Consider the following 71,913-nt stretch of genomic DNA (forward strand, 5'->3'; position numbering starts at 1 on the left):
CTTTCAGGGAGGAGGCTTTAATTGAGACCTTCTAAGTTCTCTCTACACCATGGCAACCAGCTATAATCCAGATAGTGGTAGCTCCATCAGCCTGTGTCCTAGAGTAAGGATGATACAAAGCAAAGGCCATAGGCAGCCTGTGATGATTTAAGCCAGAGGCTGCAAACTTTTTTTGTAAAAAGGACAGAGAGTAAACATTTTAGGCTTTGTGAGCCATATGGTCTCTGTCACAACTACTCAACTCTGCCATGTAGCACAAAAGTAGTCGCAAATAATACACAAGCAGGCATGGCAGTGTTCCAATAAAATTTTATTTATAAAAAACAGGTAGCAGGTTGGATTTGGCCCACAGGCCATTATCTAGTGACTCCTGATTTAAGCCCCTGAGACTTGGGGGCTTTCTATTTATTACTGCACCATAACCTAGTCTATCTTAATTAACACGAATTCTCTATATCCAAGGATTCTTTTTATTGTGAAAAAGAAAAATTGTTTTAAACTTACCTTTATTTTGACTGTTAGTTCCTCATTTCCAGAAAGAGCGTTTTCATCAGTCAGTGATATTAGCCTTATCTTATCCAAAGCGTCGGAAGCATTTGAAATCAGTTCTCTCAGGAAAATCTAAATAGAAGCCAGATTTAATACACACTTAGGTTAGCCACAAGATACACAAGACACTACATTTAATGTTTAACTCGTTTTATTTCTCCTCTGTACGCTGAAAAAGCACTCTCATTCCTTAGACTTCTTATGGTACAGAAGTGGCTTTACTCTCTTGGTAAAAGAAGGTACAGCTCTTACACAAAGAACTGTAATGACTATAAGGGATACTTGAATAGTAACACTGTTCTACTAGTGATCTTCAGGAGTGCAATACATGAGGCTTGGTTTATGTGATGGCCTTTAAGACTTTAAGTATTTAGCAGGCCATGAACATACTGGAGAGGAAAGAAAAAATGTCTGACAATTCCCCACTCACCCCCTCACCCCAAGATACCTAGTAGCAACTCTTGTACATATAGTACTGGATAGTTAAACCTGGCTAAGTATTTACTTGGAATTACTATGTAAGTATACTATGAAAGCAAACAAGTATGCTACACAGAGAAAAAAATATATTATTTGCTTACCTCTTTATTTTTATACAATGAATTGATGATAAGTTTCATCATTCTGTTTACTTCAGCTTGGAAGGCAAACTTTTCTGATTTCTCTCTAAGCTCTCTTATTTGGGATGCATTTAATCCGTCCAACTGAATAGCTTCTTCCTCTCTAAGAAAATAAATTTGATACGCAAATAATGCATTGCTTAGTTTCCTACAAAAATATAGGATCTGTGATGAGAGCACAGTGGTCCCTTAAGATTGACTACAGGGTTAAGAAGGTCAAATGGAGACCTTTATAAAACAATACCAATCAACTATCTCATTGTTATTTTACCACAACAGGTTACCTTTAACACCAAGTTGGAAATACCCAGTTTTAAAAATTGTCAGAAAAATAAACTCAACTTTCCTCTACTAAAAATAATACTCATTTATGCTCTCACATTCATGAAACTGTCCCTTAGCCTAGGAAGCTTTAGCCTCTAAGTGTCCATAAAACTTAAAGTCCTAAGAGGCCAAATTTTTAAAACTGTTCAACAGACAGAATTCCTCCTTTTTAAGTTACTAACTGAACACACTGAGTACAAAACCAACTGAAAGTCTCTTCTAAAGTTATAGCACTAATATTCTGCAATGCAGTTATCAAAATAGTTTTCAAAGGAATTCATTAAAGTTTAACCATTCTTAAGGGCAAGTTAGAAGATATCTATGTGTGTCCATGCTTGCTACATTTTGTCTGAACATTTTTTAGGTATTTAATTTCGGGGTGTTACACACTTCATCTGGACATTTGGAGAAACAAATGAAGCCACTGTATACCACGGTGTTCACAAGAGCTTATCTGTGTACTTTGAAAGGAACACAAACCTCTGTACTACTTCATCATCCGTCCTTGAGCCTTCTCTACTTTTACCCAGATCCTCTTCTACTGTACCATCCACATCGACTTCATCATCAGCTCGGACTGACCCTGAAGAAAGATTTAACACAGAAAACGTCTTAAACATTGTTGCTGCTTCATGTACTCTCTCAGAAAGAATATAATCAAATAGGGCAAGGGTAGGGGTTGCAAAATTCAGTTGGTAAATATGGGAGGTGGAGATGGGAGAACGGATCCACTGGTTTAAATACCCAAAGTAAATATGTGGTAATTAAATTTATGTATTGTTTAAGTTCAGATACTAAGGTTCCCAAGTAGATTCTAAAATATGGAGGCAGCCATTACTTCTAAAGAGCCATCCTCCGATCCTTTATAAATAACATTTAGCAGATTTGATACCAGGCCTCTTCTACATTCACACGTGTTGCGCACAAGCCAAGACAAGGCCTACAAAGTGACCGTGTCAAAACTTAGGCCTTCAAATAAGGTTCGTGGGTCCACGGGCCAGAGAAAGGGAAAAGATTTTAAGATGTTAAGGAGCTGGAGCAAAAGTGAATCAGACACGCTAACATTGCCTTCCCGGTGACCCAGCTACCCGGATCAGCTCCTAAGAAAGGAACGCGCGTTTGCGAGGAGTCGGAAGACGTCAGGGGGCGGGGGTCCTCAAGCTCAGATGGCAAAAGGTTGAGGCGTGTGCAAAAGTTCTTCGGACTGGGCACCCGCAATGATCTCGAGGGAGCGAGAGCTCGAGGGGGCCCCACCTCGAGGTGGTTGAGACCTCCAGGCGCGGATACTAGATCTGCAGAAGATTTAAATAACTCCGTTCTTTTTAATTCCCTAAGAAGGCAGAGTAAACGAAAGACCCTGAACCTCTTTCGAGGAAAGGCGATGGAGCCCTCGGTCCAGCGAAGGCTCTGTTATCCCCCTCCCTGACTCAACGCCCCCAGAACCTTCGAGAAGAGGCCGCGCTTGAGCACGGGGGGTGGGAGGGGGATCGTCCGGGGGTTCCCGCTTCTTTGGGATCACTCACCAAAGGTCAGCAGCACGCAGCAGAGGCCCAGCACCCACAAGGCCCTCATGGCGCGCGGACGGAGTCTCAAGTTCCTTTTGATCGTAGGAGCCGCCTCCGCCCCGCCACCCCTGGGTTCCGAGGATCAGACCTCAAGCCGTGCGATCCGCCCACTAGTCCCCAAGCACGTCGGGCCGCTTTTCACCCCGCTTCTTGAGGGCGGGGTACGGGAAACACGAACTCACCAATCGTACCGCACCACGCACCCTCTTTAACCAATGGGGACTCGGGGGGGGAACCGCAATTCACCAATCGGAGCTGTCCAGGTGCGGTGCCTGATGCGCGAAGCGTGGCTCCGTCCGATTGGTCAGCCTTAGCCTCTTTTGTCCAATCAAATGGCTCCGCGGACCCCTCTCACGCGGGACCGCCCCTTTGCCTGGGGCGCTTTGGCCTCTATGGGAAACCGTCCAATTAACGTCAGGTCAGAACACATCCCTCTTTTTGGAGCGGTCGCCCCGGAACCACTTCCGGATCCTAGAGAGCGTTTCTTCCGTGGCCAGGGGAAACGGTAGCCACGGTAACGCATTTTTCCTCTTTCCCCTGACTGCGCGTGGGGTCAGTTTGCGAGGATTCTAGTGCGACTTTTCGCAGTCCGCTTTCTAATCGGCAGCGCTTCTCGGAAAAGAAAAACGTGAGAGGTAAACAATCCCCGGAGCGCTTTTTGATGGGGGTTGTGAGTACAGTTCCCGGCATTCAACGTACTAGGGTACATTGTACCGAATGCCGGGAATTGTAGTCTTCGACCAGCTGCATAGTTTGGTCCTTGCACGTTTTTCCAGCAAGTCCTTGCGTGAACTCTGCGCTGCGTGTTTCAGAATTTACATTTCGTTCTGATTGCAGTAGCGATCTGTACCTATTGCAGGGCTCTGCGGCGTACACAGCCTTTAGAAGTGGGCCTAGAAAGCTGTCACGCCTAGCCCAAGGCCGCCCTATGTTATGGGGGTCGGCCTCTCTGAGTCGGTTCCACCGCCGGCTGGGAAACAAGCGTTTCCGAATCTGGCATCTTGTGAGTCACTTAGGCAGCCTACCCCTTCACTCCCTCTGCGCTTTCTGCCTCCGGAATCTCGAGGCCTCCACGATTTGGTTTACAGAAGAGGGTAGTGGGGTAGTGGGGCTTATTGTTTTTGTTTTTTTTTTTTTTTCCCTTTTGAGGGAAATTGCTAGCAACGTTAATGGCCTCGACTTCCTCATAAAGTTCAAAGGCGGTGACCCGGCGGTCTTAAAGTCTCTATTGTAAGTCAGTTTGGAGAGCATGGTCATGAAGTTCGGTCTAGCATAGAAAAAGAAAAAAAAAAACTTTTAGTTTTAGCGCGTGCAGGAGGATACACCTGCAGGTATTTGAAAGCAAAACCTGTGGAGCTGCAAATGAGAGAGGGAGTGCTTTGTAACTTCATAGAAATACCTAGTCAGCGATCAGAAAGACATAAACCACCAGGTGTCTTTCCTGTGAGGGAAGTCCCTCCGACTAGGCTTGTGCCTTCGGACATATCTCTTTAACCTAGTCTTTACATAGCCCTCACCCTGACTCGCATCCCGTTTCCAACAAAAGCCCTCCCTCTTCCTTATTGTTCCCTCCAGGAATATTTAACTTCGAATTTGTTTTCATATAATTATCCGAATTCCTAAAGACAGGCTTTTCAGTGATAGACTATCAATCTTTTATAACTTCCCCTGTATATATTTGCCAATCTTAATTCTGCGGTTGGTGTTAACACATTGTGGTGGTGCCTTATTTACATCTGCCCAAATTACCTACATTTGTTATTAGTAAGCAAAACATCGTTTACACAGCTTTTTAAAAATGCTTCTGTGCTTTTTTAAAATAACACTAGGGTGTTATTTACATTCAGAAATCTCGAAGAATGCATTTTTGTACGTTTTAACTTTATTTTTTGTTTTAGATGAGTTCCTTCATTTTTTTTGCATTTCACAATTCAACTACTTTACCTTTTTCTCTAGCTCTGAACAAGTAAGCAACCAGTTCTGAAACTGCAAATTCCATCTTAACTGGTTAGTGGTAGGTAGTTGGTGCTGCACCTGGAGGGAACTGAGAATGAGACATGCCCTCCAAAATAGATCCATTGTTTGTGGGTGTACTTTTCTGCAGGTGATGGTGGGAATTTATGAGGCAGGCAGAACATAAGACAGTAGACGGGCAGAAGATGGTTGGCTGTTGTTTGGCTCAGCTTTGCCCGTTTAAGATAGGATTCTTGGCCACCGGCCCTATGAAAGGAATGGGCAGCTTACTCAGTTCCCAGTCTTGTTTCTCTCCTGTGGTCTCCACCTCTTCCGACTTGACCCATTATGTACGGTCAGGTCCCATCTTGGTCTAGCTCCTTCAGAATTTACACTCCAGATTGCTATTAATCTCCCTCCCTTTGCATCTGATTTCCTTCCTAATTGTAGTTTGTCCCTTTTGACACTATGTGTCCGTGGACACTACTGGAAATAGCTACCTTTGTTGTTTTTGTTAAGCTTCTCAAAAGAAAAGAATAGATAGGCAAAGGGGTGCCATTAGGGGCGATGGATCACTCACCTGGTCAGCAGGTATAGTCCAGCAGTGAGGAGTCAGTGAGAACACAGACTGGGGAGAGCAAGGCAGGAAAGCAGTTGGCATCAGGGAGCATAAAGGAATGGGGCTGAGCGCCAAGGCGAATTTGTTGGTTGGTTGATTCGTTCACTCATTCATTCATTTATTAACCCAGTAAGTGTTGAAGACCTGGTATGTGCCAGGTATTATGCAAGGTGCTAGCAGCATAGGGGTAGGCAATATAGATAGGGTCTCTATTCATAGAGAGCTTATTAACAGTAGAGTTGCATCATAAGCACATGTACTTTATTTAAAGGCAAAGATAATAAAAGCCTGACTACAAAAATACATGAGGGAACGTTTTTGGGATGATGGAAATGCCCTTGATCTTGATTTTTGTGGTATTTAAAACTCATCAAACTGCACATTTAAATAAGTGAATTTTCTCATTTGTAAATTATACCCCCTCAAAACAAACAAACAAACAAAAACAAAGCTCAAAGCAACTCTCATTCTAAACAACTAAACACTAAAAACCCATTTTAGTAGGCAGGAACTAGAGATGTCCGCTATCGTCAGTATCGTTCCACACTGCTTAAGAAGGTCTAACAGTATGATAAGAAAATGAAATAATTGGCATTTAAGAAAAGTTGATGTCTTTTATTTTGAAATTCCTTCTTACTGGTGAAATGATTATATATCCCAGAAACCCAAGAGACAGTAGTTAGCGGAGGTAAAAATTACACATACACACAGAGAAAATATGAGAATGGTAAAATTTTGACTCTGAAATAAGTATATAAGCATCAATAGACTTGATCTAATTTGCAGAAACACAAGCGGAGATTTTTAATGTTTCATTCATAGTAGAGACAAAACCAATAAAAAACTTAGTAAACTTGACAAGAAAGACATAGCTCCTATATGAAGAAAACTAGAAAATCTTACTGAAGAATATAAAACAAACGGAGAACTTGGGTCAGTTGCCATACCGTAGGTATTATCTATCTGTAACAAATTACCCCAAAACTATACAGGTTAAACAACAAACGTTTATTATCTCATGCAATATGTGTAGGTCAGGAATCTAGGAATGCTTAGCTGAATGGTTCTGGCTCAGGGTCTCTCAAGGGGCCACAGTCATCCAAGGCTTGACTGGGCCGGAGGCTGTGCTTCCATGGTGGCTCACTCAGAATGCTATTGGTAGGACATCTCAGTTTCTCACCACATGGACTTCCCCATAGGGTTATTTGAGTGTGCTCACAGTGTGGCAGCTGGCTTTTCCCAGAGTGAGCCGTGATCCAGGACAAAACAAAGCAGGAGCCACAATCACTCATGATCAACCTCGGAAATCACACACCATCATCTCTGCAGTAACCCTACTCAGTGAAAGATGAGATTACACAAAGATGTGAATACCAGGAATCAGAGAGCACTGGGGCCATTTTGGAAGCTGATGGCTGCCCCACCCACCCTAGCTCTAAGGGAAGCTGAGAAAGGCTTTGATATTTTTAGCTTCTTTTGTTGAGGGATGGGCTCATAAGGTGGGGATAAGAATCATAGGTGGGGATTTCTCCAAATACAGAAAGGCGATTCAGATGCTGTACAGTCAAAAAGAATAATAAATGTCCACTATATGTTTGAATATACCAACAGATCAGTGCAACAAGAGAGAATCCATAAACAGATTGTTTCAATTTAATACATGACAAAAATGATGTTTCAGTTTAGAGAGGAAAGAGTAGTTTTTTTCATAAATGATACTGGCCTTGTCCTGGTTATCCACCTCAAGGAAAATAAAGTTGAATTTTCTCTTATACCATGTAGAAAATAAATCCAGCTTAAAAGAAATGAGCCTGTGAGTATATGCTAGGGGGTCGAGAGACCTTAACCAAGACTGAGCATCCAGAAAATACAACAGAAAGCCTAGGTTTACCAGGCCTCCTCCTTGGTGGGCCATGAACTCCAGTTTTGTCTTTCTAGCACTAGCATTTTGAGGATGCTGAGCTTTGCTTAGCTTATCTTCTAAGAATATTGGTTCTGCGTGGCGTAAGAATCAGCAAGTACTTGGAAGGGAAAAGCAACAGAGAATGTAGGGCTCACTTTTCTAATTTTCCCTTCTCTCTGGAATTTTGTCTCCTCAACTCCTGGTCACCTGAGTAGTTATCTGATGCCTTTAAAGAAATTCTCAAGTATTTTATCCAGCTTCTCTAGTTATTTTTGTCTAGCATAGTACATTGACCTTTGAGATTTCCTGTTGACCGGAAATTTTACCAACAACATAAATAGTTGACTGACATGTTTTGTATGTTACATGTGTTATATACTGTTTTCTTGCAATAAAGAGAGAAAATAAAGTTATTCAGAAAATCATAAGGAAGAGGGAATACATCGACAGTACTGTATGTATTTATTGAAAAAAATCTGCGTATAAGTAGACCCACGCAGTTCGAATCTGTGTTGGAGGGTCAACTGTAGAATGTAGGAGATGTAGATCTACATGGTAGAAATCCCTTGTCCTGTTTTAGCGTTTCAAAAAAAAAAAATTACCACGGTTTCAAATAACACCTTAAATAACCAGATTTATTGTCTCTTAACCTTTTGGTGGCTTTTCATCAAGCAATTTCTGTGATGTTTAATGTTTCCAAATTATGGAACTTGTATTATATTTTGCTATAGAACAATAAATGTGTTTCCAGATATTTAATTTAATTATAAGTATAGTTTACACATCTTTGTTGTGACTAGTTTTAACTGCAATTTTGGATTGTTTGTGATCTTCCTATCCCATGCCCCAATTCACACCACATTACCCTGCTTGAGTATTGACTTTGAATTTATAAAATATTTACGTGCATTTGCTAATAAAATTTCTGGGTGCTGTGACTCTCTTACATGCACTCAGAAAATTCAAACCTGTTATAAATTAAATTCACCTGTAGTCTTGTAATTTGCATTTTATTTTCCCCAGAGTCTGCCTTAGAAAAACAGGTCAATTAAAAAGTATTATCCAGTTGTCCACTGTCAACTTTGGACATTATCAGAGACAGAGGAATTGAATTTCAAATAGGAGATCTGTTAAATTTTAAGTTTGGTAAATAAATTTGATACTTTGCATGATCAAATTAGCCATGTTATGATAATTACATTAGGGACTTAACAGTTTTAGAGCTAGTAGGAATCTTAGAAAACATATATTTCCACAACTCTCCCTTTCAATATTAAATTATAAAACTAATATATTTTCATGGTTAATAAAAACCAAAATCGGAATAGAAGGTAAAACTTCCAGGTTCTCCCCACCCAACTGTTCTCATTCTCTAGAGTTCACTACTGAGAGAGAGTTCTGCATCCTTCTAGAAAGTGTGCATGTGTAATAAAATTAAAAGTGAATTGTTTAATTTTTTTACAGATAAATGGAGCAATACACATTAGTTTATTCCATTTAATACATCTCGGATGTCTCATTCCTTTTTATCTACTTCCCTATTTGTTTCCAGTTTGTTGCTATTATAGTCACTACTGCAGGTTTAATAGGCACAGGTTTTAGTATTTGTGCAAGTTTATCTGGAGGATAAATTTTTAGTTTTGGAATAGTTAGGTCAAAGAATATGTGCATGCAAAATTCCATGGATATTTAGTATTTCCTCTACCAAAAAAGCTATACCAATTTACTCTCCTATATTAAGCCTCCCCAGCCTCCCTTAAAAAAAAAAAAGCTTAGGAAATTTGAGAAATTAAATGAGGTCCCAGAGTCAGGTGATGGCAGAACAAAGTGGAACTCATATTTTTAAAATTTCTTGCATTGTTCTAGCCATCACATACTTCTTGACTACCTGAAAGAGTTTAAAAGATAAAAAAAAAAATTTAGAGTGATTTCAAAAGTCACAAATGTATACTGTAAAAAATTTGGAAATTATAAAAAAGGTCAAGGAAGAAATTAAAATAACCCATATACTTTTATTAGGTATATCACTATTAGTATCTTGATGTCTTTATTAATATTTATTATATTTTAAAATTAAAATTAGAATCACACAAAAATACTGTTTTATAACTGCCTTTTTCACTTGCCTATGTATGGTAAACATTAACAATAAATATTTTTATAATAAATATCTTTTAATGGATATACAATATTTCATGTCATGACTACATCACAATTATTCAATTTGTTATTGTTAGACCTTCAGTTATCAGTTTTTAATCCATTATCCATATTGCCTCAATGAAAATCTTTAGAGATAAATCCTTATAGGCAAAAAGAATAAATTCTTAAAATCGGAAAGCTTGGTAAAAATATATGATTTGTTGTAAAAGGCTTTTAGTATACACTGGCAAATTGCCCTCCAGGAAAGTTGTACCGGTTTACATTTCCAGTGATTTGCATCTATACATAAAAAGCTTAAAAAAAAAAGAAAAAGTACAGTTTGGACCTGTTGGGGTAAAATTACTCAAGTTAGATGCTGTGGTCATTGGGAGTGGGGATGTGGCATTTGAATATAGAAATTTCTAAGCCTTAATGTATTGAGAGGAATTTCTGAAAAAGGTCAGAGGAACATTCGATCAGTTAGTAGATATTCTCATAACTTTTACTTGTAAAGTGCAGTGATAAATACAGTGACAGCATTGAGGCTGCTTTATTGCAAAATCAGAAGTCTGACATTTGCAGTAGAGGTAATGTTAATATTGACAGCAACGATAGGAAAAGAAAACATTTATTGAGGGCTTAGTATATACCTTGTAGATTCTAAAACGTAAATTAAACAGTGATAACTTGCTTAAGAAATCTGTTGGGAAGGATATTTCTTAATGAGAAGTCCACCTTAGCAGTGTTAAAACAAATTGTAATTTAAAAAGTTTATCAGGTGCTTATTATGCACAGTCTCATTTAAGCCTGATGCATGGATGTGGTCATTATTTCCAAATTTACAGCTGCAGGAAGTAGTGTCAGAGTCAGACCTTGAGGCAGGGTTTATACTGACTCCAAATCGCCCACTCAACCTCTGGGAGTGTACCTGACAGTGTGGAAGGTGCCACTGTGATGCCACTTGCTCCTATCAGGTGAGCCGGGGACAGATTATAAATAACTTTGATTCTGTGGTACAGATGTTGGACTCTTATATTATCCCTGTTATTCTATCATGGCTGGAAGCAGAAGTCCATAACTGTCTTTTTAATAGATGCACAACCTGTCATCAGTGGTTGTTCTTTTATCTTCTTATTTTGTTCCCTTAGTTAATACTCGTTTGCTTGCTTTCTTTTACTATTTTTTTCTTTCATAAACAATACAACGAGCATCTTAATGGCTGTAGTTTTTCACTATTTTGATTAATTCCTTGGAGTGATTCCTAGAAAGTAAGATCATTGAATCAAAAATTATAAATACTCTTAATATATTTTGAAGTATATTGCTATTTAGTTTCCAAATATACCTTCCAATAGCTTTCCAAAATTACCAGTTTTCAGTTCCATACCTATATATATGAGATATAAGTTTCACCAATATTTAGATAGCTGTATTTTAAAAAAAATCTATATCATTTGCTTATTTTAAATTTCTTTGAATTCTAGAAATGTTGACTATGTTTTATATGTATTCTGGTATAGTTTTTCTCTTTGTATATTTTGCTTGCTAGTCTAGTAGGGCGTCAGTATTTTTCTTGGAATAAAGACATTTAATTGTGGCAAATATTTTTTATAGTCTGTTTGCCTTTCACATTTTTAAAAAGTATAATTATATCTGTCCATCTTTTGTGATTCTTCTAACTGAAGTTTTAGAAGTCCTCTCCAGGTTCGATAAATATTTATGTTTTTTATTTAAAAAATTACATTATAATTTTTCTTTCAACAAATATTTACCTAACACCTACTCTGATCCAGTCATTACACTAGATTTTGGGGACATGGTAGTGACCAAGATAGACATGACCTCTGATCACATGGGAATAGGAGAAAGTGAATATTTGCGAGGGCTATTAATCTAATTCTAGCCTCCTACATGGTAGGTGAGAAGTCTATTAATTAAGCACCCATGATGCCTATTCTGTCATCTTTTAGAATTTTTTTTTGGTACAATAGTGTGAAATTATGGTTTAAATTAAGTGTTTTCCAAATTGCCACCTTTTATTACAACATTGTTTATTGGATAGGTGTGTCCCACCCATTGATTTGTGATATCTTCATGACCTGGAGTCTTTATAATATGCAGGCAGTATAACGTATGTGTTCTGGAGTCAGGCTGACCTGTGATTAGATCCTGGCTCTCTACTTATCAGCCAAATGACTTCTGACATGTTGTTTATCCTATTTGAACTTTTGTTTCTTCATCTTAAAGTAAGGTGATAATATTATTTACTATAGGATTATTGTGGCAATTAAGTGCAAAAGCGTTACCACTGTTTAAAAAGATACTGCATTATTATATAATTGTCAGGTGATCTTGAAGAAAAATTGCCCTATACATTATAATGACATTTTTCTACTTAGGTGAAAGGTACAAACATAACCAAAAAAAGCAACATTTGGTATGGAAATGAGTTGCATCAAGAAAAAGCTCATTCAGCTAGGTAGTTTTCGTTTAATTTTTTGTTTCTGAGCTAGATGCAAGCATGTCAAATCATTGTTGGAGGGCATGTGCTTTTCCATTAGCTCAGTGGAATTGAATTTCCAGAGCATGTAGGTGAATGGAGTGTTGTATGAACCTGCATGACTTTTGATAAAAAAGCACAGATCTCCATCGGGTTCCTAGATCCAGACTTCCTTGCCTCTCAGTCGCCAGGTGCATTCCTGGTCTCAGGCCTCATCATACTTTAATTTGTTTCTTTTGTCCTGATGTCAACTTCATACCTATTTTCATTTTTGCTTCTGGTCACAATCATCGGTCTTGGCTTATTCTGCTCCTTGATATGTTAGGCTCCTTTTCTGGATTTTTCTTCCTTTTCTTAGCAAGATCCCTTGCATAATTTGCAAATCCACAGCAGGCAGAAGTAGCAGAAGTGGCAAGGAACACTGGGAAGGTGGAATGGGAGGCTGGAGAGGGCTCTGTGTCCAGTGCCCACCACCTCATGGTTCTCACTCTTCCACGAAAGTTTTGCAGGGAACAGAGGTGACGTGAAGTTGCTGTCATTCTAAAATGAATGTGTTTTTTTCTTCTTCAGTCCTAATTTTAGATTGTTTCCAACTCTGATCTGTTCGTTAGTTGGCATCTCAAATGTCGATAAGAAAGAAATGGTTCTGGGGAATGATTTCGATCTGTTTGTAGCCAATATAATTAGGAGGAAGTCTTGGAAGCAGCGGAGGTCAGTGGCTGTGCCAGGGTGAAAATCGTTATTTTTTAAGTGTGACGTCATCTCTGAGCAAAGTGAAATGAGCCAGAAGACAAATGAGACTGTAGACAGGTATGCCCGATTCGTTTCAAAGCCCCAGAAACACATTCAACCTTACGTCTGCTCAACTCTGATTTTCAAGGAGAGAGAGATTTTTTGACAAACTACATCTTCCCTCAGCTTAATGAACTCTGCGGTTCCCGGGGCACACATTTCAAAGCTGTGGACCTGAGGTGGTCAGTGTCAGAGGCCCAAACACTCTTAGTGTTCAACCTCTTTAGACAGCATTTTTGTCTCCGCTCCCAACATCTGAAGCTCTGTCTCAACTTTGTGAACAGCTGCTTTTCCTTCTTCATCTGCATGCTGGGTCAGACATATGGGGACTTTCTCCCTGACTGCTCACCTTTCATGTTCTCCAAAGCCACTGACTTGTCAAGTTTATCCATAGTGCAACAGAATCTCTATGTTGCTGCAGAAAAACAAAACAAAACAAAACCAAAATACAAAACCCAAACCAAAAACGGTTATCCTTGGGTCCTGGAGAATCCCAGCTGAAGTCTGATGGAGTTTGAAATCATCCAAGTGGCATTTCTGAATGAGTCTCAATTTCAATATTTTTGTGTTAGGATCAGAACCATGCTGCTGAAAGCTTTAGATAAAGAAAAAGAGGAGAGGCTATTCTTAGGTTCTTTGCTGAATGATGGGGAAAAATAAAGGATTGGAAAGCTTAAGGCCAAGATTATTAGCGAAGGGCTCCCTGTCAGTTTTATAGAGATGAGGTGAACTGATTTTCAAGGACCAGTTGGTTGTGATAGAAAAACTTTACCCAGCCACTTTGATGACTGAAAATGTAGGTTAGTAAATATGGAGATAGCTAAATCTATTATCAACATAAGGTTAATGTATTTTGTGTGTCTTCCTTGTGGAAGCAATTTTAAAATGATTAAAATATTAAGCATTTAAAATTGTTGCCTTATTCCTATAACATGTATTCCTCCATTTGAAGATTTTTGAAACTGAAAATAAGAGCAAATAATGGATCATGGAAGATTATTTAGGAAGTTAAAGAGCTCATGGAAGATCTAAAATATCTGGCAGTTGTAGATATTTTCTGTAGATCTAGAGCAGAGGTTGTCATCCAGGGCTATTTTGCCCCCAAAGGGACATTTTTACATGTCTGAAGACTTTTACAGTGTCATGGTTGGGGGAGTGCTAATGGCATCTAGCGGGTGGAGGTCAGGGATACTCTTAAACATCCTACAGTGCACAGTACAGCCCCCCGCATAATACATTATTCAACCCCAAAAGTCAGTATTGCCAAGGTTGAGAAACTCTGATCCAGAGAGATGAGAACTGACTTTTATTAATTATCTGGTGCCTTGTGTATGTTATCATATTACTCTTCAAGGTCAGCCCTGCAAGGTAGGTACTATAATTCTGTTTATAGTAGATGAGCAAATGCAAGCTGCTGTATAACAGTGAAGTAACTCACCTAATGTCATAATTAGTGTGGGATCATTCCAGGCTTTGAACCCAGGTCCTTCTGACTCAAAAATCCATGCTTGTTCTTCTTCACCCTTACTGCTCAGGAGGTACTCATCCAACGACAAGTAGCCTCAGCATCACCTGGGAGCTTATTAGAAATGCAGGTTCCTGGGCCCCATTTAGGTCTGCTGAATTAGAATCTGCATTTTAGTAAGATGACCAGGTGAACTGCATGCACATTAAGTTTGAGAAGCACTGCCTGACATGATTACCTTATTTTTGAAAATAATATCAGGCGGACATGTACCAGATTTAAAAGGGAAGATCGATATCAAAGTATGACAGTGATTCTTCACCTAGACAGACTTCAGGAAGGATCTGCGATGCCCTTAATTATGTGAAGAACAGAATTTTTATAAGGTATGTGGATTTTGGGGGGTAAGAAGATGGCCTGTGTCTTTGATTAGATTCTCGGCTCAGTGACCCCCCCCAAAAAAAGTTATGAATAACTGTTGTAAGGGCCCAATTAATGTGGGAATGCAAAATGATGGCAGGTGGTGCATTTTTAAATGCTTTCAGGGGCCAAGCAGTAGTCCTTGTAATATGATAGGGAGCAGGTGGATCGGTGGTGAATGGGAGAGAGCTGACCCAGCCAACGTCACTCCAATGCAGTGTTGGGTGGGTGGGGTGGCGCAGGGGCAGGTGAAATGCCACCTGAGCTGGTCAACCAAAACTCTGCCAACAAGCCAAATCCTTTCAGAGCCCTGGAAAAGAACATTGTATCAGGCATAATTCTTTTCGTTTTAAGTGACTCAACCTAGCTTCAAAAAAAGGAGAATTGATTCACTTGCATAACTTTAAAGTCCAGGATTAGGTGTGCCTCAGAGCAGGCTTCCTCTGGTGGTTCACATGATGTTACCAGGCCTTGGTTTTTCTCACTCTTTCTCAGTGTGGCTCTGCTGCCCTGATGTTGCCCCGACTCTTTGCCTCCTCCATCATGGAAGAAAGATGGCTGTAGCAGCTCGGGGTTCAAATCCAGCAGAAATGACTCACAGTCTTAGCATTGAGTCCAATGTCTGAATAGCCTGACCCGGACCAAATTCTTGGATCAGTGGTCTGACTCAATCACTGGTGCCAAGAGAACGTGATGCTCTGATGGGCTAATCCTGGGTCATATACCACTGCTGGAGCTGGAGACGGAGTCGGACTCACTGGAATAACAGGAATTGAGAATTGGGACGGGGTGGGATCTCAAATGATAATCTGGGGCAGTTACTGAAAGCAGGGTAGCATGAATGCATGTTGGGAGCAAAAAAATATCGTGATTATTTACACATTATGCACAGAGTAAATAGCTAATGAGAATGAATAATAACAAATGGGTTATTTATTATATACATTTGGCTAAAGCCTGAAATATGGTTAATGGTGATATTCTTCAACTAATCTCAATCTGAATTGTATCCATTGATTAATATTTACTAGAATGTTTGAGAATCAAGCCTTTCTGTGTATTTGGATTAGGGACAGATTATTTCTCCATAGTATTCTCCTTAGTCTTTGATTTTGGTTATTATTGGAAGGTTAACTAGTTTTAGACTTTATTTTTGAGTGTATATTATGTAGGCTGAATATCTGAATTAGAAGGTACAGAGTGGATGGATTCTTTAGAAAGGAGTGCTAAATTATTTTCCTTTTGGATCTTCAATACTCTTTAATCACCCAAGTCATTCCAAATTCTCACAGCTTGTGTATAAGAAGCCATTTGGGCAGCTGGTAGTTATTGTAAGATAATGTAGCACCATCAGTTCATGCTTTTGACCCTTAGAAGCACTTCGGAGTCCTTGGAGATACTGAGATTAGTTGGTGAGATTCTAGTTTAGCTCAAGAGACCCATTGGACTGTGGGGTAATCCAAAATTCTGTCTAAGATTTTGAAATTTGAAGTTTACCTAGGTCAGACAGTAGGTCCTCCATGTCTTTTCTGGCCATAATGTGAATCACGGAGCAGCCCAGTTAACTGTGGAGGCACAAGGTGAGTATCTTGGGAACTTCCAGGCTAATCTACCTGGTGTACTTTTTCCTGCAGAACAGACCCTCCCACCCCTGCTCATCCCATTAAACAAACAAATGAACACTTCCTGGGGAATATAAGTGTCTCCAGAGATAGGAGTGTATTTTGGCAGTCCAGAACACCTTGATGGTAGGCCGTAAGTTTGGGATCACAGTAAGGAATCAACACTGTAAGCAATCTCAGAGATGATCCGACTTCACAGTAAGGATTGACATTGCCCCTTATTTTGCCAGAGAGAATAAGGGACTTGCCCAGTGGTGAAGTTGCAGTCATACCCATGTTTGTCATTGTATTAGGGCATCTTACCCGAAAAATACACCACACATAACCCACAAGAGTGAATTAGGTATCTTCAGTCTTAGCTAACGATCTGAAAATGTGAGATAATATATGTAGCAAATCTAAATTTTTTCTCTTGTCATTCTGAGGTCATGAAATAACTTGGAATCAATCCTAAATAGGATTATATGTACACATAGCTTTAGGAAGATTAAGTTGCTTGCCTATAGTTTCCTTTTATGGGACTATAGAATGGTCTCTGAAATATGGTGCCAATGTAGAAAGATGGTGATACAGATACAGAAGGGTAGATGCCTTCCTGGGCATTTATAATAACCATGTGTAATTGAAAACGTGAAACTTCAAAATTAAGATATTAAAACTTATCTTTTTGACTGTAATAACTACAAGCTCCACTTTAAATGTTCCTATCATGAAGAGTTTACTGAGAAGTGCCAGGAACTATTTTATTTCCAAGAAGTTAAACAGGTCCTTTGACATATTGGAGAGGTTGGCTTTAAAGGATGTGGAATTTGATTTTAATAATGCAGCAGCAGGTTGAAGATTAGACTCTGTGCTCAGGTTAGACGCAAAGAAATCCCAAGCCTTTCAACTGCACTCAAGGAAAAGAGCCTGACTTTACTAAAAATTATTCCTCAAATTTGGAGTATGTTCCCTCACTTCCACCATTCTGTGCCCACCCTTTTCTGCATGAGAGGCCCCCTGAAAGCCATCCCTGGCTTAGAATTTCCTGATTAGATAGCACTCTGCATTTGCAAAGCTTTCCTAGCTATTTCACAAACTTTCTTCCAGTCTCCTCAAGAAGATTATAAACTTCTGGAGGGCAGGGTGTTCACTTTCCTTCCTGCAGACCGAATTTGGTCTAAGTAATTCCAGACAGTGGTGGAATGACTTTACAGAGAAGAAATTAGATTAGGAAATATGACGAGGGCCTCTGTACAGTGTTGTATATTTAACAAAGAGCTTACATATACATCATCGGCTCATTATTATAAAGACGCTTAGCCAACACTAACTAAATGTCTACTATGGGGCCATATCATTATTTGTGTTTGTGTATGAGGAGTAGAGTTACCTTATCCAAAAGTATGTGCTCCTTCATGTTTTAGTCAGTGTCCTCTACATTAAAACCCCATATCTTTTCTTACCCGGGGTGGTGACATACTCTGTTCACCACCCACAGGCACGAAGAGGCTGAGGCGTGAAGTAAGAACTGGGATTGTCTCTGGTGTCCCTCTCAGTCTCGTTTCTAGAAGTAGGGAGGTCCTTGGAACAGTTTTATTTCTTCCATCCTCATCCTTCAGTTCTTAGCACAGATTTTATTTATTCTGTGAGAGCTTTGTGGTTCGAAATAAACCCACAGCGGTTGGATGGCTCAGGGCCGTCGTCCACCATCTCTGCACCCAGCTCAGCACCCAACTCAGCGCCCACGAATCCAGCTCACTGGGGCACAGAGCTGCTGACATTTTTATGGTTCTGGAAGCCCATGCCAAGAGGAAGACAAGTTATTTGGTTAATATAACATGGTGCTCAGTCAAGGTTTTTACGATGATCAGGGTTCGAAACATATAGGTCATGTGTTAGAAATCTTCCGTTTGAATTGGCAAAGCCATAGAGCCAGAAAGTAGGTTAGTGGCTGCCAGGGGTTGAGGGTAGAGGGGAAGTAGAGATGGCTCCTGATGGGTGTGGAGTTTCTTTTCGGGGTGTTGAAAATGGTCTCGATTGAGATAGTGGTGATATTTGTACAACCTTGTGAATTCACTGAAAACCACTGAATTGTACACTTTAAAATGGTGATTTTTTTTGTATGTTAATTATATCTTACTTAGGTTATAATTTAAAGTATTTCAGAGTGGATAAGGAATTTAACAAATTTTATTGCAATTAAAGAGCTCCGATTGTGCCTCGTAAAAATACATCAATTAAATAAGTCCTGGGAGATGAGCTGTGAAGCATTCAGGGCTTTGTTCGCTTTGCTGGTTGGTAACAGTGCTGTATATACTGTAAGTTCTCAAATAGTGTGCGTAGGTAACAGAAGATGTTTCAAAGCGTTGTCTTAGTAACCAGCCATCTAGGGCAACAGCATTCTTTTTTGTTTTTTTCTCATTTTGAAAGGAGCCACAGAATGCTTTGCAATATTTTCATTTTCTATTTGTTCCTGAGAAGAAATCATTGAGACCCTAGCCTAATTGTGTAGACTTACTATATTTGTATTTTTTCTTCATTGGTTTTACCTGCTAAGTCATAAGAAGTATTCTTGACACTGATATGACAGTGAACAAGAGAAACAAAAATCTGTGGTAATCATTTCACAGTATATACATATATCAAATTATTATTTTGTAATGTGAAACTAATATAATGGTATTTTCTTCGTGTGGTGATTTGGGAACACAGGTTCCTTTCATCTTGAGATTGTGTCATCCCCTAGGGCCTCAGAATCCTGTTTTGGGTTAGACAAAGAGGAAGAAAGTGAAAAAGGCACTTTCACCTGTTCCTTTAAGCTTCAATCTGACAGCGGCACATGTCACTTCTGCTCTCATCCTTTTGACAAGAATTTGGCCACCTGAGCCCGCCTGGCTACACTGGGAATTGGATGGGGATATAAAATGAACCCCATGCCCTGGAAGGGGGAGCATGAGCTTTCGCAGGATGGGGAGTTGTCTCTGCAAGACTCTCCAGGGAGATCTCAGAGACAAGCAGGAGCCAGCCTTGTGGAGATCAGAAGAAAGAACATTCCAGGCAGAGGGAAAGCTAAGGTAATACAGGTTAAAGGCCGGAAACAAAGTTGAGTGAGGAAGGGAAAGTGGCCAGTGTGACCAGACTGTGGTGGGCTGTAGGTGGGTGGGGGGTGGCGTGCGGGGTGTAATCATAGCAGATGAAACAGAAAGTAAAGACAGGGCCACTTCATATCTGGGTTTTCTTATGTTTGGATTTTGTGGAGTGCTGTTAACCTAAAAATAAAAGGCTAAAGTGAGAAGCACCAAGCATTTATTTGAGATCAGAAAAGAATAGCTCTTCAGAAAGCAGTGATTCAGACAGAAGCCCATGGCGTGTTCCCATTAGGAGACAAAGGCAGGAGGTATTTATGAGGAAAGGAAGGGGAACTATTACAGAAGTAGAAGGAAGGCATTTCTATAGGTGCAGATAAGCTAACATAGTGACACTAATTCTAAACTTTTTAATTTTCAGTCCGGTAGTCATGAGTCTAGGAGTCATACATAATATCTGCTTTCTCGTTCTTGCAAACAGTTCTTTGGGACACAGTGTTGCTTTATGCCCAGTCGAAAGGTTATTTTGCCCTGTTTTAACACTCCAAAGGTTCGAGGTATAAGACGTGCCAGGCAGTTCCCTCGCCAGGGCAGCTACGACTCCATTTAAAGTGGTTCATTAATTTTTTTACTGTGCGATGGGAGGCCAGTGGAGGTCTTTAAGCAAGGGCGTAACATGGTTTCATTGAGATTTTCGAAAGCTAAAAATCAGCCTGATGTATGGAAAATGGATGTAGGGGACCAAGCAGGAAAGCGGGGCACTTGTTAGGGGCTATCGCAATGTTCCAAGCAAGAGACGATGATGGTGTGAAGGAGGGCAGTGGCGGTGGAGGTGCTGGGCTGGGCATGGACTGAGAATTTCCTGAGGAATTAAATGTGGGGGTTGGAGGAAAGGGAGAAAGTGAGGATAACTCCTAGTTTTTGGCAGGAGGGAACTAAAAGGGATGGTGAGAACTCTTCACTTTCGCTGAGGTGGGACGGCATCTGCGGGGTGGCGGGAGTAGGTTTTGAGGGGAATCGATTTCCGCTTTGGATGTGAGATATTTAACATGCAAGGTATGTACAGGGAGTGATAACAATTGTGTGAGATCTTCCTCTGTTCTAGGAGCAGTTGGGGACCCTGAATGCTACTGTCCTTGAGTGAGTTATTTTAACTATCTGTGGTTCTATTTTCCCATTTGTAAAATGTGGATAATAATAATAATAATAATAAAAGTCTCATAGGCACTGTTGGTGGGATTGCAAATTGGTGCAGCCACTATGGAAAACAGTATGGAGGGTCCTCAAAAATTAAAAATAAAATTACCTTATGATCCAGCAATTCCACTTTTGGGATTTTTTCTGAAGAAATCAAAACTCTAATTTAAAAAGGTATATGCACCCTTATGTTCATTGCTATGTTATTTACAATAGCCGAGATATGGAAGCAACCAAGGTGCCCATCAGTAGACAACTGGATAAAGAAGATGTGGTAGATGTGTACAATAGAATATTACCCAGCCATAGAAAGAATGAAGTCTTAACATTTGCAATAACATGGATGGACTCGGAGGGTTATTATGCTTAATGAATAAGTCAGACAGAGAAAGACAAATACCATATGATCTCACTTATATGTGGAATCTAAAGAATAAGATAAATGAACAAACAAAACAGAAACAGAGTCATAATACAGAGAACAAACTGATGGTTCCAGATGGGAAAGGGGCCTTGGGGGATGGGGAAAAAAGTGAAGGAATTAAGAAGTGCAAATTGGTCCTTACAAAATAGTCACAAAGATGTAAAGTACAGCATAGGGAATATAGTCAATAATATTTTAATAACTGTGTCTAGTGCCAGATGGGTACTAATCGAGGATCACTTCATAAATTATATAAATATATCTAACCACTATGCTGTATGCACGAAACTAATATAAAACAATGTTTAATGACAACCGTATTCAAAAAATAAAAAGTTAAAAAAATTAAAGATATTAAAAAATGTCTCTTATAGGTAGCTGAGAGGATTAACTAAGATAAGATATGGAAAACAAAGACACTTAGCACAGTGTTGGCATATGGTAAGCACTGATAAATATTAGCTGTTATTATTATTATTAGTGTTTGCTGCGTATCTGCATGTTTGTACGTATCTGACTCTGCCTGATTTTGCAGATTCATCCATTCTCACCCGGGGCTTGTACCCATGTGTGCCTCTGAGTACTGAGTGCATATGGGGGCACCCAGGGTGCATTTTGATGGGTGTAGATTATCTCCGTGTGAGGGGAGAGATATTTGAGCTGCTTTCTGTGTGTATGGTGGGTATGAGTAAGTAGGGTGAACATGTGGGTGTGAGTTCTCTCGGTACATTTCTCAGGGAGTGTAAAGTGGGTGAAATCAAAATCACTAGCAGCAGGTGTGACTGGCTCTATAACAAGGTGACGAATCCCCTGCAGGCACATCCCAAAGGTGTTCGGTCTGGCCAGGCTGATGATATAAACTCATTTGTACACGCCAGTATGACTGCATTCCCAAAGTGAATTGTTATTTTAATGATGTGTTTTTAGGTGCTGAATGCTCCTAATAAAAACAGCTGTTGTCTTTCAAACAAATGCATCTGCAGGCTGACAAAGCAGAGTAAATCAGGAACAGCCTATGAATACTTGACAGTGGGGGGACACCTTCTATCCCTGAAAGAACACCCCTCCTTGTTAACAGCAGGAGGTGAAGGGAAAGGCTGTGGTTCTGGATTCTGACCCCCTGCATTTTCATTTCTGGCTCCACTCATTTACCAACTGTGTGATCTTGGGAAGTTTACTTAAGCAATCTGTGCCTCCTTTCTTATTTGCAAAACGGAATGGGATTAATAGTACCTGCGTAAAGCCATGTGAGGATTAAGAGATAATACATGGAAAGAATTTAAAAAGGTACCTGGCACACAGTTGCCAGCATTGTTATAATTATTTCTCACTGAGCTAGAGGAAGAGGCAGGGAGCGGGGCACTGCTAATGAAAATACGATACTCCTATTCATTAGCTAGACTAGGGAGAGGACGACAAAGCAAGTGCGTTTGTAGCTGTCACCACTGCAGCCGAGGAGGAAGCTGAGGGGCCCAGGGTCGGTTAGCATGGCTGACTGCCTTTGCAGGGAAGCTGAGTTTTAGCTGGGCGAGGTGGATGTGGGCAGAAGAGGAAGAGCTGCTGCTGAGAACACGGTTGGGCCTGAGGGCCAGTACTTGAAGTGTATTCACTTCTTTGATGCGAGCGTTTTCCTGTGGTCCCCCTCAGCTGTATGCAGCTGCAGTTCCTCCCTAGTGGGGACACCAGAACACATTCTGCTCCTCTATCCGCATCCCTGCTTGCCAGGGTTAAGGGATCTTGCAGATGAGACCTGCCCGTGGCCTGCTTTCCCAGCTCCCGTGCCCTTCCCTGCCTTGCAGGCAGTTGATGTCCCTTCCCAGCTACTTGCTTCACAGTAAGTCCAAGTAAAGCAACTGACTTCCTCATTTACATGTTTCCTTGCCCTGTTGCCCCCATACCCTGGTGGCAGCCCTGAATAATAATGAGTTCCATTTATTGAACTGACTTTCTGGTGCCAGGCACTGTGCTAAAGGCTTTATCAGCACGTCATTTAATGCTATCAACATCCAGCATTACTGTCCCAGATAAGGAGATGGGTCATTCAGCTACACATGGGCAGAGCAGGGAGTTCAAGCTCAGGTCTTTGTTGAGCTGGAGACCTCTAGTCCTCATTCCTGTGCTGTCTTGCCTCCTTGAGCCAACAGAGGGACATTTCGCTCTTTTGGATGATTTTCAACCGGGTCCTCTCTTGCTATTGGCTTTCAGGAGAGTGAGTTTGCACTCAAGTCAGTGATGTGGAATGGGCAGAAACAGTAGCAGGAATCATTGGCAGGGCTTGTCAAGCCTTGTGCCCTGGGCCTGGCTGTCTTCTTCAGCATCTCTCACCCTTTGCTCCCCAGCTTTGGTCTCCTTGGAGCAGCCAGTCGCTTCTGTTCCTCCATGCCTGTCCACTCAGCTCCCTTCTCCTGGAATGCCCTTCTCTTTTCTCAGGCTAGTGAAATCCTTCTCATCCCTTAAGGCCCTATTTAAAAGTCACCCTCTCTATAAGAGGGCTGATGGGCACCTCTCTCCCTCACCCCACCTTTGACCAGGTGGTAAAGACCGGCCTCAGTGTCATTGGATTCTGGTTCACGTGGACGTGTCCCTGCAAACACTGTCAGCTTGCCTTCTTGGTCCCTCAGGTGACTTACACATGGTCCTGTCATACGTTTTATTGTCTTCCTCGATAGTCCTGTGAGTGCAGGGAACCATGCCTATTTTATTGGCCATTGTCGTACTCAGGGCCTGGCACAGAGCCTGACACCTAGGAGGCTCTTAGTAAATCTATGCTGAATGATGAGAACCACCACCAAAAAGTGAAAAAGTTAATCACTGAGTCATTTTGTTACAATCATGAAATGGTATCAATTAACTTTTTTCCTCTGCCCATAAATTTTTAAATACTTGAGATGTTACCATTTCAATTACGTAAAAGTCCATTGTCATTTAATGGAGACAGTTTGGTTCTGCCAGAATAGAGAAATAGTTCGGACATTTTCCAATAGTAGTAATGTTGACTTTATTTTCAACATCATTTTGAGGAAAAATAATTCTAATCACCCAACATGTGATTTTAATACACTGTATGTATGCTTTCCTTTGTATACAAAAATATGAATCCATAAGCATCATCCTTGTATATTAGTTTTTGGCTTAGGATTATTGTTTTGCTGATTATTAGAAGTGACATTATGCTTTGTGATAGTCCAGCTGTGTGTACTCTGAGGTTCATTCACCTCCATTTTGTCATGTATCCTCCACTCCAGCTTTGTGAAAGAGGTGAACGACCATGCCTCCCAGTTGTAACTGCTAATTAACCGTGAACACCAAGAAACGGTGACACACACAGCTTGAAACCAGTCTTTAAATGATTCTTTATTGTCTACAGCCATGCCACCCTGAACGTGCCTGATCTCATCTGTTTTTTGGAAGCTAAGCAGGGTTGGGCCTGGTTAGTACTAGGACGGGAGACCGCCTAGGAAGACCTAGGTGCTGTAGGCATTTTCTCTTTTAAATGATTCCTTGTTTGTAGAAAAACAAGTTTTAAAAGCTCCTAATGATCTCTGTGTTAAGTCCCTTCACTTCTCTGGGTCTCAGTTTCTTCATCTACAAAATGAGTGGTTTGGACTAGATTAGATGATTTCCAAGAACTCTTTCTGCCCTAAAATTCTGTTAGGTAAGGCCTGGAATTTCAACATTGCTCATATTGTAAAGATTAAAAAAAAAAGAATACTCAAAGAATGAAGCATTAAGATTAATTTGTCTCTCCCTGTTCTTGAAACATATTTTTTATTGTGTGACACAAGTTCAAATTCTATCTTTTTTTGGTGCCTTCTCCCCCTTTATGTCTCACATTCATATATAACTTTCAAGTCATTGATTTTATGGTCATTCTCTGACATAAAAATATCTGTAAATATCAATGCAACCCTCTGATGTAATATAAAAGATGAAGATGGAAAAACGTAATTTAGTATAAGATAATACGTATTTTAACATGTAATTGCTCAGACATGATTAAAAGACAGTGGAGTAGGCAGGTGCCTGCCTCTGCACGGAAAACGGCCATGAAGACAATAGCTGTAAGTGTAGACTGACATGAGTGTGCTGTGTTGATGGCTCAAACATCTGAGCAATATTGCTATCAGGGTTGTGCTCTTATGAAATGGTGAACAAATCTTGGTGTCATTTAAGATGAAATAATATGTAATCTTCTGTCAGTTCACATGGCAGTTGCATTCCTAGAAAATGACATGTGCTTTTAACCCATGTAGAAAATACTTTGAGTTTACATGTAAAATGGAGTTAGTTTCTAGGATCGGTTATTATTACGTTTCTCTCCCTGCCCCCACCCCCATTGTATGACTGACAGAACGTTTGGAAATCAGGTAGACCCCAGGACAGAGGTTCACTGTGTGGGACTGTTCTGTGTTGTAGGAAGCCTGGAATCCCTGGACTGCCCCTGGTGTGTTCCACTGCTCTAAACCACTTCCTGTTTTCCAAACGTTTGTGTACTTCCCTCCCTCCAGTCCTTCACCTATGCCTTGTCTAGCTTGATAGAGACTTCTGCTCATCTCTACCTGTGCATTCTTCAAGGCTCAGCTCAGATGTCTTCTGCACAAAGCTTTTCTTCATTGTGAAATTCTGCATCAAACTCCAGTAGCCTTCGGACTCACATTCTGCCTTGAAAGGTGGTTATTTGTATACAGAACGCATTTCCACTTCTCTTAACTCCTTGACTTTATATTACAGATCATTTTATCTCCTATCTCTCCAAGGCATCTAACACAGAACCTTTCACATAATAGGCAACCAATAAATATTCGTTAAGCATAATTACTCCAAATGACTCTAACAGAATCTTAATGCATTGGAGAGACTTAAACCATTAAAGCTTCTTTGCATAACTTGACTTTCTAGATTCTAATTTGCATAAATTTCTACAGAAAATATTGCTTTTGAAAAATAAAAGCAAGATAGTTCTATTAAAATGCTCTTAGAATATTAGGTTGTTGATTATAATTTGGGATTGCTACTACTATGTCACTTCATCACAGTTTGAAAGTTGGTCCTCTCAAATTATTTCTTGTACCTTTTGCTGCTTCATAACTTAATTCTCCCTGGTAATCTCCAGAATCCAAAGACTGGGGTCCAGTATTGTGGGTAGAGGAGTTTAAGATTGGTTATGTTAGGTTTAAGATGGGTGAGGATAAAAGAGGCTAGGCAGTAGGTGGGCAGTGCCATATGTGTGCACTGCTGGGCCACCTAGGGTGGTGGCTGCGACTCCTAAACTAGCACCCAGTGTTAAGGGGCTACAGAAAGTTTACAGATCACAGTAGCCTGACTTCTTTTTCTTCTCATCCAACTCTTTGTAACGTGATCTATTTTTGCATTTTGGAAAATAAGAGTAATGCTTTGGATTATACAAAATGTTTTTAATGTAAAATCCTGAAAATGTGTAGGGGACACCTGGTGGTAAATACCATTATCCCTTTGAGGTTGAAGATTCTGAGGCTGCTAATCACTCATATATATGTGTCAGGTGTATACCTATGAGTACCACCCATTGCTCCTAACCCTTTGTGCTTCCCCATCCCATTAACATATCACAGCAATAATGGAAACATTTTCACCTAATAAGAGCAAATTTCTATACTATAGGTACTCAGCTCAAAACTGACATTCTTAACGAAGACTCAAATTTCTTGGTCTTTTCACTTCCTGTAGAAGTGCTCATTGCTTCCATCAGCTTAAAGCTGTGTATACTTGTACTAGACGGAATTGAAGAATTGATTAACATTTATGGGATTTCAGGACAGAAGGTAATTTCTTTTTAAAATAATGCCTATGTTATTACTATTTTATAAAAAGAAAACCCCATAAGTTAGAATGTACATAACATTTTTCCATTGTACTGCATATCTATAGCTATAGCCAGCATTGCTTACAGTGATGGCTATATTTTTTAGGAAACAAATATACAGCACTTCCAATGGACCAGGTGCCATTTTAGGAACTTTAGAAATTTTAATGCATTTAATTCTCGCAATAACCCTATGAAAAAGAGACTGTGATCATCACCCCTGTTTACACAGAGAAGACTGAGCATGGAGATGTTAGGTGGCTTGTCACAGGTAGACTCAGAATTCAGACATGGCAATCTGGTTACAGAAACTGTAGCCTTTACCCCTGCATGGTTCTGCCCCCTTATTTTATACTTTTATTAGGCATTTATTGGGCTGCCGTTATGTCCTTTACGTTGTGTATTTTGATCCCTCTCATCTACTGGTTTTGAAGTAATATTACATCAGTGGAACCTGTAATACTTCTTTGTATCAGTCATTACTTTGTGAAACATTTTCTCTAAAACATAAAAAATACTTGTAGTTAATTTATGTAAGTAATATATGTTTCTCATAGAAAATATGATAAAGAATAGAAAATTAAATATACTCACAGTCTCACCACTGTTAAACATTTCGGTGTATAGCCTGCTTTTTCCTATGGATGTCTACACACACACAAATTTATGTAAATGAAGTTACAAACTATATTATTTTATAGTCTGCTTTTTAATTTAATACCTGGCAACCACCATACATTCAACAAATAATTAGTGACCACTTACCTTGGGAAAAGCACTGTAAGCAGAGACAGACATGGTCCCTGAAAAGAAATGGAATTTTTGTTCCAAGAGGAAATGGCAGATATTAATGATATCAGCACACAAGTATAAAATTGCAGCTGTGATGAGTGCTGCCCAAGATCAGTATGCAGTGTTGTGAAAGCCTCTGATGAAGGGATTTGACCTTGGGGAAGGCTTCCCGGAGGAGGAGCTGGGAGAGCCTGCAGGAGGATGGGGGCCATGCAGGCAGCTCCCTGAAGCAGCTCGGTGCCGTGGTTACGAGGCTGCCTCTGGAGCCAGCCCCTCGGCTTGAATCCCAGCTCTGCTGCTTGCTGTCAGAGTGAATTAGATAAGATGTTTAGCCCCTCTGTGCTTCAGTTTCCTCCTCTGCCTTTCTAGAGGGTTGTTAGGAAGACTGAGTTCATGTATTAAAATTATACCCGGGATTGAACTTATAGAGGGACGACTGAATGATGGTGTGGAGAAGCCAATGCTGCTGATATTATTACATTTCCTGAAAGAGGGAGACATGCCATGCTACACAGGGCCCCAGGGGAAGTATCAGGGTGGTCAGGAGGCAGGTGACAGGAGGCAGAGGAAAGCGGAGGCCAAAGCCTTTGTTGGGGCTTCCATGGGAAAGGCAAGGCAGGGCAAAGTAAGCAGTTTAGGATCGGGTAGTGTGAGTGATTCTGATGGGCTTTGTGGCATAGGGACCATCCCTACTTGTCTGGTACCTGGCCCTGGGATGATTTAGGGCAGGGAAAATATTGGTTTGGTGAGTGAGAGATAAGAAGGTGGGTAGGGTCACGGCCTTGGATAGGCTGGTCCGCACATGACAACATGATCCAGGCAAGCTGTCCACCACCCTGAGGAATTAGCTGGCCTTGGGAGTAGCAGTCTCTCCTCAGATCTGTAAGGCCCCAAACAGATGTCAAAACATCAGGAGACACAAAATAAAAAAAACTGCAACCAATACAGTTAGTACCTGAAGACACGCTCGACGTAGTACCTAGCTCAGAGGAAGCAGTCTGTATATGATAGTTGCTATTATTAGAAAAGGGGTGGGAAAGGCTGTTAAAGGTGGTCTAGAAAGATCTTATTAGTTGTTTATTTTATTCCAAAATAAAACCATTTAACTTGAGAGAGCGCGTAGCTGAGCAAAGTGATAACACCTCAGTGTGAAACCATGTCTTCTTCAATTGGATGGGTCCATTTACCTATCGCTGCAGTTCATTTTTCAGAAGTCTGTGCTTTTGTTGAAGTGCTTGCGTGTAGTAACATCTTTTTAGAGTCTACATTTGTACTACCAAATTCATAACGGGAGTCAGTCACATATGGTTCTGTGGAGTGTGAATTGATATTTTCTTGTCATATTGCTAACTATCCAAGTTACTGTTAATATCCATTACCCCAACCTTTACCCTACGTACTTGCTTCCTAAATCCTACCAATCTAAGTTTAAAGACCACCAGTAAAGTAGTTTTAAAGTCTTTAAAGTTTTGAAATGTATTTGACTCTCTCCACCAGGCAAAGGATTTTTCTTGGCTGCCATGCTCGCTGTCTGCTCATCACAAATTCATCATGAGCACCTTCTCCTCCAGCCTGTCCCACAAGTTACTGTGTGCTCGCTCAGACGTGAGGACTGTGGAACTCATTAGCACAGGAAATGAAGACGTAAAACTAAACATCTGGAGACAATATCTCTTCATTCCCATCAAAGACTGCTTTCGACAGAACAGACAGAGTTTGAGGAAAAAAACAAACCTGAATTCTTTAAAACTCAAATCCTGGCAAATGAATTGAAAGAATGTAGAATCTACCAGAATGAGTTTCAGTGTCTGAAGGAATACCTGGAGGTGTCTCTCTTCAGGAGCTCTGGGAATTGATTCTGAAATGCTGGACTGAAGTCTATGGTTGGACTTTTAAACAAAAGAAGGCAAATTCAGGCACTGTGGCTTCAGGAGAAGGTAGGTCTTGGCCAGCACTGACTACCTGGTATGATTCCACAGGGAGAAAGATACGTTGTGGACCCCTCAACCCAGGGAGGAGGGTCGAGGGATAGGGTTGTCAGAGAAAATATAGGATGCCTCGTTAAATCTGAATTTCAGGTAACAAATAATTTTTCAGTATAAGCATGTCCCAGATATTGCATGAGATATACTTATACTAACAATTATTTGAATTAAAGATAAATAATTTTTAGTATAAGTATATCCTAAATATTGCATGGGACAAACAATATCAATAATTAATTTGCTATTTATCTGAAATTCAGATTTTACTGGACGCTCTGTATTTTTATTTGCCACACCTGGCAGCCTGCCTGGGGAGCTCTGTGTGTTGACTATAAGGAGAACTGTATTAGGCACAGATTTTAGTTAATTTTTTCAGGAGTCTAAGAAATGAGCCTTTATCATTTCTATAACTCAATTTAATTTCTCTTTTGAGCCTTTAGTCCAGCTGATAGGAGAAAAAGTCCAGTTAATTCAGGTCAATTCTATCAATTTAGTTTGTTTTCAGTCAATTCAGGATTTTTTTTTTTTTAGTCAAGGATTTGTGTCCTTCTAGTGTATCTCCAAGGTGCTGGGTGTTCTTGGTTGTCATTTGTCCGTGCTGTCTTCTGCCAAGGTGGTCATGGCCCTAGATGGTACAAAGACACTGATATCTCTCCATTTTTGGCATCCTCTAGGATGACCGTGTTTCCATCTGTTCTTGGGTTGTTCCGTCTGCTGCCCCATTCCCTCACCCTCATGCGAGGAGGCCCCCTCTCCTCAGCTAACTTCTAAGTGCTTCTTGACCCTACCGTCTTGCAGATGCTCAGCATTCCTGAACGGAGACTGTCTGCTCACTGCACTACTTGGAGGCCCAGGTCCTATAATCTCCCCCATAACTCCCAGGGCCATTTCTTCTCTCTGGTTTTTCTAGGCTCCCGACAGAAAGCAGAGCTCAGGTCCTCCAGACTGTTGGGTCCCCAGCTGCATCCTGAGGGTCGCCCTGGCCCTACTCAAAGCTAGCTCGGGTTCAGGGGAGGGCACAGGCCCTACTCAGACACCCACCTGAGCAGCTCCCTCCCTCTCTTCTCTCACTCCTACAGCTTTCTCAGTTCAGCAACATCTCTTTTCTTCCTGGGTGTGAAAAAAGTCTTCTTTAGATCATCCTGTAATTGTCTGAATCTGTTGTTTGTGGAAAAAAAATTATTCCACGAGTTGACCAGGACTTTGTCTTTCGATATCCAACAATGAGGCTTTTGAGAGTCAAAGTTTGTTTTCATGAGTCACTATCTCTGCTATGAGTTTTAAAATTCAAGAGCCTCTTTTGAAACTTGAGGTTTTTCTCTCTTTTTATCTGCTGTGACAACCTTCTCATAAGGGCAGTGAATTTAAAATGGAGCAGGGATGGGAACGTGGGAGTGGGGAGAGAGAAGCAGAAAATACTTAGAATGAAAGACATATTGTGTGCTACTGCAACGTATTGTCCTCCCCCAATTTTTGCTCTAGAGTTTGCATTTCTGCAAAGAAAATTGACTTCATATTTAATGTGCCTCCCCACACCTGCAAGGAGGTGGAAACAAGGTCTCTGTGTCCCCAGAACAGTCATTCAGACACAGTGACCCATGGCCGTGCCCATGGCTAGCTCTACAACTCCAAGATTGTGCAGGAAAGCCCAGGCCCTCCCCCGGGACTGTCCTTTTCCCAGGTGACTTTCCACCTCCTAGCACTGCCCACTGACCCCCAACTCAGGCCCTGGGAGCTCAGCCACAGGTATAGGAAGATTTTGGTCAAACTGGGGTAAACCTCAGAGGAAGCTTGTACAACTAAGGCTGAACAGCTGCTTCTGCTTCAAGATTGCAGGTATTTGGGCTTATTCTCCAACCCTTGCTTGAGAAATCAATTTGGAATGGGAGACCTTGTTCTCATTTCAATGGTCTTATGGATGTCTTTACAGCTGGTTGAGCACAAAGCCAGTGGGAAATCCAGCTGGGGTGGAAAAATCTGAGGGTCAGGTGAAGAATAAATGAATGAATAGCTGGCCGAGGTGGTGCCTGGGAATGTGCTGCAGGACAGCAATCACACAGAAAAAACTCTCACACCCAGAAATGCAAATTTGATGTTTGGAGATCTTAATGAAGACTTGCTATCTGCAAGCTGGAGGCTCATGAAAGCCAATAGTGTAGTTGCAGTCTAAGTTCAAAAGCCGGAGAACCAGGGAAGCCAATCCATGCCAATCCATGCCAATGCCTCAAGGTCTGAGAACCAGAAGTGCTGCTTCTATTCGGGCTTTCAACAGATTAGATGATATCAAGGTCATTGGTTAAGGTGCTCCTCTTTATTCAGGAAGTGCTGGTTCTATTTGGGCACAGATTAGATGACATCAAGGTCATTGGTTAAGGTGCTCCTCTTTATTCAGTCTACAGATTTAAACGCTAATTTCTTCCAGGAACACTCTCACAGACACACCCAGAAATAACATCTTATGAGCTATCTGGGCATCCCGCATCTCGGTCAAGTTGACAACTTGAAATTAACATCACGGAGATTTTTATATCCTCCTCATGAGATGATTTCGTAAAAGGATAAAATTAAACACAGTGTCATATTAAAATATTTGTTATACTTTAGGCATTGTGTTTAATACTCCAGATCTTGGACTCCAGGTAATATTTGTCTCAGTTCTCTTTTTTTCTCATTTCCCACCCTAGTTTCCCAGTGCATGAATCACAAAATGCCTGTCTGTGCTACACACAGTGGGGGAGGGGAGTTGTTTTTTTTTTTTTTTTTTTTAAAAACCTTCCGTGGTCTCTTAAGCACTGCACATGCCACCTGGGCAAATCTGCACATTTTAGACCAGCTAGCACAGAGTCTCCCCGAATGGGTAGGTAACTTGGAAATCATTTCGGTAGAAATGCAGAATGGTTAGTTGAACAACGGGCTCCCCTTTCATTATAGTTCTTCTGAAAAGCTGGGCTTGGTGTGCCATCCAGCTTTGCATTCCATTCATCTTGCAAGAAAAAGTGTCAAGCAGAAAATTAAAAATACTTTTATTTCAGTTTTCAAGGATAGAGTTTCATTAAATCTCCAAGATTTAATGAAACAAAACCAACTTTGTTTTTGGGAAGCTTGCTTCTAGGTAGTATGCTATGTTGGAACCATTTCTCTTTGGAAGTGAAGAGAAAGCATTCTTGGCTCAGTAGCCAATTTCCCATTAGTTTGCTTAGCTACTCCTGAGCTCATGTGAGACCCAGGCAGTGGATGAACTTCTCCAAAATGCACGCCTTCAAATATCTGAAAGTGCTTATTTAAGCAGTAACCATGGTGTATATTTAAAATAGAAAAGTAGGCCACAAATATCTCCTTGGGGGTGGGGGAAGACTCAGTATGAAAAATCAACATTGACTCACAAGCTTCTCAAAATCTAGGTCAGTGATCATACCTGTAATGAATTCTTTGATAAATTTAGACTGACTTATAAGAAGATATGTTTTTAATATTTCAGTGGTTTTTCAAGCTGCCTTGACTTCTGTTGTCTCTAATAATGGCCACAGAGCTGTTTGCTGTCGTTTTTTCATATGCTAAAGTCAGATGCATCCAACCGCAATTGATTTTTAAATAGGTGTAATCGCTCCTGTCCGAGAAAGCAGTCCACATACCTTTCCGAACCCAATGCATCACAAGAAAACACTGCCACTGAATCTTGGTCGGTTCCTTCCAACGGCAAACCGCTTTCCGGAGAGGGTTCCAGGAGCTGCGTGGTGTCCGAAGAGGAGTGGCCGTTATGGGAACTCGTGCAGCTTCCTCTCATCTCCCAGGTCAGTCACATCGGCTTTGTATTGCGTTGGGAAGATTTAGCTTTTGCTTTTGCTAGTGCTGCATTTAATCACCCTTGGTTCCCTGAAACAAGACACATTCATTCATTCCACTACTCATTCATTCATTCAGAAAGGACCATCATTTGGCGTCAACTTCTATGGCTGAGAGATCCCCAGGGTTGCTCCATTTAATATTCTGGCTCTGCAGAATGTTCTGTTCCCTTCTTGGTTCCCTGTGGATTCCTCTCAGAGTTAAGAGGCATTCGGGAGAGAGGAGGACTAGTACTTGGGAAAGGACTGGCCATGTTCCCCTGCCTCCCTTCCCTCCAACCTCTGCCTTCCTTCCTCTTCCCCTTCCTCCTTGTCCTTGTATGCATTCCTTCGGCAGATCTCTATCATGGACCCACCGTGGTAAGCCCTGGGGATGCAGGAGGACCAAGATACAGCCCCTAGCCCGGAGGTGCTTTCCATCCAGTGGGAAGGATGCTCAGCCAGAGAACGCTGCACACAGTGGGAACGTGTGTGCACTGCCTCACTAGAGCAGCCACACAGCTGTGCAAGATGGGAGGAGGGCGGGCCTTGCCTTGCCTGGCAGATTCTGGGAGCCTGCCTGGAGGAGGGGGCCTTCCGGACAGTGCTGAACGGTGATAGGCTCATATTTATCTGGTGACCTACCAAAGTCATTTAGTTAAAAAGTTTATGACTAGGCTAATGGAATGTGATAACTAGAAGCCTAGCTTTCTTCAAGGCATAAAATCCTAGAATGACTTATGTTAATACATTTTGTTACAGGTATCATGGATTTTATATCGAAGATGCATAGCCTGAGCTTCTGGACAAGGCTGCACTTCTTCCACTGCTGGAATGTATATCGGAAGCTGGATATGACCCCACAGGGGCCTATTCACGCTCAGTGGTCAAGATTAAAGAAGATAAGTTCCATAAAATGAGGAGAGATACACACTCTCAGGTATAGCGCGTGGTGATGTTCCATAGTTCGTTTAGCTGGGATATGGAGTAGCCAAGAATTACTGTTTCCTCATGTAATTCTGATCAACCCAACAGACCTCTCTGAGTACGCCTCCCCACAACTGAAGGTAAGAAATCGGGAAAAAGCGTGAACTTTAACGTGGCTCTTCTTTATCGTCTTGTTGTGGCTGTTTTCCAGGGCTCTGTCCTTAGCATTTTTTCCTGTCTGTGCTTTCTCACGGCTTCAGCCACACCCCTGACATCTTCATTCTTTATCTGTATTTCCACGCCCCACTTCCCGAGAGCTTCTCATAGTATTATTGCTTCATCAACAGCTTTCCTGAGTGACCAGTTGACAGTTCAAATGAAGTAGGTGCAAAGCCTAAATTATTTCAGGTTCTCCCCCCCAAACTTGTTTTTCTTTCTGTGTTCCCTTAATCTGCTGACGGTGCCAGTAACTTCCTCCAACACTCAGAGCTGGAAATGTGTAATTACTGTGCCGGGGGGTGGCCTCAGTCCAAATCGGGACCACTCTTATTCTGCCTAATGACCAGGGTTTGGACAGCACTTTGGTTAATATTTCCTCCCTGTGTTCTCCATACGTGTTCCCTTTGCCTGTCTCTCTCTCTCTCCCCCTCATCTCCCTTTCATCCTGTATTTCCTGGCTTATTAAACAGAAATAACCTTCATTTATTCTTCCAACAAGTAGTAGCTACACGCCTTCCCTGGATCATAGGCTCACTGGGCCCTGCTGACATAGCAGTGAACTAGGCAGACAGAATCCCTGACCTCGTGGGGTTTACAGTCTAGTGACCATAATAACAGACTGTGAGCATTTGTCAGGAGCCAGGCTCTAATTCAAGTATTTTATATGTATTATTTTGTTTAAGTCTCATAAAACCTGTATAATACTATTATTAGCTTGATTGAAATTAAGGAAACTGAATCTCAGAGAGGTGAGGGAAGTTGCCCAAGATCTCCCAGATCGTTAGGGATGGGTTTGGGCTCCTCACACCTCCATCCCTTGTGGTCCTTTTACGTGCAGCCTTTCTCTTTATTCTTATTACCATGTGTGAGTTACATCATGTTGGAATTTGTCTGATCTACTGATCCTCCATGTGGAAGGACCCAAGCGATACGTGTAAAGATACCAATGTGTTGAATAAAGCCAGGCTTCATCTGGAATTGTGTCAGTGCTTAGGGATGTAGGGCAGAGGAAGGAGATCGTGGAGTGGGGGTATTTCTGTATATCAGAGGAAGCTGGCAGCTTACCAGAAGATTTAGATCTCCGGGGTGGCCTGAAAGTCCTTCCTCAGAATGCCACAACTGCTGTCATAACAGGGTTGTGTCATAACATGATGGAAGGGGCTGGGAGCTGGGGGCTGGAAAGTGGGAGGAAAGCACCTACTAGTTCAGTGTGTAAAATGTCAGGATTTCCTGGGTATAAATGAGGCTAGTTCAGAATGTGTCCCTTTGAATTAGGGTGGAGATGTCCCTAGGTCTGTGCTGGTGATTCTGTAGCATGTTGCTTATCGCCATTGACCAAAACAGGAATCACTAACGAAGGAGCAGGTTTGGGAGCAGAAGCCATGCTGAGTCTGGAGTGAATGTAGGATGTGGGAAGGAGATATTCTCTGGGCTCAGAGAAAGAGAGCTGGGCCAGGGATTTGTGCTTATCGTGGGGACCAAAGCCAGAAGAGGGAATAGGAGCATCCAGGGACAGGAAGAAGAGAGATGGGCCCAGGACAGAGCTCTGAGGGGTGAGCAGAGGAGAGTGCAGAAAGAGGAAGAGGAGGGCTCAGACAGGTAGGAGGAAAACCAGGAGGATAAGGAATTAGAAATTGCAAAAGTGAGGATGGATGTCCATTTAATGCATTTAATTAAATGTCTGCTATTCCATTTTAAATGATTTTCTAATCTGTGCCGTGTTGAAACCCTTCTCTCACACCCCTACATTTTTAGCAAAAGTCGGTTATAAATTGTTGGGGGCATGAAGGAGGATCTACAGGGTCCCACATTAAAGGCAGTGTGAATGAGAGAGGGGACTGCCAGCAGCCCCAGGAAGCCGCCACTGGAAGTGTAAGCCCAAGTAGGACAAGGGGCCCGGGTGGGAGCAGGAGTCTAGGGAGGAGAGCACAGGCAGACCCAAGCATCACTGGAAGCAGGACTGGCCCAGCTTGGAAGTGAATGTCGGACAAATTCCTTTCCCCAGATCCAACAATGGGAAGAGGCTTGAGGAGGGGCGGGCCAGATCCCGCTGTTGGGTGCAGAGCAGCTTTCCAGGCAGGCTTGCTTCAAAGTAGAAGGAAAGCCCTGATTTATGGAGATAGTAGGAGCGTCTTCCCAACCACAGTGCCTAGAGTCCCTCCTCACACAGGAGATGATTAAGAATGCCCTTTGGAGGCTCATTCTTCATAATCCCTATGCAGTTCTGAAAGGTAAGTTGGGTACTTACACTTTTGACCCCTGCCTGCTTCTGGAAAGCTAGTGAGAGTTTTTCCAAGGATGCCCAGTCTGTTTAGTTTGATGGCAGAGTGGAGGAGCGTCTGATGTAGCTTGGGCTACATCACGATGGAGCGCACGCCCAGCTTCTCGGCTCCTTCTCCCGGTCTGTGTGGTTTGGCTCCCTCTGGTGGCCGCGACGAGAACAAGCAGCCTAACTTTTTGGAGTGATGGAACGATGCACAGTTCCGAGAGTCTGGAACTCATTTCTCCTCGGTGCTTCCTGGAGCTAGAACTTGCCCCTCCGTGTGGGACGCATCTGAGGAAGCTGCACCTCCGACTGATGGTCATTAGGGAGATCTAGAGGACAACCTCTATGGTCGAATCAGTTTTAATAGATTATCTGTGACACGGTACCCTTGTTTTTGGCTAGAGCCCTGGGTCACATCAAAGTGAAGAAAACCCATTTCTGGCTGTAGTCATTTTGGGGGCAATGTCAAAGATGAGAATGTACAGACTAAGAGCAGATGTGGTGCAAGGATGGGTCCCAGCATGGCTCCATCTTGACAGATGGCTAGCCAGCTGCTCTCCAGCCTGTGTGGTAGGGCGAATCATCTTGTTTTTAAGTGGCAGATTTTTAATGCCAATGATAAATGCATTACATTACAGGATCTTGTCAGAAGGTTCTAGCAAATGGGGCAATACCAGGTTTTCATGACTAGTGTATGAAGCTTTACCTCTGATACCTTCATAAACCTCTAAATACTTGGGGTAAATGGAACAAAATGATTTATTAATTTTTTTAAAATAGCTCTCCAGAAAGATGAAAAGACAAAATTCACAGTGAGCACAGAAAATAGGAAATAACTAAGAATAAATTTAACAAGAAGTGTGCAGGATCTTTATTTTTATAAAATTTTCAGAATTACAGAAAATAAGCTTTCAGTATACAGAGAGACATATCATATTCTTGGATGAGGCAACTCAATGTTGTCAAGCTATTTGTTCTTCCCCAATCAATTTATAGACACAAGATGATTCTAATTGATAAATCTGTCTAAATAATCACATGAAGTTTCTATATATAAAACAAAAAAAAAATAACATAAAACAACTGAAAAATTAGAAACAATTAAAAGACAAGTGAGCAATTGGGGGAATATTTGTAATATACACAACTGATAAAGGACTAATACTTCTAATATATAAGATGCTCTTAAAATCAATAACAAAATGATGAACACTTCCATAAAAATGGAAGATCGTGAGGAGGCCATCCAAAGAACATTTTCAATCTTTGTCTGACTTTTTAACATCAGTGGATATTTTTGACCTTGACCTCCTCTTCCAAACATTCCCGTCTCTTGGCTTTGCTGACACATACTCCCCTGATTCATCTTCCATTTCTCTAGCTGCTCCTTATCTGTCTCTTTTGCTAGTTCTGTCTCTTCTCCCTGGCTTCCAAGTGTTAGGGTTCTACAAGGCTCGTCTCTTCTCATGCTTTAATTTCACCTTAAGCATGTGGTCTGTGTCCATGGCTTCAGTAATTAATTGTCCATGTGCACATGATTCACACATTTATTTCTCCAGCCGCACTCACCCTCTGAGCCCCAGATCCATATATCCAACGGCCTACTTAGCTCTCCACTTGGATGATAGCTCCAAAGCTCCTCAAACCCAACACATGTGAAACTGAGCTCACGAACATCCCTCCACAATCAGGTTCTCTTCCAGGTTCAGTCTCTCAAGCTACCACCTTGGATCCTTGACACTTTTCTCTCCTTTACTCCCTTCCCCAATCTACTTCATCGCTGAGCCCCGACATTTTTCACTTCCTAAGCATTTCTCGAACTTGTCCACTTCAACTACCACTGCCCTCTCTAAGCTGTCAGGACTCCTATATACAGTTGTGAAGATTCCTCATATGCATTTAAGATTCTCCTGTGTCTTTTCATGGCCTGATACCTCATTTCTTCTTGTTGCTGAATACTATTCTATTGTATGAATATGCCACAGTTTATTTATCTGTTGAAGGACATTTGGTTGCTTTTAGCTTTTGGCGATTATGAATAAAGCTGCTATAAATATTTACATGCAAATTTTTATATGTACATAAGTTTTAAAATCAGTTTGGAATACCTAGGAGCATGACTGCTAGATAGTGTAAGACTATGTTTAGCTTTGTAAGAAACAGCCAAACTGTCTTCCAAAGGGGCTGTACCATCTTGCATTCCCACCAGCAAAAAATAATAGTTCCTGCTGTTCTGTGTCCTTACTAGCATTTGGTGTTGTCAGTTTTAAAAATTTTTAGCCATTCTAATAGATGTGTAGTGGTATCTTATAGTTGTTTTAATTTACAATTCCATAATGACAAATAATGTTGAGCATCTTTACTTATATTATTGTTACTTTTTAAAAGTCCTTTGTATATTTTGGATAGAAGTCATTTATCACATATATACTTTACAAACATTTTCTTCCAATCTGTGTTTTGTCTTTTCATTCTCTTAATAGTTGCCTTTCATAGAGCAGATGTTTTTAATTTTAATAAAGTCTAAATTGATTAAAAGTTAGACTTTCATGGATTATGTTTTTGATGTATTTAATAACTCATTGCCAAATCCAAGATCATACAGTTTTTTCTGTTTCCTTTTAAAAGTTTTCTAGTATTTCATTTTATATTTGGATCTATGGTCCATTTTGAGTAAATTTTTTTGTGAAAGATAGAATGTCTGTGTCTAGATTCTTTTTTTTTTTTTTGCATATGGATGTCCAGTTGTTGTAGGACCATTTATTAATTAGACTATCTCCATTGAATTGTGTTTGTTACTTTGTCAAAGATCAGTTGGACATCTATAGAAGATTTTTGTTGAGAGTGCATTGAATCTATAGGTCAAGTATCTTAACAATGTTGAGTTTTCCAATCTATCAACATGGAACATCTCTCTATTTAAATCTCCTTTGATATCTTTCATCACAGTTTTGTACATTTTGCATGGAGATCACATATATATTTTGTTTTTGTTTAATTTATACCTATTTTATTTTTGGGGTGCTATAATAAATGATATTGTGTTTTAAATTTCTAATGCCAGTTGTTTATTGTTGGTACATAGGAGAACAATTAACTTTTCTATATTAATTTTGGCAACCTTTAACCTTGCTATAATTGCTTATTAGTTCCTGGAGTTTTTTGTTGATTTTTTTGCATTTTCTAAATGGGCAATCACATTGTTTGTGAACAAAGACTGCTTTTTTTTTTCTTTCCCAATATATCTTTTCTTTTCCTGTGTTATTACACTAGTTCGGACTCCCACTGTGATGTCGAATAGGAATGGTAAGTGGAGACATCCTAACCTCAGCTTTTCACTGGCGTCACCCTCCCACCCTCATTTTGCCTCAAAACCTATTTTTTTTTAACTCTCAGATCAATTGTCATTTCCATGGAAAACCTTCCCCAGTTCATGTTGCCATCACTTTCATGGTCTTTTTATAGTTTGAATTTACATTCATTTGTATGATTATATGATGGTCTGTTTCCCAACCATTTCGACAGCCAGGTCTTTTTGGGCTCACTGTTCATCTACTGCACCGAGGGCTGTGACTGGCCCACTCAAGTGCTCAAGGTTGGTGGAGGAATTAATTCACTAAGAATAAGTCCTGGATTTCATTGGCTTTAAGAAGCAGGCTTTCTCAAAACTCAACATTTCTGAAATAGGGTTGCATTTGCAGTTGATGGCATTTAGAATTGATGAAAAACATATAAATTGTTAATAAATACAATATTCTGTTTTGCTAGTAATCAAAGAAATGCAAATTAAAACAACAGATACTATTTTTTTAGGTGCCAAACTGACAATGATTTATTCGTGTAATGAATCTTAAAAACAATACTAATATTGGTAAAGACATGAGGAAATAGGTACTTTTCCATGCTATAATAAGAGTTTATATTGGGACAATCTTTCTGGGGAGTAATTTGGAAATATATATCTAAAGTTTTAAAAATATTAATATCCTGTGGGTAATTCAATTTCTGACAGTTTCTCTAAGGAAATAATCAGGGTTGTTTAAAAAGATTTCTGTCAGTAATTCTCACTGGATGACATTTTATATTACTGAAAAATTGACTAATGGTAATCTGTAAAATGGAATACAGTCCATTCATAAGTATGTGTGCTCTCAAATAATTTTTAAGGATATGGAAAATATTTATAATATAATATGTTTTCCAATAGACTATAAGCTTCGAGAGGGCGGGAATCATGAATATTATATGCAATATATATTCAACATCTAGCAGAGTACTGACATAAATATTTGTTTAAGATGTTAGTAAAAAAGCAGGTATTAAACATTATGTATAGGATGATCCCGATTTTAATGTAAAAAAATGAGTGTGGAAACACAAAAGATCAGAAGTACATACAGCAGTATGTTAACAGAGATTATCTTTGACACAATTATGAGGGATTTTAATTTTTCTTTGTACTTTTCTATATTTTTCAACCTTTCTATAATGTACCCATATTAATTTTATCATGAGAAAATTTATTTTCTTGTTTATTCCAGCTACATGTTGGCGCTAAGTGAGTGAACATGAGGATGTGGTTAGTGGAAGGCAGGATTTATGAATGAATATTTCTTGGAACATGTAGTTCTTTTAATTGAGTATTAAACATCGTGATGGACGTCGTCTAATCCAGCCTGAGCCCTTGATAGGATTCTGGACCCAATAATCCTCCCAGAATGTGCCAAAGCCCCGGCCTGGGCAGGAGCCCATCCCTTGGCCGCCTGTTGGGACCACGCTTATCTGTCTGCTCTGAGTAGCTGCTTGTAGTTCTTAGGTTCCTTATGGCTCGGCTCATCCCCTTGTTTCTCAGACCCATCTCAGGCCCCTTTGCTTGGACAGCCACTGTGGACAAATGTCTTGGACTCTGGCCCTCAATGCTTTCTCTCCCTCGGCTCTGGTTTAGTTTTTACTGTCCAACTTGAGGCACTGTAGCTATGGTTCAAAGCCTTCGGGCCTCCCTGCAGTGCTGAGGGTTTCAACCTCATCTGCCGTGCCTGGTGTTCAGAGCCTAGAATGCTGCCTGACACATAGATGCTCAATAAATATTTATTCTGTGCATGAATATTGATCCATGGAAGGGTTGGTAGAAAGCAGTGGAGCATTCAAGGTCTGGGTGACCTACATTATGTGCAAAGGAGTGGATGAGGAACAAGGAACATATTTATGTTATTAGGTGCAATGATTTGAAATGTAACCAATGGACAAATGTAGAAGTTTAGATACTAGAATGTTTGAAAAGAGAAATTCTAAAAATGATGACTTTGCAGTACCGTGTGTTTAACTAGATCTTCAAGTTAAAAAATTCTGTATATTTTCATGTGTGTATAGTGAGGTATAACCCCCCGTTCCCCCGCCCCCCCACGCAGTATGGTCCTTTTTTCGTTCTTATAACATTCTGTTCTATCTATTAAAGCCAGTAATTCAAGATAGTTACAACAGAGGGCAGAATTGTGTAAGAAATTTAAACAGCTTTTTCTCCTTGCCTGAAAATCACCCCCAAATACAAATTACAGCAATATATGAATTGAGCTGTAGAAAAAACTTCTTTGACCCTCTGGTTTGCAGAATTTACACACCAAGATTATTTAAAACCACTAGAGTTATTTTTCATGTCATAGTTTAAAATACTTGGTAACACATGTAAACCTGAACGAGAGCAAAGTGATGATCCTTTGAAAGAGAAACACTGAAATATGGATAAGGTATTTAACTCCTGTGTGTGGTGGGGGTTCTTTGTTCCTTTCCACAGATGCTTTAGGATTATTTGCTTTTCTTTCCATTCTAGTGCTGGAATGCAGTCTTTTTGAAGTTACTGCCAATTAATTTTCTTTATTGTGACATCTTTGAGGCTTATGGGCCAGACCAGTGAAACTGGAGAGTTGTTCTCGAGTGTTGAGAACATGTTTGTGCAGGTAATTAGAGGAATAATTTTAAATCCCTCCAATGCTGTTCCTTTTGTGTTAGGTATTTTAAAATATCATTTACCTTTGTTCCTTTACAATTTAGTCCTCAAGTAGAGGACTCGGTTAGTTACGTTCACGAATGAGGAAGCAATGATTTAAATTCATGCCCCAAACTGTGTATTACAATGACAAGAAGCAGTAAATAGATGGGAAGCATTATAGAATGAGTGAATACTAATTAATAGGTGTCATTTGGGGAGAAAAAAAGGAATGTTCATAAAGTAAAAATGGAAATTAAGTAGCGGATTGAAGTGAACTAATAAAAGACTTGTTAAAGACTTGGTTATAATTTTTATAAGGATGTGGGGAAAGTTGATTGATTATCTTGCCTTTGTATTGATTTACTTTTCCTGAAATCTGAACTTTGGCTTTGTTGAGTAAAATGAATGTTTCACTCATAACATATAACTATTAACTGTGTTTAGGATGACATTTAACTACCCTTTAAGAAAATTATGTTTTCACTGATTTCACTGTAATTTGTTGACCAAGGATAGTATCACTCAAGACAAAGCTGTCTTTATTTTAAAGCAAAGACCTTCAAATTTTCATAGAGCACTGTCCATCGACATATCTCTATAGAAGGAATTCTGTCTAATGAGATTTGCAAGTCCCTTTATGGCAGAGACCATGCTTATCTACCAGTTTTCGTTTCCTCCATGGCATGTTATAACCCGCGGATGTGTAACTAATGTGACAAATGAATCAATGAATCAATTCGAATTTGCAAATACTTCATGTCCTTAGAAGGTAGCATGGAGTAATGAACAGAGCATGGGCTGTTTTCAGAAGGACTCATGTTTAAAGCTTTTTGGCACCTACTGCTGTGTGACCTTGGCAAGAATGTTAACCTCTGACTCAGTTCTCATTGTTGAGGATTCTGATGTCTGTCTCCTGGGCCTGTAAACAGGTTTAAGTGAGAACATGCACAGTGCACTTCACACAACGTGTGGCACAGTGTAAGATCTTAAGAACTGGTAGCTATTTTGTTATTACTGTTCATGAGTTATAAAGTAACTGAGGCTTAGGTTAGAAATCAGAGAGTTTGTTTTCAGCTATTTTGACTACTCTTTCATCCTTTGGAGAGTAGAATCCATTGATTCTCTGCTATTTTATGATGATTGTAGAATTTCGCCCTGCCCTGGATGGTTTTTTTCCCACAAGGTCTAGATTTTCATTACTGACACGTGTCTGTCTGGAAGCACCAATTATATTATTAAGTCATTATTAAGTGCTTGATTGCAGTCATTCACCCATTCATTCATTCATTCATTCAGCTAACATTCATTGAGGACCTGGCCTAGCCCTAGCACCATGTCAGGGGTTGGGGTGACAGCGCTGAGCGAGGCAGGCAGTTTCTGCCCTCATACAGCTCCCGGTCTAGCTAGAAGTCGCTGCCAACATCTACATCAGTGATGAAGCATGACTTGTGAAATATGTTGGTTGTGAGGTGATAAAGCTGGCTTTTCATAGGAGCTGTGCCAAAGCCTAGACATTCAAAGGGAATTTCCCACTTCATAGCATTCCTTTTGGAGGCATCGATCCTATGATTCTGCTCAAAATATTTTTGCAACAGTTCTTTCAGACTAGCCACCATGGAGACTATTGAAAGAATTTTCTTTAGGCTCTGAAGGCACTTCCAAAAGAGAAGTTCTAAAACTATTTTGGACCATAACGACATCTTTGAAATACGTGTTAAATGTTCTTGAGGGAAAAGATCTTGTTATTTGTGGTGCATACACGCGGTACTAGACCACTTTTATAATTCCTTCTGCTGAAGGTGTTTTAAATTTTTAATGCAGTGCTTTTCAATGGGGAGACAATTTTGTCTTCCAGGGAATACTTGACAATGCTGGAGACCTTTCTGATTGTCACAGCTTGATGGGGGTTGCTGCTGGCATCTAGTGGGTAGATGCCAGGACTGCTACTAAACATTCTACAATATACAGGACAGTCCCCTACAGCAGTTATCCTGCCCCAAATGTCACTGGTGCTCGGGTTGAGAAACTCTGATTGAAGTGATATGTTGGTTAAAATAAAAGTCGGTCTCATTACTCTCCCTACTACTATTTCATAGTAGGCTTCCTGGGCAGCAGGATAATCAAAGGGAATGTTTGTGAAGGGGCCTCAGTTTCAGCATGAGAGGCTTGCTCATTAAGAAAATGTACAGAGCAGAGCATTGGAGATGTACAGGCCTGGGTCGGACACCCTTGCTCTCCTGCTTGTTAGCCATGTGAGCTTGGGTGTTTTATTTAACATTGTCAAGCCTCAGTTTCCCCAGCCTGTAGTAGAGAAGTAATATTCTCTATTTCCTAGGGTTTCTGTCTATATCCATTGAGGTCAGGCATGGCAAGAGCTTAGCTCAGTCTGTTCTCCATAGGCGTGGCTAGTACGGACCATGACCTAAGGATGAAACTGTATTTGTGCTTCCTAAGCACTGTGAATATCAACAGATATCTACTGAATGCCGACGGGACCCAAAGCTTAACGCTCAGATGTGGGGTCTCCACCTTCAAGAAGTAGATAGTCTGAAGTAAGAGGGGGAATACAAGACATGTCTTTGTAAAGAGGAAGCTGACGATATACAAATGCCAATTAGTATTTCTGGCAATCCGGGCAGCGAGACTCAGGGGCGGAAGGACTCCTGTAGCCAGGTGGTGGGTTGAGAGATGTCAGCCTCTCTGTGACACGGGCTTTTGCCCCACTTAGGCGGATTGGCCAGGATAATGGCCATGGGAGGAACCAAGCAAACCCTGAGGATCTGAGTTTGGATGACAGCAGTAGGGAAATCCAAAGGGGAAACTGGATTTAAAGAGGAAGATGAGAGATTTTAAACATTTAAATTGCTGAGTTCGCAGTTTGGGAAAAATATGCAAGTGGAATCTGCAGCCAGCTGAGAGGAATGTAGGATTGGAAATCTGGAGAGAGACTGGGGAGACATCTCCCCACATGTGACTGCTGAGACCCCAAGAGGAAGCAGTGTCTCTGGATGACTATAGGAACTGGTTATTGGGAAACTAGTTATACTTTAAAGGAGAAAAGGGACAGAGGACCTAGTGAAAGAGTGAGAGATTGGAAGAGAATCAGGATATCATAGTTTCCTCCGAGTCAAGTGGGAGTGGCTGACAGCATCAGTTGCTCCTTAGAACGCTGGACAAATGAGGATCAAAAGAAGGTCCCTAGGTCTGGTGAGTAGAGGTCAGTGGTAACGCCTGGGATGGAAGGGGTGTATGCGAGAGGAGCTGAACGGCAGGGTTTTCGGAGGTGAGTGTGTGTTAATGAAATGGAGAAGCAGCACATGCTGATACCTGTTTGAGATGTTTGTCAGTAAAAGGAGAAAGATGAAAAGTCAGAATAGTACCAGGTTCAGGTCAGGTTTGATCCAGGATGTGTGTGTGTGTGTGTGTGTGTGTGTGGCGGGGGAGGGGTAGGAAATGAACCAGGCAGAGAGGCAGATCGAGATGCCGGTGGGGACTCTGTGAGGAGGACAGGACTCCGAGAGTTCAGGGGCAAGGGCAGGTCCTTGGGAAGGAGGTTGGGCGTCCCTTCCTCTGAGATAAGCAGAAGGGAAGAAAATGGGTGAAAACACTGCTAATTTGAAATTTAAAAGACAAGGGCCAATAAGATACACCAGAAACTATAATTTGCCAATATCTATTCTGTCTTTCATTCATAGTAAATAATGTGCCCTCCTTCTGAGTTTTTAGCCCAGAACATGACTGTCTGGAAAGGACAGTCATGTCCTTTTTCTCAGCTTTTTTTGACGCTAGATATGAGCATGTGCCTAAGTTTTGGCTGATGGTATATGAATAAAAGTGATATGGATAACTTCTGAGAAGTTTCCATGAAATGAAGGGTGTACTCTTTTTCTCCTCTTTCCTCCTTCTTTCTGATAGGATTGTAGATACGATGGCTGGAGATAGAGCAGCCATTTTAGACCAAGAGGTGTCCTGGTGAATGGAGATCAGGCAAGGTCAAGAAATGACATAAAAGGAACCTGAGTCTCTGACATTGTGGCTTGTCTGTAGCTCTGGATCACCCGCTTCCTGACTTTCGCATGAGAGAGAAATTAAGTTACTGTTACTTTGGGTTTTCTGTTACTTGCAGCCAATTGTAATTCTAACTAATATCTAAGGGCAGTCTTTCAGGGTAGGTTTGATCTCGGTAAAGTCCACATGGAGGCCATCTTTGAAGGGGAGGCTAGGGAGAGTGAGCAGCAGGGGTGAGAGATAGGACAGCTGCTGAGAGCGGGGTACTTTTAAGAGACACCTGAGAGGTGCGTGAGAGAACTACAGGCCCACAGCCCAGAGGTCCCTATTACACCTGGATGCTTTCAGGGCGGAGGAGATAATATCTCAGAGCAGTTGTAGCCAGTTTGCAGGACTCCTGTTGGAAAGCTCTGCATCAAGTGGCGGGAGGGCAGTTTGACATGGAAGAGCACTTTCAGCGGGTGCAGGAAAGTAGAAAGGCTCAAAGTCTTTAAATTCACAATAGAGAGTCAGGCTCAGTCAATCTTTTCCTGGGCTACCATTGCAGTATAGCATAAAGTGATACATGAGCAAAGGTGATGATAATGCTGTCCGTTCAAATAGGGCCTTATTAGTTACCAAGTATATTCACATATTTTTTGCTTGTAGTAATCTTTCTGAAATAAGATATTAATAGTAAAATGTCGCTAGCTCTCACTTCTTGCACTGGACATTGAAAAGGTTATAACCAACTAGTATTTTCTTATGTGTCGATAAGGTTTTGATAGAGGAGCGATTTGAGGTAATGAAGTTTAAGTATCCTTGAAATAGAGACATTAAACTAGTAAAGGGAATTCAAATTCAAGTATCTAAGCAAAAACATGCCAAACATAAAGTTAGCAGTTGAATTCAAGGGTCACATAGGAGTGTTTTTAGGTGTTCATTTGAATTCTAGATAGTATCCCCTCTGAGACCTTTAACCTACATAAGAGATTGTCATGTTATTCTTACCTTCAAAAGTTTTATTACCATTAACTAACGACCTGTCAAGACATTTTTCAAAACTTATTTTTAGTTTGCAGCATCTCTCAATAAATGTTTCACTATAACCATCATTTTATAAATGTTTAGAATTCCCTGAGAAATGATATAAAATATGTAACCTTTTGCAAGTTTATTATGAAATGAGCTTTTCTTGGGTGGGTACCGGTGGCTGTGCCTGATCTAATGATGTGTCCCCTCAAGAGTGGTGTTCTTTGCATTTTGTACAGAGTCAGTCTGTGACAGAAATGCTTCTCAAAGTACAGACTGCTATTGGAGAACTCTATCTCGAAATAGGGGTGACTCAGCAAGGGTTCCAGCATCTCAAGAAAGCATGGATGAATCTGATAGACTTTTCACCCAGCGACTTAAAAGACACCAGGACTTAGTGAAGCAAGGAGGCAGGGCGGACACGTGCAGAAAGCGTAACCTGTTGTGTTTCACAGCCAGACTCCTGGGCTAGCCCCACGCACGATGAAAGGGAAGCGAACGCGTGTACTTTATTCGCTCGACTGTTTTGGCGGGCAGGCGGATATGTGGGAGTCGACCGTGAAGCACTCCTCATGGGACAGGCCACCCTTTAAGAATGCCAAAGGCTGCTGTGATGCACCCCAGAAAAGGAGGAGGCTTTGAGCAGTAAGGGGGCGTTCAGAGCTCGACTCCAAAGCCAGCCTTTCCTGGTTCAAATCCCACCTTTATACTTACCAGCTCTGTACCTTTAGACACGAGACTTAGCCTTTCTGGGTCATTGAAAGGGAGGGATAAAAATAGCATGTACACTGCACGTTGCTGTGAGACTCACAGTGTTCACGGGAGACGGAAGAGCACACAGAATGGTTCCCGTAGCTCAGCACTCATTACCAGCAGCCGTTATTTGATGCCCGAGGCCACCATGGTTCCACTGTTAGAGCAGAGACGAAGAAGGTCTAGTGAATATGATATTAAGCATTGGTGACCCAATAATTGTCAGACTAAACTAAAGGATTCTAGACTAATGTCCTATTTAAATGGGTTCATCAGTTAGCTTTTGTTGCATGACAAGCCACTCCAAAACTCAGTGGCTTAAATGAGAGCCATTTATTATTGATTACTTTATTTTAAAATTTTCTTTTATTTTTAAATTACAGTTGACATACATTATCATATTAGTTTCAGGTGTACAACATAGTGATTAGACATTTTTATAACTTATAAGGTGATCCCCCTGATAAGTCTAGTACCCACTCAACACCGTACATAGTTATTACGATATTATTGACTATTCCCTATGCAGCAGCATTTATGATTGCCTACAGGCCTGTGGGGTGGCTGGAGGAGTCTCCTGGTCCAGGGTGGGCTCAGCAGATTTGGGCTGGGCTCAGGCAAACGTCTGAGATCAGCTGGCAGGGCCGATGGGGCTGGCTGTTCTAGGGCTTTACTTAGATGTCTAGTAGTTAGTTGTCTGGCTGAGGTGACAGAGGCGGCTGGGCCACATGTTCCTCATCCTCCAGGAGGATAGCCCAGGCCTGTTCTCCTGCTGGCTGTAAGATTCCCAGAGGGAGAGCAGAAGACCAGGCCCAGGCCCAGAACTGGCACATCGCGCTCTTCTGCTGCATTCGATTGGTCAGAGCAAGTCACCGGCTTCATTCAGGTGTGAAGAAGGAGGCTCAGCCTCTTGATGGGAGGAGGCGCAGTGTTGCATTGTGAAAGAGAGTTGCGTACAGTTACTGTGGAGACTTCCAGATGTTTTTTTTAAATTTATTTTTTTAATTGAAGAAATGATTTTAATTTTTTTTTTCCCCCTCTACCTCTCCCCATCCCCAGATGATTTTACAATCTACCATTGTGGCTATAAGATCAAAGGTCACCTTGGCAAGGTACTTACTACCCTCTCTAGATGTCATCTGTAAATTCACTTTTAATTTGTTGAATGAATACTATGTATAAGGAAGGCACTTTATGCTCATGATCTCTTTCATCCTCAAATATATCTCATATGATATGTATCGTTATCCCCATTTTACAGATGAGGAAACCAAAGGTCTGAGAGATTAAATAACTTACGCTACTTCAGCTCACACAGCTTGTACATCTGGAGCTGGGAGTCCAAGCTATGCCTGTCTGACCCTAAAGCCTGTTCTCATAACCCCTTGCTCTTCAGAATCTCTTCTAGTGTTGACATTTATGAAGCTATAATTTTCAACGTATAGAGTCTTGCTTCCAAGTTGTTATCCTAATGCAGGCAGGGCTGGTCATGGGCATGCTGGGACCTTGGCGAGCAGGGGACACCAGGATGGGAACCAGGGACACTTACCTGGTTTCTTAGACTGGCCCTCAAGAGCCAGCTGAGCAGTCCAAAGCACAGAGCTCCAAGGAGTCTGGCAGACCTTGGCTTGGTAAAGACAAGTGTGGTTCTCCAAGGAGGCCGAACCAGCAGGTGGGGTGGGGGCCCGAGAACAGGGATGCTCGGAGTGGACTGGTGGCATTAGCAGCAGCTTCGATGGGAACCCTCTGTAGAGCCAGGCTCCTGACAAAGGTCAGGCAGGGATTCAGGGCCTGGGCAAGCAAGGAGGGAGGGGAGAGGTGAGGATTCCAGCCTGACGTGAGCTCACACATTCAAGAGCCATTCACCGAGCACCTGCTGTGCACCAGCGTGGTGAACACAGGGTCACCAACTCTGCCCTCTGAAGGAGGTGACACGCAACACACAAGCAAGCCGACAAATTTGATACATACAGGTTGTAATAAATAAAGCTGCAAACAAGATGTGGAGGCAGAGCGTAAGCAGGGCAGGGACCACTTGTGAAAGGGTGGTCAAGAGGCCTCTCTGGGTGAGACATTTAAGCGGAGACTTGATGGACCACAGGAGCCACATGCGATGAGGGGAGGGGCTAGTCCTGGCAGAGGGCACGGCATGTGCAGAACCCTGAGGTGGGAGAGGGCTTGGCCTGTCCTAGCAGTGGAAAGAAGCCTCCGTGAGCAAAGGATAGGAGGCAACTGGGCCCTGGTCCTGTGGGGATTGGGCCTCCAGCAAGCATTTGGATTTTATTCCCAGTGTGCGGGGAAACCACCGCAGGGAGTTAGAGTGGGGATGGCAACGTCTGATTTGAATTTTGAGATCATTTTTGCTGCTATATGAAGAAGGAGATCAGGTACGTGCTTGCCTCTCCTCAATGCCCAAGTGCAAGGTGTGAGGTCCTGGATGGAGGCGGGGGAGGAGTGCGGTGGGCACCAGGCAATGAATGACATAGTACTAATGATCATTTAATGGTAGTCCTTGGTCATTAATACTGAATTCATAACACAGTTAAATCTGCTTTTCTTTACTGCTAGTAATGCTATAATGACACCTTCTGGGAACATTATTATGGTTTTTTTTCTTCCCTAAAGAAGCATGGTTTAGAAAACACTTTCTACTTTTTAAGACTCTGTATAATTGTCAGAATATTTAACTCTCAATAAAGGAGCAAAATGTTGGGCCTCTGCAGAGGGCACATTCTCAAGGAAGTGTGTATCTCGGTTCAGCCCATTTATTAATTGGGTTTCTAGGGCTTATTCATGTGCTTCTTGTAAGGCTGTATCATCTCATTGTTTCTTATTACAGGACAGATCTGACTACCTCTGCAGGACTCGGTTACCTTGGTGATGACTGGTTTTCTACATCCATATTCTCATTCTATTTCTGACCTGTTCATTTGCAAAACAGGCTCAGAATTTGGTTGCAGTCTATTCTCTTAAACTCTGTAACTGCTGGGCACACTCAAATTTGTTGCATGAAAACCAGCCCCCGTGCAGTGTAGGTCAGTAACTGATTAAAGAAAAAAACCCTGGCTATTGGCAGTGATGAAGAAATGATATAAATGCTCTGTCAGTTGACATCTTAACTCTCTTGTGGAAAAGAAAACCTGAAATACCAACTTCTTTGCCAAAATTTATTCCCCGCAGGCAGTGTCCTGAATAGCCTGGCAAAGTCAGCGTCTGAGGAGTACTTAAAAGAAAATCACATTTTGGAGTGTGCTGCTGAAATTTCCGGCCTCCTGGACAACAACCCCCATGACCGGGCTACCAGGAAACAAACCGAAGGTGTTCTGATGTAAACATGTATTTTTTTTTCTTCAAAATTTTTGTTTTCTGTACTAGCTTTTATTGTTATGATTAATATACCTAACCCACACTTATGAATCCGTTTCCCACCTAAGTGGGTTATGAGATGCTGAGCGTTTCTGTCCTCTGGTTCAGTGGTTCTCAGCCAGGGGCAGTCTTGCTTGCTGTGGGGCCTTTGACGGTGTTTGCAGACATTTTTGGCCGTCATAACTGACTGGGCTGCTACTGGCATCTAGTGGGTAGAGGCCAGGGATGTTGCTAAACATTATATGTTGCACAAGACAGCCCCATAACAAATTGTCCAGCCTAAAATGTCAATAGCGTGGAGGTCGAGAATAGTGCCCTAGAGATGTATGTACATCTTTATAAAATCACTTTGAAGGTCTTGAATCTCTACTATTATGAACTGCTCTGCTGTTCTGTATCTTTCTATATAGAATAAAGAGATGTTTATGAGAATTGTTTTTGATAGCACAGTGAATGTAGGCAATGTTTATTATGCCCAGTAAATAACACGCATGTGTTTAATTTTAGATTTGCTGCTGGAAACACTTCTCTTGCAAAAATGAAATTTCAAGAATGCTTAAATATCAGGAGAAGTTGGTTTGGGGAGAAAGACATCTTAGTTGGAGAAGTTATGGAATTCTTAGCGGATTTACTATTTTTTCCACTAAGAGATAGTGAAAGGTAAGTTTTTATGAAATGTTTTTAAAAAAGTAATGTATCTCCCCCCACGCCCCCCAAAAAAGCCCCACAAGTGGCAGGGAGGCCTGGGGTCACCCATCAGGGGTGTCTCACTTCTTTGGTTCCAGCCTCGGAGGGACTCACCATGCCCGAGAGTTGTGTCCCCATCAATTTGTCAGGATACTGACCAAAACGTGTTTGCAGGGAGCTTTTAGCCCACAAATTGTGCAGAGGTTTTGGCAGTAGGAAAAGTGGTGAGGAGTGTGAGGTCATGGTGAGTGTTTTCCAGCATCATTAACATGCCTTGGGAAGAAGATGTCCTTACCTCAGGCCACTGTGCAGGCCTCAGCGCATCGTCTGTGGCCCCATGGCCCACTGGTCTGTCTTCTGCAAGACCTAGGCCAGAGCCTGCAGTGTCTCATGCCAGGCTTTCCCGTTACCTCTCCTGGCTGCGGAAGTCCTCTCGCTCTCCTGTGATGTCTGGAGCTGTCCTCCACTTCCCATGCAGGGCATTGTTAAAGTTACTAGAGATGAAATTATTCATGACACTGGTTACAGAAGAGTAAGGCAGCCTTACTCAGGCCCTTCGTGATGGGTGCAGGGCCCACTATAAAGGGGTTTTGCAGAGGGGGAGAGAAATTCGGTCAACTCTGAATACGTGTGTGTGCGCACGCGGCATCTGTGGGTGGAAAATTATTAAGAGGCTACATCAAGGGTAAACGGGGAGCGTGGGGCAAGGGGCGGAACCTGGCTAAACTGACTAACAGGATTCTGCTGAAGGCAGGCCAAGCTGATCAGACACCACCTGGGCATGGAGAAGGAGCATGACTAGATATCGCACAAAGGTCAGATAGCGAGGACGGCTAAACTGAGCAGGATTCTTGCTAAAATTAGACAACGCCGAGATGAATACGCAAGTCCAAAAGTGGAGGGCTAGTTGAGAAAGAGCTCAGCAGAGCCTGAGTAGAGTTTGGTCAAGGAGAGTCTCTTTGTCAACATCTGTGTTTAAAAGAGGGTGTAGGTATTGCCCTCCAGATCTAATCAGTGTGAGCGTCTGTCAGGTGCGGCCACTTCTCTTGACAGGTTGGCATGGAAGGAGGTTCTTTGTGAGTCCACAGAGAGACATGGACACCTCGCCCTTCCTTTGACCTGGCCTACACCCTTTCATAGCCGATTCAGCTGACCAAATGGCCGGGGACATGCTAAGTTAGACTGGGAAGTTATAAAGTTTTGGTTTTGTAGCTCCTCTCCCTCCCCTCCCTTGAGCTTTCCACTTTCTTTGAGATAATTTCCCCCAATCTCTCACCAGAAAACCGCCCTCTGCCGCTTTTGCTCCCAGGAAGAACGCGATGTTGGTAATCTCTAACACTGAAGTGCAGATCGGTGTGGAACTGTTGTCAGTGTTTACCTTCGCAGAGCAGCCCAAATAAGGGAGTACCTGAGGGTAACATTCCTGGTGCCACGCAGTGGTGGCGAGATGGTGGCCTCTGGGGTCCAGTTGCCTGGGTTCAAGTTAGTAAAGTGAGAAGCTGGGCGCCTCCTTAACACATTGATATCCCATCCGTTTCCTCGTTGGTAAACCAAGAGAGGTAACAGTATCGCCCTCACAGGATGATTGTGAGGACTTAAAGGTCCTGTATGTAAAGTGCTTAGCAGAATGCTTGGCATGTACCAGAAGAGTCAAATTGAGCTGTTAGCATTATTTTGCTACCCAGCGGGTACTTTTTGATGCACTTGATACCACATATACCTCCTTTTCTTTCCTCTTAAGACCAGCCCTGTGAGCAGAGAACAGGACATTCTTTGGGAAAGCAAGAGCTTGACTGTGGAACCCTTGCCTTGGAAAAGAGGGATCTACACATGTAGCGTGCTGACCGAGTCGTCTCTGCTGCCCAGGCTGCCCCACCACAAATCCAGGGCCAGCAGGGCCCGAATCACGGACACTTAATGTTATTGCTGTCCCATAAGGGTGGACTCTGTGTCATATATTTGGATACCTTCTTTCCCAGCCTCGTTGCCAGCGGTCAACCTTCCGGAACAACTGAGAAGCCATTTTCCTTGCCAAAGCTTGTCCTCAGGTGACCTATCCTCCACACTGGTTAAGACCAGGAGGTATTTTTTGCTGCATAACTGGACTCATCTCTCAAACACATGTAGACCCTTTGTCCTGGTGGCGAGGGCCGCTCGTGACAGCTCTCCTGCACTACAAACATGATCTGAGGGATCCTGAGGGCCTTGTAGAATGAGGATGGGGAGGGATGGATAACCGAGGTCAAATTTAAAAATCGATAGTAAAAAAAAGGGATAGAGAAGAACGAACAAACTGTCTTAGGAGGAACAGGGGTACGATTTCATGAGATAAATGTCATCTGCTCTTGCTCAGCTTTGCGCCCTTTCATTGGACAAGTTTCTTTACTTCCTCACTTTTCATTTACTGTCACTTGTCTTCTAACCCTGCCGACTCCCTTTTGCCTGCACCTGTGGAAGTCATCAGGAACGTTCTAGATATGTCTCTGCACTTTGACTTCGTTGGTCCTCACCTGCTCTAGTATTTGACAGTCGGTCCCTTCCTGAAACGATATTCTCCTGGCTTCTGAGGTTACCGCCCCCATGGACAGCCTCTCTGATTATGCCTTCTCGGTTTCTTTCGTAGGTTTCTTCTTTCTCTCCCTGACTCTTGTCCAAAGGCGGCGTTCTCTTGGGTTCTGTTCTTGGACGCGATGCTTGTCTTCATCTTAGCGCCTCAACCTCATCTGCGTTAGGGCTTCTGGCATCATTCTATAAGGTGATGGCTTCTCATCTCCATCTCCTCCTCAGACCTGTCATCAGCTGCACGCTGCGTATCCAACTGCCTTTCGGACTTCTTCATTTGGGTACTCCAGAGTATTGGGGCAACATTCTGAAGATTGAACACATTTACCCCCCTTTCCTGACAAAACGCTGCTTCTCCCATCTCACCCAGTGCAGACAGCATGGTATCATCTTAATAATAGATCTTAAGGATGTTTATTATCAGTCACTATGCTAAACACATTATACATTTTCTCATTTAATCCTCACAACAGCTCTCTTATCCTCATTTTGAACATGAGAAAACTGAGGTTTAAGAGATTAGGACGCTTGCCCAGCTTCGAAGCGGTAGAGCCAGGATGAGCACATGGGAAGTCTGATTGCAGAGCCTCTGTGCCTAACCACGGTGTCACTAGCCAGCCTGCCCGACATTAACGCTCAGGCTCCTAACCACGTCCGTCTACTGCGCATGTAGATGCCCCAGTGCTGCCAGCATCAGGACCACGACACTCACTGTGACACCACACCTCAGCAGGTCTCCTTTCATGTCATCCTCCTTCCTCTGGGTCAACCGGTCTCCCTGCCTATACCCTCACCTGCTTTAGTTTACCCTCCACATATCCATATCCTGGCGAATTTTCTAAAATGCAAATAAGATCACATCATTCTGGTAACGAACACTCCAGTATTAAATCCCCAAACCCTTAGGTTTGAATTCATACCCTTCACGAGTGGCTGGTCCGTGGCTTCACTCTCCAGTCTCTCCTCCCAGCTCAGGAAATTCTCTAAGGGGAGAGATTAGTCTGACTCATCTTTGCATCGCAATCCTAGTGTCAGTGTTCAGCGAATGTTTGTTGAATGAATGAATGACTGCCATGCTTTTTCGATGCAAAACTTTGAATTTCTCTTTTCCAGAATCCAAAGGAAGCAAGCAACTGAGTATTATAAATGAGCGATAATAATAAAGGAAATGCAAGCAGTCTGGCCAGCTCTTCACTTGTCAGGAAGCAGCTGAGCATCAGCCTAAGCGATACCTCGTGTAAATTATGCAGTTGCTCATATCTAATTCTATTAGAAGCAGGTGACTTTTTCCATTGTTTTACTTGTGTACTTTGCTTATTTTAAAAATGTCTTCGTTTTTGAAGCAAGCAACTCCTGTTCCACATACTTTTCAACTTTTTTTTTTTTTGCTACCTATTTACCTGCCCTCATCAGGAAAATGTCTTAGTCTGTTTGGGCTGCTATAACAGAATGCCATAGACTGGGCGACTTAAACAGACATTTATTTCTCATCGTTCCAGAGGCTGGCAAGCCCAAGACCAAGGCACCAGCAGGTTCAGTGTCAGGTGAGGGCCGTTTCTTGGTTCATAGATGGCTGTTTTCTTACTATGTCCTCACCTGGTGAAAAGAAGGGCCTGAGAGCTCTCTGGGGTCACTTTTATATGGGCACTAATCCCATCCATGAGGGCCCCACCCTCACGACCTAATCACCTCTCCAAGGCCCCACTTCCTAATATAGTCATCTCGGGGCTTAGGCTTTCAGCATGAGGCTTTTAGTGGGGGACACAAACATTCCGTCCACAACAGAGAGTTATCTTTGAAAAGGCTTTTCCATCCCTTTCCTCCTCCTTTTGCGGTAAAGCACCATGGCCAGCCACACCGCTCTCTTGTCAGTGTGGACTCCCTTCTTTCTTCCAGTTCTGTTTTAAGACGCCGTTTGTACAGCAATAGCCTTTTTATACTTATACCTGGGACCCTAAAGTAACACATGACCAACCAGAAATGACAAAATGGCTCGTCGCGTTGGACCCACCTTTGATTTTACTTAGAGAACGTAGGACTCGGAGCCTTAGACCTGGCCCAGAGATTTGAAGGCACTCTCTGATCAAAGATAAACATTAAAAACTTAAAATGAAATTAAAGTTAAAAATCGAAACTAAGAACGTGGCCTTAAATCTTACTAGGAGGCGAGGTTGGGCCTGTTCACTCCTCTCCCACCAGTTGCTTCTGCCATCGCTGTCATTATCCCTGCACGGGAGGCGTCTCCAGTCTTCCTCTGCATTTCTTCCACCAGAGCCTTAAAATCACTCCCTGCGGTTTACAGCGAATGTTCGGTTTCTTCTTCACTGGTACTAACTCAGTTAGGTGGAATTTATTTTAAGAGCAAGGGCTTCTGGGGTCGCTCTTGAAGAACTCCTCAGAGGCCAGATGAGAGGTGAGGCCGACTCTCATCCCTCTGCTGTTGCCAGGGACAGGGCGGCCGGACCTGATCTTTTACTGCCTCAGTACTTATTTGGCCCAGTAATAGTGGCTGCTCAGTGAGTTCTGTCGTTTGCCCGGAATGGTGCTGCCAACTCGGGAATTGAGGAGAACGGAGAACTGAATTGGAGGCTGCAAATAATGCTGGGACAGCACGCTGGAGACAGGCCGCAGCTGCAGGGTGAGGCGGGGGTACTCAGGGCTGTGAAACCCACAGGGCGGTGCATCTCAACCTTTGTGCCTCCGATGAGTGGGTTCCTGGTATGCCAAATAGAGACATGTCAGCCCTTGCGTGGCTTCATTTATTCGTCTTGTAGCCTATATGAGAAATCTCATTTTCTATAAGAGCAGTGACTGTACTATTGGGGCTCCTGAAACCTCATCACCACAGAGTGCAATCTACTTCAGAACAAAAGTCTGGAGAAACTTTAGATTGTCTTGACTAGGAGACAGGGAACACTACTGTCATTTAGTGGGTCGAGGCCTGGGATGCTGCTCAACATCTTACAATGTCCACGACAGCCCCCACAACAAAAAGTTATCCAGCCCAAAATGTCAATAGTGCTGAGATTGAGAAAGCCTGACCTAAACCTACCATCTTCCCCAGCATGTATGTTTGTCATTCATTTTACAGTAAAACATGATTGATTTTAGCCTCGTCATTTGCTGAGGGAGGAAAAAGGCTTAAAATATTTGCTACATGCAGGGAAAGAATACTTTCTGTCTATAGATTAAGGAGTTTGTGTGTATGTATGTGTGTGTACATTTTTTTTCCCAGTAAGGGTTTCCAGGCTGAGAGCATGAAGGATTTGTTTACAACCAGAAAACAAGTGAAAATCTAGAGGAAATTAATGAAAGGGGAACTAGTATATCTAATCTGCTTGCTTTGTATAGGATTTTGTGTGGTTTTGGTGTCTGCTCTATGATGGAAGAATAATACACTTATTTCCTTTCAGATAAGAAGGCATCGGTAATCACAATTTCAGTGTATTCGTGACTTCTTAAATAAGTCTCTACACTACGTTTTAATTTTGCAATCGGTTTTCCACGTGGTTACGATCAAGAACTTTTCTGTAAGGAGCCCATTCTTGCCACCATTTTATTGTTTTTATCTTCTGCTGTTGATTGAAGCTGATCATTTACCTTAAGGCCCACTTCTGGCTCACAGGAATATTGTAGATGGTTAGTTCTGCTGGCAGTGTGAGATTCTTGCACTTTTCTTTCAATCTGTGACAGTGAAATTAGACCAGAATCTTCAGTACTGAGGATGACAGTATTGGGAGGAAAAGTAGAGTGTTTATAGAAACTTTTGAATCAAATTGACCTTCAATATGTAAGAAATATTTTTAGTTTTCCTGTGTAGAGGAGGAAAACTTTTCCTCGACCCTCTTAAAGTCCCAGGCTGGGACTGAAATTAAATGGAAAAGACAGAGACTGCCACCCTCGTTCCACTGGGCCCTGAGGACAGAAATCTGGGAGGCTGACTTTGGTAGGAAGTTCAGCCTTCTGCAGCTTTTGTCAGAGGATCTCCTAATCACAGACCAAGCAAGGTGTCTCAGTGATGGAAACCCACCTTCATCACCCAAACATTTTTTCCTCTACCCTGCCTAGGTTCTTCCACTGCGGCCCTGACAAAAGACAGATTAACGAGAGAAAGTCAAACAGAAGTTTCTTAACATCTGCATCACCCTTACACATGGGAGCACTCAGTAGTGACTAACCCAAAGTTGTGGTTAGAACGTGGGGTCTGTATCCCTAACTTAGCAGGAGAAGGGGGTGAGGAGAAAGGGCACTAAAGGAGAAGCAAGGGACACTTTTTTGAACGATAAACGGGCCCTTAGAATGGACATCCAACATCTGTCTGGGGTGTGGTGCTAGCTTCTTGTGTCCTGAAAGAGAAGATCCAAGTTTCTCTTGGGGGTGGGGTTTTATGCTGGCACTTGAGTCCTTTTGGGGGGGGCTCTGATTTTAGGTACATAGAGATTTCAGGAACTCAAATGCCTCCAGCTCATAATAATTTATATGTTAAAGTGGCATACCTTGGGATAGCCTACCCAGATCCTCTTTACCTACCTTTAATGGAAAATGTCTATCTAAATGGAGTGTGCCTTCAACTGTTACGGTTTTAGATTCTTCTGAGTAGACTCCATAAAATAAGTGAGCCAGAGACCCATATGGTTGGGTCTCTTCACCATTAGGTATTTTTAAAGAAGGCTTAGGCCCTCTGTCGTAAAAGCGTGTTGGAACATTAGTCATCAAAGTATGCCTCTTTAAAGTCCATACTATGCATTTTTTTTTTGCATCGAGGAAAAAGAAGACCTGACAATTACACTGCACTTATTCGAGTGTTGAAGTGCTTTATATATCATAATGCACGATGGAGTTGTGAGGATGTATTATCTTCCCTGACTAGTTTGTAGATCTGGGGGGATTTAGGGGAATCATTTGCCCTATAAAGATAAACAAACCTCCTACCACTCGCACTTTGGAGAACTCAGCGGGAACCTGCCCCTGTGAATGGCAGCTCGATTGTAAGTCATTGCTGGCCTGTGCTTGGTGACTTTGGTTTGGAATCTCACGTATGGAACTACTGTTTGTTTCCTTTGTCAGTAGCTTGTGCCCCTTGTGGGGACAGTTCCTTCGGTGCTTTGCAGGGAGCTGCTTATTACTGTGAAGTGGTTCCCTATGTCCCCCAATGCAAATTTTATGAATGCCATGTGGCCTGTATTTCATCCTAAGTTCTAAATTTGGTGACAATGTCTTGGTCTTTTCTGGATACAGTAACAGAGAAAGACAAAAATAGATGGAAACAGGTTCCCTGTGCTTGAAGGACCATCCTAAGTGTTCTAGGGGATACAAAAACAAAAGATGACGACTCCTGCCTTCAAAAGATGATGACTCCTGCCTTATTTTGTTAGGAGGCAAAACAAACCTATGATAACAAATATGACACATGAATAGTTTAAAGCATAGCCTGGTTGGAGGTGACTGAACTGGAGTTTAATTTTAACTCTGCCATAATCAGCCATTTGACCTTTGGCAAATCACAACTGTTACTCATTCAAGGTTCATGCGTGCAATGCTTCAAAAGGTCAATATTCAAAATGTCAGGGTTCGGAATAAGGTAAGGTTTATTGATCGAGAAGGCACTAGCTCGAGAAGATGGGGGCCTTAACGCTTGTGCAAATCCATCTTAAGAGAGCCCCAAATTCAGTCAATCATCTTTTATGTCAAGAGGAGGGAGGAGGAGTGGGGCAAGGAGTGGGTGGGTGAGGACAGTAGACAGCTAGGTGCTAGGAGGGATTCAAGGAAGAGTGCAAAATCTCCAAATCTCTTTGTTCCTGGTTGGTCTGTGGACCCCCGCTGGTCTGAGTCTGGTCTCGAGGCTCCTGTAAATCTTTGAGAAGCAGTCATTGTTTTGTACATATTTCCCCACCTCTTCAGGAGAGGCGTCTTCTGACAAGGGGGCTGTTTTTGCAAAATGCTCAGACAATATCTGTAGCAGGATCTATTAGCCTGAAGGCCATGGGAGAAATGCAGGCTTGAGTTTGTGATAGAATCAGAGGGGAAGGGAGGGGAGGGGGCAGGGGAGGGTGAGGGATCAGGAGCGCATTTCATTCTGTTATACAACCTCTCTGGCCCAGGTCAGTCTCTGGGCCCATCTGTAAAATAAGGGTGTCCAGTTTTGGGGGGCCTTCTGCAGAGTTAATACTCTATGCTTAGATATAAAGGAAGATAATAACCAGTAGCGGGAGGATTTTCAGGGAAAGTCTCTTGGGAGGACCCCTTAAGGAAGTGGAGGATGTCAGTTGGCAGAGAAGGGACACTTCTATGCCAAACAAAGGTAGGAGTAAACAAAGATGTGGCAGGGACCCCTCGGGAGCTGGCGCGAAGGGCTATGAGGAAGGGTGGGACAGGAGGTAAAGAAGCAGGAAATCGTGGCAGTGTGCCAATCCGAAGGCAGTCCTGCCTGCGGGCAAGTGGAGATTTAAGGCCGAAGAAGGCTTGGAGGCCATGTTCCTCTCGTGGGCTTGTTCTATTTAGGAGGTTGTTTTGGAAACTCTTTGAAGTTACTTAGAGCCCATCAAGGCTTCCTATAATCTGTCCACAAGTTCAGAGTGAGGCAAATGCCTATATAAATTAACCCTGACCCTCCTTATCTCTTTATTCTCTATCCCCTCAGCTGTATTTTTCTTCATAGTGCTTAGTAATACCTAAAATTATATATTTATTTGTTTCTTAGGTGTTTTTTCTTTTAAATCTGCCTCCCTTGCTAAAAAGAAGGGACTTGATCTGTTTTCACCATTGTATACCCAGATCTTAGAACAGTGAATAGTGGGTGTTCAATAAACATTTGCCGAGTGAACGAACGTAAGATGAAGTACCTTTGCTAATTCAGATTTAGCTTTCCACTTAAAAAAAGCAAACATTGATGATTAAGTGTGTTTTAATGTCACTTACTTATATTATCATAATTCATTCAATCATTCATTCATTCAAGAAATATTTAGTTCATCTTAAAGTAGCAAAAACAGATTTTATTCAGGACTGTTGCAACATGGGAAGAGATAGTATAGAACTGGGCTCATTTCTGAATACAGCAGGGGAAAGTTGGAATTTATAGCCAAGGAGAAGGGCGAGGGGCAATGGAAGGAAAATTATTAAGATGCACCATCAAGGGTAACGGGATTCTGGCTAAATGGACCTAACAGGATTCTCGCTGAAGGCAGGCTAGGGTGATCAGACACCACCTGGGGGTGGAGGACGAGGAAGACAACTAGCTGCCTGGTGAGGATCAGATAGGATGGCTAAACTGACTTAGCAGGATTCTTGCTAAAATTAGACAATGCAGAGATAAGTACGGAAGTCCAAAAGAGGAGGCCTAGTTGAGAAAGAGCTTAGAAGAGTCTGAGTAGAGTTTGGTCAGTGAGAGACTCTTTGCCAGGTGACGAACTCTGTTTTAGTTCCTGGAGATATCGCAGTGAACACAGGCCAGATAGGGACCAGCACTGCCTTCATTGAGCTCACACTGAGGCACATGACTGTCAGACAACTAAATACAAGCCGTTTAGCTGCAATTGTAGAAAGCGCTACTCTGGAGCTGGCGGTTTGGAAACTAAATACATAGTAGCTTAACTGCAGTCGTGGAGAGTGTTATCATGGCAAAGTACAAGCACTAACAGGGGACCTTGATCTGTGAGGTGGAGGGGCACGCATGGGGGATGCTTCTCAGGAAGTGATGTGGAAAATGAATCTGGAAGATGAGGAGCTACTCGCTAAGTAAAGTGGGGAGAGGGACGGAGTCATCCAGGCAGTAGGAACAGAATGTGTGAAGCTGGGGGGAGCTAAAAAGGCCAGTGTGGCTGGAGCGCAGAGACCAGTGCTGGGGAGAGGGTGCATGGGGAGGGTGTCAGAAAGGTGCTGGGCCAGTCATAGGCTCCTAGGCCCACTCAGGGACTTGGGATGTTATCATAAGAGCAACTGAAACCCAAAGCAGAAGGGGTGTTAGGAACTTATAGTCATTTGTTTATCTAGTGTAGTGTTCGGGAGGAGGCAACTTTCCAGCTCTTTCAACTGGTCTAGTAATTAAATCTACATGAAACAGATTAACAAGAGAAAAATAACCAAATTTCATTACATATGTGTGTATGGGAACCCCACATACTTGAGAGAGTCAGAGGCAAAGTTAAAGTGAGGTGTATATGGCATTCCGAGCTAAGGATGAGTGAAGTAAGATGTCTTGGGGCATCAGAGGGTAGGAAGGTCATTGCAGGATGATATGAACAGATGTTCAGTAATTAGAAGTTTGCCCTGCCATACAGGTAAGTCAAAAGGTTATCGCTGATCACTTCTCATTATGGGTAAGGCCCCTAATTTAAATTCTTCTAGGTAGTTAAGGGGGGTACAGAACTTTCTCTGAAGCCTGAAGAGTCTCAGTTGCCTTTAGCTTAAAATAATCTGCATACCACAGAGGCATATCTCTGGGTGACTCATTCTAAACCCCTGCAGTAGTCATCACAAGCAGATTTCTAATACAATACGTTAAATATGTTAAAGATTCCATCAACATATTAGGAATCCAGAGTCACTTTTTAAATTTCTTTCCAATGTGAGTATTTTGACCTCGCAAACAGACTCTGAACAGGGGCCTTGTGATGTTTCTTCATATCTTCAAAGCATCGGAAACGTGCTAATGGTGTGGAAGTACTCTGTCAGTGCAGGAAAGGTGGGGAAGTGGACTAACAGGGTCTTTCTGGGTATTTGCACAATTTGGGTATTCAAGAGAAGCCGTTGGCTGTGCTCCGGGCTAACAACATTGAAAGAAATGATTTAAATTGTACTTTAACTTATTGAAAACAAGAACCTTTAGTTGACTTTTCGGATTTCAGCTTGGATTGTAGATTAATGATAATAATTGCTAGCTTGAAAGTCTTAGCACTTTCCTTCATCTTGTATTATTATATTCGATCAGCACGTAGAACACAGTGTAATCCTCCAAGGGGTGTGAAGATAATGGGCTTCCAGCGATGATAATTCAGATTTTAATTATACTCATAACATTTTAATGCATGAGATTATAGTAAGCACATATTAAAATGACAGATTTATGAGAGGGTGATAAATCCTGTCTGTTTCTTCTGATCACAGTTTCGTGAGGCACTTGCTCAAAAATGAAATCTTTTCTTGTTACATAGGTCCTTTCAGCTCAGCTCATCTCAACTCTGATCCAGTTTCCAGAACAAACCTAATAAAACTGTTAATTCTAGAGATTACGGTACTAATCCTGACTCTAACAGGGTTGGTGTGTGTGTGTGTGTGTGTGTGTGTGTGTGTGTGTGTGTGAGAGAGAGAGAGAGAGAGAGAGAGAGACAGACAGACAGATAGACAGACAGTCAGACAGACAGACAGAGATTTCAAGCTACCTCTGACACAGAGCAATCTCATTATTCTCATTCTCTGATAAGTGGTTTATATCTGCCTATTGAGAAACCATTTCAGTGGGAGAAAAAAACCCCAGAAATGTGGTTTTTCATGTTCCATTATGTCAAACTGGGTGTTCTGTACTGACTTGTTTATTTTGGATGAAGTGTGATAGATGAACATTATGTGACTTCCCTCTCCCTGGAGTTCTTTTTGAAAAGAAATGCCAACTATATCAGTCAAATGTAGAAGGAAGAACTTAAACAACAGCTCCAGAGGGTGATTTTTCAGTAGGGCGAGTCAGTCTTTTTCTCCTCATTTGATTTTAAAACGCTTGGCTCAGCCAAAACTCTCTTCTCTACGGCAGGCAGTAGGTCCCGTAATCCAAAAAGTCAGGTAAGTGATATAGACAAAATTTGCATTTTAATTTTAACTTAAACATATAAATGCAATTCTTTCCCTCAAATTTTAAATTTAGGATCAAGGTCTTTTTATTTATTTATTTATTTATTATTATTTTTTTAACGAGTCCTCCGATTGATATTAGATGTCATCTTTCTCAAAATGCATCACTCACAATTTCTAATTTTGGCTTCTGTAGGGTGAGAACTTGGATAATTGCGGTGCAGTATGTGCAGCATCTTTCTAGATTGCTACCTTTGGCCTCCCTCAACCTTTTACGGTTGTCTTGCCCTCTCGTAATTTAAAGGAATTTCAAAGCATTCAGCCTGTTTTTCATAAAAAACAACTCTCTTTCATTTTACACTTAATTAGTTTGTACTATACTTAATTCAATTACCAAAATTAGACTAACAAACCCAATCGACTCTTGGTCACACTGGAACTCAATAGTGAGGAACAGAAGTTTGCCAGCACAGTAGAGATGTACCTACCTGCTTAGCTGCAGGCATTGTGTGCCCTGGGTATCAGGCAGTATGTGCTGTAGAGGAAATAGAGGGCCCTGGTTAATCCAGCAATCCAGTTTATGTCTGTTAACAGAGCTTCCTTTTCACTTGTGTGGGTTTAATAGTTTTTAACAGGTTATAAATTTGTAAACGCTCTTGGTTGCAGGAATATGTCAAATAGCCCTCATAAATGGAGAAAACCTTTAAACCTGGAAGGGGACTCTAGAGATCCCTCAGCTAATTTTAGAGCTGAAGAAATAGCAGATATGTCCTATGACCTACCCCAGTGCAGTTGATGGGAGAATCTTATGAATTGGTTATTAGAATCATTGAGTCTCAGAAAGACCAAGGGACATCCCCAAACCTTGAAGGTAGTAAGTAGTAGACTTAGGACTTGGAACCCAGTCCTCTGACCTAAATCCCATGCTCGTTCTACTGTTTGTGGGCTCTTGGAATTTGTGGTCTTGTTGGGAAGATAAGTGTATAAGAGATAACTGCAGTCCAATATGATCTGTACTGTGACAGACATTGCTAGAGGCTCTGGGGAAGCACATACGAGAGGCAACAAGGAAGACTTTCCAGAGAAAGCGACTTGGCTGTGAGTCCTGTCAGGTGTTTGCCTGGTGAAGGAGGTGAGGAAAAGCATTTCAAGCAAGAAGGATCAGCACAAGTAAAGGCAAGGGAGGGTGAATTAGGGTGGTTTCTTTTTCCAGAGAAAATAGCAAAGATACCACTTTACTTATAAAGTATTGAAAAAGAAAGGAGGAGGGGCTAGGAAAATTTAGCATTTCAAATCTGAGAATGGATTTTCAAGGACGTTAGTGGGACCTTCCCACCTATTCCCACCCCCAGTTCACACTCTGTTGGAAGTAATGTGGATATGGCTCTGTCAAGAAATACAAAACAGATGGTTCTTTTCTAGATGTACATTTTGGGAATATTTCCTAAGGAACCACTGTGACAGGGAGAATAGTGTTCTCTTTTCCCACTTCTAGAAGTTATGGTCCTTGGATCCTGGGGACCTGGATTTGAATCCCAGTTCTGCTCTTTTCTGGGTTTGTGGATATAACTTCTCTGAGTCTTGATTTTCTTACTGGCCAAAGGGGATCATAATGTCTGCCTATAGGGTTATTTTGAAGATTTAATGAGATAATGTATGAAAACAACCAACAGAGTAAACAGTGAAATGTTAGATACCTTCCCCATCCAGAATGAAGACTCGAAGTGGGAGGAAGGTAAGTGACCTCTCTCCAATTTAAGTGAACCCATCCTGGTCTGTCTTTCTTCCCTGGGTTGGGAGGACTAACCAGGCTGGATAGTGCCTCCAAGCTGGTACTGACCCAGAGGGAGGATGGGGTGGAGCGGGGTTGGGCCCGAGGCAAAGATGTTCTTTCCTGGCTGCTACTGTGCTTGTGCCAGAAAGAATAATCAGATTGTGTCCAAGAAAATTCTGAAGTCAAAGCTGGAAGTATAGGTCCAGCTGTAAGTGTGGGCCATGAAGGTAAAAGGCCCCAGGAGCCAACGTGTGTGACATGAGAAAGAGTCCATGGAGCATGAGCCTGACACAGTGCGTGTGCCAAGGGCACCACTATGTGACAGTCTCAATCCTGCAGCAAGTCAGATCCTCTTACGAGCAGTCTGTGGGATCTGCTTATTCCCATCCAGAGGATCTCTGAGAATGAGTTCTTGCTCAGCTACCACATGAGACATTCTGGTTCTGTTTTTTTCCACTTCACTTGTAAAGGCCAGTTAAGGCCAATGCAGCATGACCATCCTGAGCGGGGTAATTCACAGGTGCATTCTGTTGAACTAGATTGGGACAATTGGCAACATCATAGGGAGTCATGAAAATAAGTAAAAACAAAAAAACACAGATTGTTAAGCAGAGACAACGGCTGAAATGATCAGATTTCCAGCAGAAGCTGTGGGCAAGATATGACTTAGGCTATGCCCCGTGAAGCAGAGCTGCAGAGAGAGAAGATCTCTGCAAATAGAAGCCACAGCTTACACTCAAAAGGACAATCCAGTTGGGGGAAGAGGCAGCCTAGTGCAGCAGTCAAGGGCAGGGGCTTGGGGATGAGGCAGACCTGGGATTGCTCTACCACAAACTGGAGCAAGTTTCAGTTTTTCTCATCTTTAAAAGATTTGAACATACACTAAAAATTCTCTGGATGGACACATGTCTTAGGAGAAGACTGCGCAGATGGGGACCGAGATGGGATTTTTCACTTTATACGTTTTCATTTTTGAACCATGTGCATATATGCCCTTTTAAAAAGAGTAAATGAAAACAAAAAGACAAGTGATTATAGTTTATACCTTATAGGATTATACAGGCCTGATGGATGGTAATTACATAAATTTGCTGTTATCATTATTATAAATACAGAGATGCTGGCTGGGTCATCTCTCAGTGTTTTTTTGCCCTTAAATACCCAGAAGTCTCTATCACATATCCAGATGGATGCCCTACATGAACTGGCCTTACATTACGCATATTATCAATGGTACAGATTCAGCCCCTTAAAAGTAGTCTTGTAAATGGATAAAATGAATAAATTAGTACCACTTGCAAATTAGATTGTAACATGTATTTCTTTCTTTCTTTCTTTCTTTTTTTACTTTTAACACATTATAGGAAATTATGTTAAATGATTGGCAATGGCAACTGGCAAAGATCCAGAAGGTTTGTTATTGATATATAACATATATAACCTTCACCTATATTCACCAGTTGTTAACATTTTTGCCACATTTGCATTCTCTCTGTCTTTCATACACATACAGACACATACATAGTTTTTTTATGAACCGTTTGAAAGTTGTAGATATGACACTTTTATTTCTAAATACTTCAACATGTGTCTTCTGAGTACAAGCACATCCTTCCATATAATCGCAATACAATGATCAAACTCAGGAAGTTTATCCATCACTTAAGACAATTGTCTAATGTATAATCCATATTCAGTGTTTCCAAGTGTCCTAGCTGTTTACTTTTTGATTCAGAATCCTATGTAAGATCTTCCTTTGCATTTGGCTAGAGCATTCAAGGAGGCTTGTTTTGTCTTTCATGACACTGGCATTTTTGAAGAGTCTAAGTCAGATTCTGCCCTACCCTCCTTGTCCCAGTGTCCTTTAGTTTCTATCTTTCTGATTGTTTCCATATAACTAGACTCAAGTTAAATGTTTTTGGCAGGAACACTATAATAAATAATGTTCCAGTGCCACCTTTTATAATATTTTTCCCCCTTTTAAGTGTGTGAAGTCAGGAGTAATTGTTCAAAATTCTAATATTCTTATTTTCAGATATCCAGCAGGTCAGTTATTGATAAGTGACTCTTGTCATCACATCATAATTGAGGCACTGGGCTGTTTGTGCAGATCACTTGATTTAAGGGTGACCTACCTGGGATCTCTCCTTCATCAAACCATGGATTCCTGCAGTGAGTTCCTGTTCTGTCTTACAAAGAAATATGCTCTGGTTATTCATGTTCTGTGTATGACCTCTTGACAGTTGTTGATCTTTTGCAGCCTTCTGAGGGAAATTGAGCAGATCCGGAGTAGGAGATGTTGGCCTCAAGGAGGGAGCCAGCAATATTCTGAGGATTCTGGGAATGGCACCTCACTATGGGGGCACTTGCTGAAATTGAACTACCACAGTGCCCAGAGTTCTAATACAGTGAGTTCTGCAATGTGCACGAATGCAGATAAGCTACAGAGGGCTAAAAGCGTGGACTTGGCACCTCACACAATTTCAGATAAATCAAAAGGTGCAGAAAAGGGAAAAAGGTTTGGAGACCCATTACTTCCATTTCTGCTGAGGAAAAGACCCAACAGAAGACACAAAATAATATTGAAATGTAGAATGGCCCAAAAAAAGAAGCATCGGAGAGAAAAAAAGATCATTGCTTTTAGATTATATCTGTAGGTAAAATGTATGGTGTAGTAAAGTTTTCACAGTTAAGGATTTTTGTCAGCTGAAGTAGAGAGTGGAAAAGACCAAATTACCAGCATCCCCTGCTATGGCCTCTTAGCACAAATCCCTGCGAATCCATATCTGAGCTCATCTCAGAAAGGTAGCTTTTTCATAGCCTAGATTACAGTTCAATTCCTCAGAAGTATTTATTTTTTCCAGAGATCTCAGTTTGAGAGAAAATCGTCAAAGACCTCAAGTGATGCTAATAAAGAATAAAAATTATCATGGGTTCTTTCATGTCTGTAATTTTTTTCTACTTGTCTTTAGAACTCTTTGATGAGATATTTTCTTTTATAACTCCTAGGAGTGATGTTAATCAAGGTCTAGGGATTTGATTTTTTAGCCCCTTAAAATATTGTAACACATTTTGCTAAGAACAATTTTTAGTGATTCACACTTCTATGGTAGGTATATGAATGTTGATCTCACAGGGTTCCATATCTAAAAAGCATACTGAAGCAATGTTATAAAGTTCTACTTGTGTTACTTTTATATTGCTATAGTTTATCTATTTTGAATTTATGAATTAATTCTCCATGTAAATGAAATTGACAATTGCTATTACCGAAAATTTAAAAATAAAACACAAATAAGAAAAGGTATAAGTTGGAATAAACTGAAACCATAAAGTAAGTTTAAAGTACCAGAATCCATGGACTTGATAGCATATATGTTTTAAACATTTTAATTGCCTCTCATTTTATCAATGATTTGTAAGATACTGCCCATTAACTCTTCAGGATTACTTAATGGCTACCTTCTTCCTTATATTCTAACTAAATTTTATCTAGTCTGTTAGGAAGCCAAATGAAAGAACGGGCTCAGCTATATGACCTTAGGAAAGTTATTTCCTTTCTCTTAGACTCATGTGTTACTTACCAAATGGAGAAGTTTTTTTTAAACAAAATTAAATTTTTTTTTCAATTACAAGCGACATTCAACATTATTAGTTTCAGGTGTACATCATAGTGGTTTGACATATAACTTACAAAGTAATTCCTCCCATAAGTTTTAGTACCCAGCTGACACATACATAGAGTTATTACAATGTTATTGACTATATTCCCTAAACTGTACATCCCTGTGACTATTTCATAACTGCCAATTTGTACTTAATCCTTTCACCCTTTTCACTCAGCCTCCCAACCCCCCTTCTATCTGGCAACCATCAGTTTCTAAAGATGGGAGAAATTATGCACCCACTTTTTAGGATTACTGAGAGGATCACATAAGATAATGCCCACAGCATGTTCTTTGATACAGGTAGTTATTAGCTGTCACTATTTAACCCAGAGGCTTCGTTTTTCCATGAAACATCTCCTGACCACACCCCTCCAGCCCACAATTTAAGCCTACACTAATGCTCTGTTATGCGTCTTAAATCGTGCCCCACCTATTGTACATATGGCGGTATGGCCTCCCAGGCAAAGTGCCAGCCTTAAGAATTATTCCCCATGCTCCACCTAGCGCCCTGCTGGACAGTAACCACAGTAACCAACAGCTTGAGAAGTCCTCGCAGTTCAGTGATTCTCAGCCGGGTCCTGGGTGGGCTGCGTCAGTCTTTCCTGCTGGAGCCGATTCTGCCCCAGTCGCGTGGTGGGGATTACTGTTTACTTGGCTTTGGTAGAACCACAATGCACAGAACAGGTGCAGCCTAACAGGTCTGAGAGAAGACAGGTGCACTGCGCCTTTGAATGTGGGCAGGAGTTGGGTAGCCAGGAGCAGGAGCTGGTAGCGGTGTCTGGAGTGCTTCCTTAGCGAGCCAGAAATCTCGGGAGGGGCACTGGCCTTCTAGGCTGTGTAGAACGGTGGTGGTGGTGGGGGGTGCCCTTCAAACACATCAGCCCACGTGTGAAGCGTCGGCTCAACTGCCCCCTCACGGGCTGCACTGAAAGGATCCAAGCTGGATTCGTCCCAGACCCGCTCCCGCGATCCACGGAGATCCAGAATTCAGAGGCCATTAATGTCGAGAGTTCATCCCCTGAAGCCAGGGCCTGAGGCACTGTCAGCGCAGCCAGGATGAGGGGACAGTCACAGACCGCGGGAGGAAGAGGCTGCAAAGTTCAGCGGGTGGGGTGGTGCTAAGGTCACGTTTAGTGGCCCAGGGGCGGTAACGAGTCATCCCCTTCCATGTGGCCTCCTCCTGATCTGGCGTTCGCCCAACCGCTCGGCCACCTAGGAAAGCCGCAGGTCTAGAAGTGCCTGCTTTCAACACGGCTCTTGGCCCTTGCCGCCCCACCCTTGCCTCCCAGGCCCCACCCAC

The 71,913-nt window shown here is 41.9% G+C and overlaps 1 long non-coding RNA gene and 1 pseudogene across 1 annotated transcript; both read left to right on the forward strand.

Moving 5' to 3' along the window:
* Positions 1–3,255: 3,255 nt before the first annotated feature.
* LOC112481885 lies at positions 3,256–38,989 on the forward strand. The gene is made up of 5 exons (XR_003047094.1): positions 3,256–3,572; positions 14,694–14,818; positions 29,295–29,734; positions 33,378–33,573; positions 34,366–38,989. It is a non-coding gene; the product is annotated as an uncharacterized LOC112481885 (long non-coding RNA).
* Positions 24,523–24,643, forward strand: LOC112481913 (annotated as a pseudogene).
* Positions 38,990–71,913: the final 32,924 nt, after the last annotated feature.

The sequence above is a fragment of the Pteropus alecto genome, unplaced genomic scaffold, assembly GCF_000325575.1.
Source record: "Pteropus alecto unplaced genomic scaffold, ASM32557v1 scaffold94, whole genome shotgun sequence".
NCBI lineage: Eukaryota > Metazoa > Chordata > Mammalia > Chiroptera > Pteropodidae > Pteropus > Pteropus alecto.